Here is a 72,089-nt window from a genome sequence, read left to right as displayed (position 1 = left end):
TGTCCGGAGAAATTATGATAGCTCCGACAGATAACGTCAGATAACAAGCAATAAACATGACTAAATATACATGTTCTACATATAGTTACAAAGATACACTTCTTCTTAATACAACCGCTGTGTTACATTTATTTTTAACGTTACAGAATTCGTTCACTAGTCTATGCTATGAGTCGGCGCTCAGATATTAGCAGTGTCTCCTCTACGTTTGGAGTCCACAGAAACCCAAAATAACCACATAAATATTCCCTTACCTTTGATGTTCTTCGATCAGAAGACGTAGAAGGAGTCATACTTACCCAATACATCGTTTGGTTTCAAGTTGTGCGTCTTTGTATTAGCATATGCTAACAGCTTCAGCTGAAATGCACCCAAAATAACTTCTGCTCCTTCTGGTCCCGCACTCTTGCGCATCAAACTTCAAAATTACATATTATATGTCGACTAAACTGGTCAAACTAAGTGCAGAATCGAGCAAAATGATGTTTTTATCATGTAAAACAATGATAATCGCAAACAAACGAACCGGCTTCAACTGGTGTCTATTGGAAAAGAACGTTCTCCAAATCGGCCGCGCGCAATAGAGTGCATGTATGTGAGAGTGAACCGGGCATTTTCGCCCGCCAAAGGATGAGGGAGCACGAAATTCAAACAATGAACGTGCCAATTGAAAGCAGACATCGCGCTGAACAAATACATACTGTTCCCAGATCGGTAGCTGCCTGGGAAGGGTGGGGGCGATGACGTCAAAGTTGACCCAACTTTTCTCTTGACAAGAGAGAGTTTGGGAGAAAGGCTGCCCTGAGAGTTCTGCTTTACATACAGACATAATTTAAACGGTTTTAGAAACTTTAGAGTGTTTTCTATTCAATAATTATTATTATATGCATATATTAGCAATTTTGGAAAAAAATATTTTCAGTTTACTATGGGCACGCACTTCCTCCAACGGGGGCAGTATTGAGCCATAAGCTCAAGAGGTTAACAGACAGTCGAGGGTGGGTCGATTCATTATGTGTCTTTAACCCTCCTTCAGTGATGAGGAGCAGGAATTCTGGTTTTGATCTGGGGTATTGTTGGTACCACAGTAAAGTATCAGTACTGTAGGAGCCAGTGTAGTTGCAGGATAAAGTAATACCTTCACCCTCAAAAACACGCTCTTCAGTTGTGGCTGATATTATTTCCTCCTCATAACTGCTACCTGAAATAAATAATGTTAAACATGTTTCGAATGAATCATATTGCAGTTCATGTACTGTAAATGCTATAAAGACATATGTCTGCAATACAAAACTGCAATGCAAAACCTATGCACTTACCAAAGAACATTGAAAAAAGCAGAATTACGTAAATCATCTTCAGGGGGTCTGAATGGCTGGCTTCATGCCCTGTCAAGTAAGAGTGTATCACTATCCTCTCTTCAACTGTAGACTACATATTGTAGACTACATACTGTAATGTCAAAGCACTCATTGACTATGTAGCTCTACCTCTCTACACTAAAGAGAGTTGGGTATTTGAGTTCAATTGTCTTTCTGGGTTGGATTGCTGCTAAATGTCATCTTCATGATTTTGCTCTAGTTCTGAATGGAGACATTTCAGCTCATGACTGCCCTCTATTGGTATTGTCTTCAAATGTATGCTGTTCACCAAAATAAGAACAATAAGACAATTACTGCTCTTCATCCTCTGAACAGTGGTTCCCAAACTGTGAGGCGAGGGGTCAGCCAGTCCGGCTTTAAACTCATTCTTGAAAGTTGTAATAGTAGAATGCACAAGGTGCAATTTTGAAATTGGGTAGTGCGTCATCAGTTCTTCTTGTCATGTTATTCATTGCATACCTTAGAGAGCTATTTATAACTTGTCAGCAATGTACAGATCAACTAGCCCATGTCAGCTAAAGTTTTTTAATTATGTTTTTTAGCCCATAATTATTGTAAAAAAAAATTATCACTCAAATATCACATGAATTAACATGGCGTGATGTTCCACAATGATGGAATGGGGTCACCGAGTGAAAAAGGTTGGGAACCTTTGCTAAAAGGAAACGAAACAACACCACAAATCCTTTTCACTCTGTATTTATTCAGACTGGTACCTTGGATCATGTTATATCAGAACAGGAAGATGCAGACAATATTATTTAGTAGTTCCTGAATAATATTTATATTAAATGTGTTTTATTGTGGAGATGCAAGAAAAATATATGTATTATATATATAATGTGTAATGTACTCTAAATAATAACTGATTGATCAGAATACAATGCACTGTTCACCACCAAGTATCTTGACAGGTTTTTGTACAGTGAGTCTGGGTTTCCTGTCACTGTGGGCTGCAAGGCGCAGTGGTACAGAGCAGAGTCTTCCAATTCAACAGAGGAGATCATCAAGTCAACACGGGTCTTCTCTTCATTCAGTCTACCAGTGTGTCGTGGAGTCGTAATGGATGTATTCTGTACATACTTGTTGGTTTGTAGGATCCAAAGAAGACATTCTGGTCTGGATCCGGGGTATTGACGGTACCATTGTAGATTGATAATGTTGCCCTTGTAGTTGCAGGAGAGAGTGATGTCTGTTCCTTGGAGAGCATTGACTTCAGGCTTCACTGGAGTTATTGTTTCCTGCTCCATACTATCACCTGCAACAACATAAGTATTGTCATTGTGTTAATGTTTATTTCTAAAGATAAAAAATACATGTATTAGGTGCCCATAAAGTATGACAAGAGAAAGAATTGAAACTTCCCAGTAAAATACCACTTTGTTTTTAATGCAATCATTCACTGAAAAAAAGCAATGTCGCTGTATTCAAAATATGATTTGGTTTAACCTGAGTATTCAGCACTCACCTACAAACGCTGAGAGGAGCAACAGTAATATGAGTGACATCCTGACACAGACTAGATAAACCAACTGAGAGATAAGACAGAGAGAGAGCTGAGTAGATCCTCTACAGAGACATCCTCATGGTTGCAGGTATATCCAGCCTATACCAGTGTTTAACTATGAGGCCCCTCCTCTGATATTTGGATATGTAACTCTTCTTCTGTGGTTTGTGTTTAAGGGTTTTCAGTTCCTTTTGGTCTAGTTTTTGCTGTAGTCTTGGTTTGTGTTTTCAATAGATCCACCATGCTATACTATATATACCATCTGCATATTTGTGTCAGACTGTCAGCTTTTTGTATGAGGAAGTGTTTCCTGTCACTGTGTGCTCCATGGCACAGGTTTACAGAACATAATCTGTCACTTCAGTAGAGGAGATCTCCAGATCCACGCGGTCTGTATGAACCTGAGCTGGAAGGCGAGATTCAGGAACTCTGGTTTAGACCTGGGATACTAATGATACCAATGTAGATTGTTTACAGAGCCAGTGTAGCTGCAGGATGATGTGATGGTATCAACATCCACACCACCCACCATAGGCCTAGTGGAATTGTCATCTTCAGAATTGCTACCTAGTAGTACAGAGCAGAGACTGTCACTTCAGCAGAGGAGATGTCCAGATCCATTTCATGTATGAGGGTCCATTTTGTACTGTCAGTGTTGGTTATGACCCCAGAGTAGTCCAGGATGAGGAACTGTGGAGAGGATCCAGGTTGCTGGAGGTACCATAACAGACTGTTGGTTAATGAGCTGTTGTATCTATAGGAGAGTTTAATGCTACTACCCTCCATAACATCCACTACATCTCTGTCTGGAGTAATTATGTCTTCAACACTTGTACCTGTAAAAAATAACAACATGTATTACTGAGTCAATATAGACAGTGTACAGTATATCCACACTTGGTGTTTCAAAGTATATTAAATCAAATCAAATCAAATGTATTTATATAGCCCTTCGTACATCAGCTGATATCTCAAAGTGCTGTACAGAAACCCAGCCTAAAACCCCAAACAGCAAGCAATGCAGGTGTAGAAGCACGGAGGCTAGGAAAAACTCCCTAGAAAGGCCAAAACCTAGGAAGAAACCTAGAGAGGAACCAGGCTATGTGGGGTGGCCAGTCCTCTTCTGGCTGTGCCGGGTGGAGATTATAACAGAACATGGCCAAGATGTTCAAATGTTCATAAATGATCAGCATGTTCGAATAATAAGAAGGCAGAACAGTTGAAACTGGAGCAGAAGCACGGCCAGGTGGACTGGGGACAGCAAGGAGTCATCATGTCAGGTAATCCTGGGGCATGGTCCTAGGGCTCAGGTCCTCCGAGAGAGAGAAGGAGAGAATTAGAGAACGCACACTTAGATTCACACAGGACACCGAATAGGACAGGAGAAGTACTCCAGATATAACAAACTGACCCTAGCCCCCTGACACATAAACTACTGCAGCATAAATACTGGAGGCTGAGACAGGAGGGGTCAGGAGACACTGTGGACCCATCCGAGGACACCCCCGGACAGGGCCAAACAGGAAGGATATAACCCCACCCACTTTGCCAAAGCACAGCCCCCACACCACTAGAGGGATATCTTCAACCACCAACTTACCATCCTGAGACAGGGCCGAGTATAGCCCACAAAGATCTCCGCCATGGCACAACCCAAGGGGGGGCGCCAACCCAGACAGGATGACCACATCAGTGAATCAACCCACTCAGGTGACGCACCCCTTCCAGGGACGGCATGAGAGAGCCCCAATAAGCCAGTGACTCAGCCCCTGTAATAGGCATGAGAGAGCCCCAGTAAGCCAGTGACTCAGCCCCTGTAATAGGGTTAGAGGCAGAGAATCCCAGTGGAAAGAGGGGAACCGGCCAGGCAGAGACAGCAAGGGCGGTTCGTTGCTCCAGAGCCTTTCCGTTCACCTTCCCACTCCTGGGCCAGACTACACTCAATCATATGACCCACTGAAGAGATGAGTCTTCAGTAAAGACTTAAAGGTTGAGACCGAGTTTGCGTCTCTGACATGGGTAGGCAGACCGTTCCATAAAAATGGAGCTCTATAGGAGAAAGCCCTGCCTCCAGCTGTTTGCTTAGAAATTCTAGGGACAATTAGGAGGCCTGCGTCTTGTGACCGTAGCGTACGTGTAGGTATGTACGGCAGGACCAAATCAGAGAGATAGGTAGGAGCAAGCCCATGTAATGCTTTGGAGGTTAGCAGTAAAACCTTGAAATCAGCCCTTGCTTTGACAGGAAGCCAGTGTAGAGAGGCTAGCACTGGAGTAACATGATGACATTTTTTGGTTCTAGTCAGGATTCTAGCAGCCGTATTTAGCACCAACTGAAGTTTATTTAGTGCTTTATCCGGGTAGTCGGAAAGTAGAGCATTGCAGTAGTCTAACCTAGAAGTGACAAAAGCATGGATTAATTTTTCTGCATCATTTTTGGACAGAAAGTTTCTGATTTTTGCAATGTTACGTAGATGGAAAAAAGCTGTCCTTGAAATGGTCTTGATATGTTCTTCAAAAGAGAGATCAGGGTCCAGAGTAATGACGAGGTCCTTCACAGTTTTACTTGAGACGACTGTACAACCATTAAGATTAATTGTCAGATTCAACAGAAGATCTCTTTGTTTCTTGGGACCTAGAACAAGCATCTCTGTTTTGTCCGAGTTTAAAAGTAGAAAGTTTGCAGCAATCCACTTCCTTATGTCTGAAACACATGCTTCTAGCAAGGGCAATTTTGTGGCTTCACCATGTTTCATTGAAATGTACAGCTGTGTGTCATCCGCATAGCAGTGAAAGTTAACATTATGTTTTCGAATAACATCCCCAAGAGGTAAAATATATAGTGAAAACAATAGTGGTCGGAACCTTGAGGAACACCGAAATTTACAGTTGATTTGTCAAAGGACAAACCATTCACAGAGACAAATTGATATCTTTCCGACAGATAAGATCTAAACCAGACCAGAACTTGTCCGTGTAGACCAATTTGGGTTTCCAATCTCTCCAAAAGAATGTGGTGATCGATGGTATCAAAAGCAGCACTAAGGTCTAGGAGCATGAGGACAGATGCAGAGCCTCGGTCCGATGCCATTAAAATGTAATTTACCACCTTCACAAGTGCCGTCTCAGTGCTATGATGGGGTCTAAAACCAGACTGAAGCATTTCGTATACATTGTTTGTCTTCAGGAAGGCAGTAAGTTGCTGCGCAACAGCCTTTTCTAAAATTTTTGAGAGGAATGGAAGATTCGATATAGGCCGATAGTTTTTTATATTTTCTGGATCAAGGTTTGGCTTTTTCAAGAGAGGCTTTATTACTGCCACTTTTAGTGAGTTTGGTACACATCTGGTGGATAGAGAGCCGTTTATTATGTTCAACATAGGAGGGCCAAGCACAGGAAGCAGCTCTTTCAGTAGTTTAGTTGGAATAGGGTCCAGTATGCAGCTTGAAGGTTTAGAGGCCATGATTATTTTCATCATTGTGTCAAGAGATATATTACTAAAACACTTGAGCGTCTCTCTTGATCCTAGGTCCTGGGAGAGTTGTGCAGACTCAGGACAACTGAGCTTTGAAGGAATACGCAGATTTAAAGAGGAGTCCGTAATTTGCTTTCTAATAATCATAATCTTTTCCTCAAAGAAGTTCATGAATTTATCACTGCTAAAGTGAAAGTCATCCTCTCTTGGGGAATGCTGCTTTTTAGTTAGCTTTGCGACAGTATCAAAAAGGAATTTCGGATTGTTCTTATTTTCCTCAATTAAGTTTGAAAAATAGGATGATCGAGCAGCAGTAAGGGCTCTTCGGTACTGCACAGTACTGTCTTTCCAAGCTAGTCGGAAGACTTCCAGTTTGGTGTGGCGCCATTTCCGTTCCAATTTTCTGGAAGCTTGCTTCAGAGCTCGGGTATTTTCTGTGTACCAGGGAGCTAGTTTCTTATGAGAAATGTTTTTAGTTTTTAGGGGTGCAACTGCATCTAGGGTATTGCGCAAGGTTAAATTGAGTTCCTCAGTTAGGTGGTTAACTGATTTTTGTCCTCTGGCGTCCTTGGGTAGACAGAGGGAATCTGGAAGGACATCAAGGAATCTTTGTGTAGTCTGTGAATTTATAGCACGACTTTTGATGTTCCTTGGTTGGGGTCTGAGCAGATTATTTGTTGCAATTGCAAACAAATTATTACCACTTGATATTGATAATACCATATTGTACTGCATACTGAACAGTGAACGTTCTGTTAGTACACATTCAGTTAATGGAGAGTGAATTCCTACCTACAAGTGCACTAAAACAAGACTGAATAGAGCAGCATCATAGCCACTGTGTGTTAGACAGAGACTTCTGTAGAATTATCTTGTCTTGGAACATTCCCTCTCTGGGTGAACATTACATGTCATGTGTAAAACTAAGCTCCTCCTCTTTACACAATAGAATGGATGCGTGTTGACTCCACTTGATGGCATTATTGTCAAATAAAACCTACGGAGTAGAAATACTCTCTCATGCGATGTTAGGTTTTTGTACAGTGTTTCTGGGTTTCCTGTCACTGTGGGCATCAGAGCACAGTAGTACTTAGCAGAGTCTGTCACTTCAGCAGAGGAGATCTTCAGATCCGTACGTTTGGCATTTTTGTCATGATTTAGAGTGAACCCTGGTGTAATATCTGCGTACTCCATAACCAGTAACTGTGGTGCTGATTTGGGATGTTGTCGATACCATAGAAGAGTGACACCAGAAGAGGTGTAATTACAAAAGAGAGTTACTCTGTCCCTTTCTGAAGCCACTTCTACATCAGTGTAGGGTGTTAATTCCTGTTCAGAACTGACACCTGTAAAAACATTATATGATATATTATATATATATTACTTTAAAACATGGAATATTGAATTAATTCCAAATAAAAGTTTTTAAAAAAACATGTATCCTCATGTTGTGCATTATCTTTATGATCTTTGATTTGAAAAAAGAATACCTCTCAACATAATCACACTCAGTTTGAATGAAAATGTCATTACTTACCTATCAAGTCAAATAATAGTAATAGTGAACAGAACAACATTGTAGATGTCAGGATGTGTAGAATAAGCACCAACTGTTGATGAAAAGCACAGCATCAACTGGCTATGTTCTTCATTGTAGTTTCATGTATTGCCTTGAGGATTCATAATCTAATCCTGAGTTTTATACTCTAGCTCCTCCTACTGACAATGTAGAATCAAAGATGTTTCATATAATTTGATTTATTCACTAGAGAATCCATTTGATGGCACTGTGGACTAACAGAAGACTGCAGATGCTTGTAAATCCATGAAATTCAGCTCACTGTTGTGTCAATAACTTATGCGTCACTGTGGACGTCACAGAACAGCAGTACAGTGCAGAGTGTTGAATGTTTTTTGTACAGTGTTTCACACTGTCCGGGCAATATCGTCTCTACAGCACAGTCGTACAGAGCATAATATCTCACTTCTACAGAGGAGATCTCCATCTCAACAGGGGTTCTCTCTTCATTCAGTTTAACAGGCAGTGGTGGGTATGGAGGAGTAACGTTCACCACAGACGGGTTTGAGGACACTCCAGTGAGGAGGAGGAAGATGGGAGATGATCCAGGGTACTGGTGATACCACTGGAGAGTACTAGCAGAGGAGTAGTTACAGGACAGATTTATGACATCACCCTCCAACCCAAACGCCTTATCTGATGTTGGAGTAATGTCATTAACATGACTTCCACCTGGAAAACATTTATGAAAACAGGAATTGGTACCAGGAAATTATTATAAAATTCAAATCATTATTCAGTCAAGTGCATTAAAAATGGACAGAAGATCCTTCACAGGAATATGACTCCAGTCATCAGTAACTATTGTTAGATTCTGGGATAGACTTGGAACATTGATGTATTCATAAGGATAGTGTCCAACCATGAACGAGACACATTTTTACATCAGAAGTTAATGGTTATCTATAGGAGTCACATGGCATTGTAATGTGTAGGGGAGACGGGTGGAGATCTTAGAACCTAACAATGTCACTGAGGGAGAGAGGGTAACATTTACATTGTGTGGAGGGAGGAGGAGAGAGAGTCTGGTATACCAGAGTCTGGTATCAATAACCATGACTGCCTTGAGTTGGGGAGAAGTGAGCACTTTGGGGTAGAGGTTAGGTTAGATGAAGTGAGGAAGAACAGATATCACTAAGGTTCTGTCAAGCAACAGCAATGCATTGGCTGTTCAGTTGTGGAGAAGGAGAATCAGCCTTGGAGAAAGGGATAAATATCAGTTCATGTATGAAATGTTATTTGTCTGAATGCAGCTGTATCGACCCTTTGGGAAGAATTAAATTTGATTAAGCTTCTCTAGTGTCCGTGAGTTATTTACTCGGATAATTAAAACCTAACACTACATTCACAGTGACTGGATATGATGAATAGCATCAAATTCACCCAATAGTGCATATATTAAAATGTATCCTAGAAACATGCTAGTAACTGTTATTTAACACAGTGAAAAGATTGAACACACAAATAGTTATGACAGAATGACTCCCCTGGTTTCTCACTGTCAGCTATAAAAGGCATTTCCTTTCCTCTGCCTCAGTTATATAACACCTCCCATTGACTTAAAAACGTTACACAACACAAAGTACTGTATACACGCACCCACGTGCACACACAGTGTATATCCTGTTGTAACAATGGGCTTCAGAGCACAGCAGTACACATCAGAGTCAGACAGCTGCAACCTCTGAATCGTCAAGGGCACTGATTGTGTCTTGGCATTTAGACTTGCAATGAATCTCTCCTTGAACCCTGCAGTATTGTCTCCAGAACAAAAATAATTACAGCTCAGCATATGTTTAGGGAAGTCATTAGCTTCTTGTTTGTTCCAAAATAGATATGCATTATTATTAGCACTGGTGTTATATTATCAACTCAGTGTTACCAATCCTCCTTCTGTAGCAATCACACCTCCTGGTTGCTGTTGATCTTGGTCTGCTGTGCACTCTGGAAGATAAAAAAAGGTACATTGAGTGATAATAAAAGATACAGTGCCTTGTGAAAGTATTCGGCCCCCTTGAACTTTGCGACCTTTTGCCACATTTCAGGCTTCAAACATAAAGATATAAAACTGTATTTTTTTGTGAAGAATCAACAACAAGTGGGACACAATCATGAAGTGGAACGACATTTATTGGATATTTCAAACTTTTTTAACAAATCAAAAACTGAAAAATTGGGCGTGCAAAATTATTCAGCCCCTTTACTTTCAGTGCAGCAAACTCTCTCCAGAAGTTCAGTGAGGATCTCTGAATGATCCAATGTTGACCTAAATGACGAATGATGATAAATACAATCCACCTGTGTGTAATCAAGTCTCCGTATAAATGCACCTGCACTGTGATAGTCTCAGAGGTCCATTAAAAGCGCAGAGAGCATCATGAAGAACAAGGAACACACCAGGCAGGTCCGAGATACTGTTGTGAAGAAGTTTAAAGCCGGATTTGGATACAAAAAGATTTCCCAAGCTTTAAACATCCCAAGGAGCACTGTGCAAGCAATAATATTGAAATGGAAGGAGTATCAGACCACTGCAAATCTACCAAGACCTGGCCGTCCCTCTAAACTTTCAGCTCATACAAGGAGAAGACTGATCAGAGATGCAGCCAAGAGGCCCATGATCACTCTGGATGAACTGCAGAGATCTACAGCTGAGGTGGGAGACTCTGTCCATAGGACAACAATCAGTCATTTATTGCACAAATCTGGCCTTTATGGAAGAGTGGCAAGAAGAAAGCAATTTCTTAAAGATATCCATAAAAAGTGTTGTTTAAAGGTGCCACAAGCCACCTGGGAGACACACCAAACATGTGGAAGAAGGTGCTCTGGTCAGATGAAACCAAAATTGAACTTTTTGGCAACAATGCAAAATGTTATGTTTGGCGTAAAAGCAACACAGCTTATCACCCTGAACACACCATCCCCACTGTCAAACATGGTGGTGGCAGCATCATGGTTTGGGCCTGCTTTTCTTCAGCAGGGACAGGGAAGATGGTTAAAATTGATGGGAAGATGGATGGAGCCAAATACAGGACCATTCTGGAAGAAAACCTGATGGAGTCTGCAAAAGACCTGAGACTGGGACGGAGATTTGTCTTCCAACAAGACAATGATCCAAAACATAAAGCAAAATCTACAATGGAATGGTTCAAAAATAAACATATCCAGGTGTTAGAATGGCCAAGTCAAAGTCCAGACCTGAATCCAATCGAGAATCTGTGGAAAGAACTGAAAACTGCTGTTCACAAATGCTCTCCATCCAACCTCACTGAGCTCGAGCTGTTTTGCAAGGAGGAATGGGAAAAAATTTCAGTCTCTCGATGTGCAAAACTGATAGAGACATACCCCAAGCGACATACAGCTGTAATCGCAGCAAAGGGTGGCGCTACAAAGTATTAACTTAAGGGGGCTGAATAATTTTGCACGCCCAATTTTTCAGTTTTTGATTTGTTAAAAAAGTTTGAAATATCCAATAAATGTCATTCCACTTCATGATTGTGTCCCACTTGTTGTTGATTCTTCACAAAAAAATACAGTTCTATATCTTTATGTTTGAAGCCTGACATGTGGCAAAAGGTCGCAAAGTTCAAGGGGCCGAATACTTTCGCAAGGCACTGTACATGACGATTATTAATCAATGAGAGTAAAGGTTCCATCAAACCGAAGCAGAATACATCAAGAACCAGCCAGATGATCAGACAGAGTACCATGGTTATACAGAACACACTGAGAGTGACTGTGAGTTACAGTAAGAGGTTGAGATCCTCTCTCTTCCATGTCCATCTCATCCTGTATATCACCATCAACTGACAGACATGAAGGATGAGCCTGTTCAGAGAGTGGTAAGATTGTAAAGAAATGTATAAGACAATATTACATTAGCACTCTTTCCAGTACAATAGACAAAGTGTAAAGCTTACACGTCTAGCTTAATGTAGAAAGTAGCCTAAAGGAACTGACAATGACTTAAATGTTCCATGAAGTTACTATGATTAATTTTTATGTTAATATACCTACAGATATTCTGTTATTATTCATGTATAAACAATAATGTAATCTACAGAGTATCTAATTCAGGTCTACTCTTAAACACAAAGTATATTGAAATACATTTTATGCGTTGATCCCAACTTTTCAGTGGTACTGTATGTTTGTGTGGACACGTGAAACCTATAGTTTTTGTAAGGGGCCTGAATATACTTTAGTCACAGTGGGCCTCAGAGCACAGTAGTACACAGCAGAGTCAGACAGCTGCAACCTCTGGATCGTCAAGGGGACTGATTTTCCTGTGACATTCAGATGTGCATCAAATCTGTCCTTGAACTCAGTAGTAGTTTCCCCAGGTGAAAATGTATCCCTTCTCAGCATAAAAATGGGCTTGTCATTTGCTAGTTTGTACCAGAAGAGATATGGTGATGGAGAAGTTGTATCAAATAGACAAGTGAGTGTTGTTGGGTGTCCTTCTACGACCATTACATCTTCTGTTGGCTGTCTTACATTCTCTTCTGCTCTGCACCCTGAAAAGAAAGATAAATATATCTTCACAACTTATAATAATAATGTATATAAATCAAATCAACAAATGCACAGAAAGAGACAGATGAACAGAGTGATGTTATACCAAAGCAGCATGCAGCCAGAACATGAAGGATCAGCCAATTTCTCATGACTAGTCAGTCAGTTTGAAGTGGAAAAGGTAAGGAGCAGATCAATGCTGATCTATCTATCACAGAGCTTTGACAGCCTCTGTCTTACTGTTGATGCTTCATGTTATTCTGTATTACATGCAGTAGTAGACCATGGGGAGGTGTCTGTCTGTATGGCATCCTCTGAATCATGGGTGTGTGTGCTTTGTTAGGTTTCCCCCTTCAGGTTGACTTTCATACTACACCACCAAGTTGTATAAATTGTGAGGAGTAACTACAAACATTAATATTGTTGCACTTTGTCATATCCAAATCACCACCTGGTGATTGCACACAGCACAGCACAGGTGTGACCACAGCACAGGTGTGATAACAATTATCTGATCTCAATGTCTGCCATTATTATATCAAGTTGTGGTTTGATGTTTAATGATGATCCACACAGCAACAAAGCATTTTGTTCTGCAGGTTTTTGTACAGTATATGTATCGCTGGGTATAACAACACTGGTTATAACAATCCCTGAGAGCACAGTAGTAGAGAGATGAACCTGTCAGGGTTAGGCTTGTTATGATCAGTTCAGTTGATGTCCGGGACGTTGTGGATGATTATTTCTTATCGGGAATAGGTTCACTACTGCTCTGTGATATGACAGCTTTATACACAGCCTGGTCTCATAGACTAGACGTAACTTAGTAAATGTTAGTCCGGGACAGTGAAAAAAGTAAGATGTTATGTTTGGTATGGTTACAGAAGACAGATCGTTAAAATACAAATTGTAATTCATAACATATCTTACAAATTTGATATCTCGGATATACATTCAGAATACAAAATTCTCTGAGACCATGTCATCACAAACATTGTCAATGGATTTTGACGTTTCGAACTGCAGCTCACTATCGGTGTTACTCTTTAATTTTGAACCTTGTTTGAACCTTGGAACAGTGGCTATAATGAACATTGAGAAAACTCACCAACAAGTGCAGAAATGAATAAAAGTGGATAGAGAAACATGATGGTTGAAGTTCAGCAGCTCTCTCAGTAACACTGAGGTACCACTCCTCTGTGACAGACTAAACGATATCCCCTTGTGGTCTACTTAGTTTAGCTCCTCCTCTTGAATAGATAGCAGTTTTTGAACGGTGTTGGCAGGTCTCCTGTCACTGTGGACTCCAGGGCACAGTAGTACAGAGCAGAGTCTGTCACTTCAGCAGACGAGATCTCCAGATCCACACGTTTGGCTTTTTTGTCATGATTTAGAGTGAACCCTGGTGTAATATCCACATACTCCTTAACCAGTAACTGTAGTGCTGAATTGGGATATTGCCGATACCATTGAAGAGTGTCACCAGAGGAGTAGTTACAAGAGAGAGTAACTCTGTCCCTTTCTGAAGCTACTTCTACATCACTGTAGGGTGTTAAAACCTGTTCAGAACTGAGACCTGTAAAACCCATATTGAAAATGTAATTAATTTCAATATATATATATATATAAAAACATGCATCCTCATGTTGTGCCTTGTCTTTATAATCTTTGATTTGAAAAGTAAACACACCTAAACATAATCACCCTCATTTTGAATGAAAATGTAATTACTTACCTTTCAAGTCAATTAAGAGTAATAGTGAACAGAACAACATTGTAGATGCCAGGATGTGTAGAATAAGCACCAACTGATGATGAAAAGCACAGCATCAACTGGCAATGTTCTTCATGGTAGTTTCATGTTTTATCTTGAGGATTCATAATCTAATCCTGAGTTGTATACTCTAGCTCCTCCTACTGGCAATGTAGAATCAAAGATGTTTCATAAACATTTGATTTATTCACTAGAAACTCCACTTGATGACACTGTGGTCTAACAGAATACAGCAGATGTTGTAAATCCATAAAATTAATCTCACTGCTGAGTCAATAAGTTTTGAGGCACTGTGGATGTCATATCACAGCAGTACAGTGCAGACTGTCGTATAGTTTTTGTACAGTGTTTCTCTGTTTCATGTCAATGTGGGCTCTACAGTACAGTTGTACAGAGCAAAGTCTCACTTCAGCAGAGGAGATCTCAAGATCTTTGTTCAGTTTAAAAGTGAGGTGAGAATATGGAGTCATGGTGGATGAAGAGGAGGAATTGAGGAGCTGACCCTGTTTATACCACAAAACACTGTATGTTGAGGAGTAGTTGCAGGACAGCAAAACTACCCTCTACACACATTTGGTATCTCGGATTTACATTCAGAATACAAAATTCTGAATGTAGTGAAGTAAAAGTATTGTCAAAAATATAAAAAAGAAAGTAAACCCCAAAAACTCATTAAGTAGTACTTTACAGTATTTTAACTTAATTCCTTTACACCACTGGTCAAGATCAGTTTTTCTACTGTGTATCTGGGTTTCCTGTCACTGTGGGCTTCAGTGCACAGTATTACAGAGCAGAGTCTGTCACTTCAGCAGAGGAGATCTCCAGATCCACACGGTTTTCCTCTTTTTCATGTGTGAGGGTCCATTTTGTACTATCAGTGTTGGTTTTGATCCCAGAGTAGTCCAGAATGAGGAACTGTAGAGAGGATCCAGGTTGCTGGAGGTACAATAACAGACTGTTGGTTAATGAGCTGTTGTATCTACAGGAGAGTTTAACACTACTACCCTCCATAACATCCACTAAATCTGGAGAAATGATGTCCTGTAAAAAATAAAATATGGATCACTGAGTAAATTTAGACAGCGTACAATATATCCACACTTGGTGTTTCAAAGTGTATTACCACTTGATATGTATAATACCATATTGTAATGAATGCTGAACATTGTACATTCTGTTTGTACACATTCAGTTAATGACAGGGAATTCTTACCTATAAGTGCACATAAACAAGACTGAAAAGAGCAGCATCATAGCGACTGGGTGTGAGACAGAGACTTCTCTGTTAATTAAATGATCTTCTCTTGGAACATTCACTCAGTTCCTCTCACGACACATGATTTGTAAAACTAAGCTCCTCCTCTTGACACAATATAATGGCTGCATATTGACTCCACTTGATGGCGCTATTGTCAAATGAAACCTGTAACTACAGTGTAAAACTCTCTCAGGCGATGTTAGGTTTTTGTACAGTGTTTCTGGGTTTCCTGTCACTGTGGGCTTCAGAGCACAGTAGTACATAGCAGAGTCTGTCTCTTCAGCAGAGGAGATCTCCAGATCCACACGGGTCTTCTCTTTGTTCAGTTTACCAGATAAGCGAGAGTCAAGAGAATCATCTCTATTTTCAGTCCCAGTGTAGTGCTGGATGAGCAGAAGGTATTGGGGAGCTGATCCTGGAGACTGTTTATACCATAGTAGATTGTCTGCTGAGGAGTAGTTGCAGGAAAGAAGAACATTACTACCCACTTCTGAATACACTTCATGTTGGTTTGGCTCTATAGTCTGCTCATAACTGCCACCTGTAAATGGGAAGAGATGAACAATGAGAAATTATTTTATTAAAATTAAATTGTATTGTTGTAATTTTCTTAACAGAAAACATGACACTACTTTGAAAGCCATAACTTACCTATTACTGAGAACGTAATAATTGACCAGATGAACATGAACATGGCTATGGTTGGAAGTCAAACTGACTAATAGCACAACAGAACCTGAAATCTCCAAACCAAATGAATCTGCAAATGTTTTCTGTTGATCATTCCTGCTTAGTTTCGCTACAAGCTCCACCCCAAAGTACAGTTGCTCTAAAAAATACTCAATCTCTCCTCTCCTCTCATTTGTCCTCTCTTCAGTGATACTGCATTTCTCGTTCCCTCCACTGGGGAGAATGGGGGGGTGGAATAGTTTCCCTCCGTTATTGTATGAATCACATATGAAGGTTTTTGTGCAGTGTTTCTGGGATTCCTGTCACAATGGCCATCAGGGCACAGTAGTAGAGAGCAGAGTCTGTCACTTCAGCAGAGGAGATCTCCAGATCCACATGTTTGGCTTTTTTGTCATGCTTTAGAGTGAACCCTGGTATAATAGCTTCATACTCCTTAACCAGTAACTGTGGTGCTGATTTGGGATATTGTCGATATCATAGAAGAATGTTATCAGAAGAGGTGTAGTTACAAGAGAGAGAAACTGTCCCTTTCTGAAGACACTTCTACATCAGTGTAGGGTGTTAATACCTGTTCAGCCTTGACACCTGTAAAACATAATACTATATATAATCTAACACTTTTTTTAAAGCAAATGATAGAATAAATGAAAATCAAATGCAGTTTAAGAGAAAACATTTTCAAAGTTAAAGACATTCGTACATATATCATGTATTGGCTTTATAATAATTTATTTGAAAAATAAATACACCTTAACTTCTTGATGCTACCCATCCCGTTAGTAGGATCATTTTCGGCAGCAACCGCTGATTAGCATAGCGCCACAGTCAAATAATATTACAAAAAAATATTCATATTCATGAAATCACAAGTGCAATATTGCAAAGCACCACTTAGCCTTTTGTTAATCCACCTGTCGTCTCAGATTTTGAAATTATGCTTTACAGCAAAAGCAATTCAAGCGTTTGTGTAAATTTATCGATAGCACAACATAACATTATGTACACGAAGCATTAGGTAGCTAGGTCACGAAAATCAGAAAAGCAAACAAATTAATCGTTTACCTTTGATGATCTTCGGATGTTTTCACTCACGAGACTCCCAGTTACACAACAAATGTTCCTTTTGTTCCATAAAGATTATTTTTATACCCAAAATACCTACGTTTGTTTCTCCCGTTATGTTCAGAAATCCACAGGAAAGAGCGGTCACGACAAAGCAGACGTATATTTCAAATAATATCCATAATGTCCACAGAAACATGTCAAATGTTTTTTATAATCAATCCTCAGGGTTGTTTTTAAAATATATATTTGATTACATATCAACCTGGTGTGTAGGTTTTTCAAAAACACCGGGAGAAACAATGGCCACTTTACTCTGTAGCGCAAAACTCACTCTGAGAGCCCCCACCTATCCACTTACGCAATGTGGTCTTTCACACTCATTTTTCAAAATAAAAACCTGAAACTATGTCTAAAGACTGTTGACACATTAGGGAAGCCATAGAAAAATTAATATGGTTGATATTTCTTTAAATGGAGGATAGGCATGCACAGGAACAGAGAGGTTTCAAAATAAGAGGAACTTCCTGGTTGGATTTTCCTCATGTTTTCGCCTGCAATATCAGTTCTGTTATACTCACAGACAATATTTTTACAGTTTTGGAAACGTTAGAGTGTTTTCTATCCTAATCTGACAATTATATGCATTTTCTAGTTTCTGGGACTGAGACATAGGCAGTTTCAAATGGGTACGTTTTTTTGCCAAAAACAAAAATACTGCCCCCTACACGCAAAAGATTAACATAATCACACTCAGTTTCAATGAAAATGTAATTACTTACCTATCAAGTCAAAGAAGAGTAATAGTGAACAGGGCAACATTGTAGATGGCAGGATGTGTGGAATAAGCACCAGCTGCTGACAAAAAGCACAGCATCAACTGGCTATGATCATGTTTTATCTTGAGGATTCATAATCTAATCCTGAGTTGTATACTCTAGCTCCTCCTACTGACAATGTAGAAACAAAGATATGTACATTTGATTTATTCACTAGAGACTCCACTTGATAACACTGTGGTGTAACAGAAGACAGCAAATGCTTGTAAATCCATTCATTTCCGCTCACTGCTGAGTCAATAGTTATTCGTCACTGTCGACGTCACAACACAGTAGCACAGAGCAGAGTATTTCACTTCAACAGAGGAGATCTCCAGATCTGTACAGGTCTTCTCTTTGTTCAGTTTAACAGGGATGCGAGGGTATGGAGGTTTAGCTCTCACTACAGTCCTAGAGGCATGGTGGATGAGCAGAAGGTATTGGGGAACTGATCCTGGATACTGTTTATACCACAGTACACTGTATGCAGAGGAGCAGTTGCAGGAAAGTTGAACATTACTACCATCCTCTCCATACACTTCATGTTGGTTTGGCTGGATGGTCTGGAGAAAACTGTCACCTACAAATGTGAGGAGGTGTTGGATAAATCACAAGGTAGATGTATTTGAAATAAGGAATGATCTTGGTATTTACTCTAAAATCCAATAATACAAATAAACTATACATTAGCCTAAAAAATGTAGTTAAAAGAGTTACAAGAATACAGTAATTTACTAATATGTCGGTACACAAAGGAAAATAATTGTTTTGCTGGAGATTTTGTTTTAACCTGCAGTAGTAAGCTTATCATGAGCTGTCAGGTTTTTGTACAGTGTTTCTCAATTTTCTATCAATGTGGGCTGCAAGGCACAATAGTACAGAGAAGAGTCTGTTACATTAGCAGAGGAGATCTCCAGATCCAGGCGGGTTCTCTCCTTATTCAGTTCAACAGATAGATGTGGGTATGGAGGAGTAGCGTTCACTACAGAGGGGTTTGAGGAGACTGTAGTGAGGAGAAGGAAGATGGGAGGTGATCCAGGGTACTGACGATACCATTGGAGGTTGTATGGTGAACCAGAGTAGTTGCAAGACAGTGTAACAAAACCTCCTTTGTCACCATGCATTATCTTTGCTGTTGGTTGAATTTCATCCTGGTAACTGACACCTGAAAAAGAGATTGAATCTGAGTACTGGACTCTGTTCATGCTTAAGTTAAGGCATTTGAAAAAATCCATCTCCACCATCGTTATTTACTAACGTTTCAAACTCCAGCACACTATCAGTGTTACTCTTTTAATTTGGAACCTTGATTAATTTGTTATTAATTAATTAGTAGTATTGGATAGAAAACACTCTGAAATGTCTAAAACTGTTTGAATGATGTCTGTGAGTATAACAGAATTCATATGGCAGGCAAAAACCTGAGAAAAAATCCAACCAGGAAGTGGGAAATCTGAGGTTGGTCGATTTTCAACTCAGCCCCTTTTAAAGATACAGTGGGATATTGGTCATTTTGCACTTCCTAAGGCTTCCACTAGATGTCAACCGTCTTTAGAAACTTGTTTGAGGCTTCTACTAAGAAGGCGGGCTGAATGAGAGGGGAATGAGTCAGAGGTCTGCCAGCAGCCACGCGCTCACTCATGCGCATTCACGTGAGAGGGAGCTCCTGTTCCTTTGCTTTTCTAAAGACAAAGGAATTCTCCGGTTGGAATATCATTGAAGTTTTATGTTAAAATCATCCTAAAGATTGATTCCATACATCATTTGAAATGTTTCTACGGACAGTAATGGAACTTTTTGACATTTTGTCTGCAACTAGTGAACGCGCTTTGTGAGTTTTCTTTTGTTTACCAAACACGCCAACAGAAGTAGCTATTTGGACAAAAAATGATGGACATTATCAAACAAATCAAACATTTATTGTGGACCTGGGATTCCTGGGAGTGCATTCTGATGAAGATCATCAAAGGTAAGTGAATATTTATAATGTTATTTCTGACTTCTGTTGACTCCAACATGGCGGAAATATGTATTTGTCGTCTGAGCACCGTTCTCAGATTATTGCATGGTTTGCTTTTTCCGTAAAGTTTTTAAAAAATCTGACACAGTGGTTGCATTAAGGAGACGTTTATCTACATTTCCATGTATAACACATGTATTTTCATCAATATTTATAATGAGTATTTCTGTAAATTGATGTGGCTCTCTGCAATATCACCAGATGTTTTTGGAACTACTGAACATAATGCGCCAATGTATACTGAGAATTTTTTATATACATATGAACTTTACCAAACAAAACATGCATGTATTGTGTAACATGAAGTCCTATGAGTGTCATCTGATGAAGATCATCAAAGGTTAGTGATTCATTTGATCTCTATTTCTGCTTTTTATGACTCCACTCTTTCGCTGGAAAAATTGCTGTTTTTCTGTAACTTGGCGGTGACCTAACATTTTTTTGTGTTGCTGTCGCTGTAAAGCTTATTTGAAATCGGACACTGTGATAGGATTAACAACAAGATTACCTTTAAAATGCTATAAAATACTTGTATGTTTGAGGAATTTTAATTATGAGATTTCTGTTGCTTTGAATTTGGAGACCTGCACTTTCACTGGCTGTTGTCATATCAATCCCGTTAACGGGATTTCAGCCCTAAGAAGTTTTAATGTCATCTTCAAAACTACCATCTGCCAGAAAAGGAAAAACGTGGCTATTTTTGGTAGCTTTTTTTGACAACTATCAAATATAGTCTGGATTTGGAATTAAAATTGTCAAATTGAATACAGCACTCACAAACAAGGACTTACAGGCAGAGTTGAATATCTCTCTCTATAGCAATCTTTCAGTTGTGCTGATTGGAGAAAATGTTGTAGCTCCATATATTCCCAAATACAGGGGGTGGTGAACAACCAACTTTTTTCTGTGTGTGCAATGCAATCCTTGCTTAATGTACTTAATATACATTAAACTAATGTATTTATTTTGAATGAATCCAGACCATTCATTTTATACTGCATTATCAAGAAAACGTGAACTAATGGCAGCATCTATTGGGGATCCATAATAAATACAAATACAAAACAAATGTGGAAATTAAGCTGGATTTAGGGATTGAGTTATGGCTTGGGTTAGGATTGGTCTGGGATGTGGATATTACGATAGTGTCAGGGTTCGGCTACAATAGTGTTCTGGACATATTAATTAACAGTGTTTCTGGGTTTCCTGTCACTGTGGGCCTCAGAGAACAGTAGTACAGAGCAGTCTATCACTTCAGCAGAGGAGATCTCCAGATCCACGTTTGGCCTTTTTGTTATGATTTAGAGTGAACCCTGGTGTAATATCCACATACCCCATAACCAGTAACTGTGGTGCAGATTTCAGATAATGACGATACCATTGAATATAGTTTCCAGAGGAGTAGTTACAAGAGAGAGTAACTCTGTCCCCGCCCAAAGCCAGCACTGCATCAGTGTAGGGTGTTATTACCTGTGGCGAACTGAGACCTGTAAAACATATTATTACATGATGTAATACTCTACACACACATGAATGATTGAATTAATTTCAAAAGCAGATTAAAGAGAACATATTTTCAAGGAAAAAAACATGTATCCTCATGTCTTGCATCATCTCTATATTATTTGAATTGAAAAATAAATACACCTTAACATAATAACACTCAGTTTCAATAAAAATGTTATTAGTTACCTATCAAGTCAAAGAATAGTAATAGTGAACAGAACAACATTGTAGATGGCAGGATGTGTAGAATAAGCAACAGATGCTGATGAAAAGTGCAGCATCAACTGGCTATAATCATCATGGTAGTATCATGTTTTATCTTGAGGATTCATAACCTAATCCTACTCTAGCTCCTCCTCCTGACTATGTAGAATCAAACAATAAGGTGTTATATTGATTTGAAAGCAGTTGACAAAGTATTTATGCAAGAAACTCCATTTGATGGCGCTGTGGTCAAACAAAAGAAAGCAGATGTTTGTAAAACCACAAACTAACAGGTCTGTATTCTGCTGATTGCTGAGTCAGTGACTTATGTGTCTCTGTGGACATTACAACACAGCAATACAGAGCAGAGTCTTTCCCTTCAGCAAAGGAGCTCTCCAGATCAGCCCAAGTTTTCCCTTTATTCATTTTACAGTGAGGCGAGGGTGCAGAAAGTAAAATAATTGTGTGGATAAATGCCATACTGTATCTGAGGTTAGATGTTAGGGTGAATTCCAACAGTTTTTTAACGGAGAATGTATTATCTTGACTAAGCCCTACCCCTGCCCTAAAATATGAATGAGAAGAGTTTATCGTGAACTGTCAGGTTTTTGTACAGCGTTTCTGGGTTTCCTGTCACTGTGGGCTGCAAGGCGCAGTAGTACAGAGCAGAATCTGTCTCTTGAGCAGAGGAGATCTCCAGATCCACACGTTTGGCTTTTTTGTCATGATTTAGTAAGAACCCTGGTGTTTTTGCAAGCATATGTTCCATGACCAGCAACAGTGGTGCTGATTGTGGATATTGTCGATACCATTGAAGAGTGTTACCAGAAGAATAATTACAAGAGAGAGTAACTCTTTCCCTTTCTGAAGCCACTTCTACATCAGTGTAGGGTATTAATACCTGTTCAGAACTGAGACCTGTAAAACATAAAACACATATTAAATTTAATACTTTAAAACCACATGGCAGAATGAATTAATTCCAAATGCAGTGTAAAGATAAAAAATTCTGTGCATTATCTTTATATTCCTTGATTTGAAAAATGAATACACCTAAACATAATCACACTAATTTTAAATGAAAAAATGTAATTACTTACCTATCAAGTCAAAGAAGAGTAAAAGTGAACAGAACAACATTGTAGATGGCAGGATATGTAGAATAAGCACCAACTGCTGATGAAAAGCACAGCATCAACTGGCTATGATCTTCGTGGTAGTATCATATTTTATCTTGAGGAGTCTGTGATCTAATTCTGAGTTTCATATTCTAGCTCCTCCTACTGACAATGTAGAATTAAATACATCTATATTAATTTTATTTATTCACTAGAGAATCCACTTGATGGCACTGTGGTCTAACAGACGACAGCAGATGCTTGTAAATCCATGAAATTCAGCTCACTGCTAAGTCAATAAGTTATGCGTCACTGTGGACATCACAGCACAGCAGTATAGTGCATGTATGTTTTTTGTACAGTGTTTCTCAGTTTCCTATCATTGTGGGTTCTACAGCACAGTCGTACAGAGCAGTCTCATTTCAACAGAGGAGATCTCCAGATCCACACGGGTCTTCTCTTTGTGAGAGTATGGAGATTTAGCTCTCACTACAGTCCTAGAGGCATGGAGGGCGAAGAGGAGGAATTGGGGAACTGATCCTGTTACTCTTTATATGCTGAGGAGTAGTTGCAGGAAAGTTTAACATAATTACCCACCTCTCCATACACTTCATGTCGGTTTGTCTGGATGGTCTATTTGAAATGATGTTTTTGAAATCAGGAAAGATCTTAGTATTTACTCTAAAATTCAATAATACTGATAAAAAAATAAAAAAACATTAGCCTAAAAAATGTAAACCTTTGGAATTGGTGTCCCTTCCCCGGGACGGTTGAGCTAACGTAGGCTAATGCGATTAGCATGAGGTTGTAAGTAACAAGAACATTTCCCAGGACATAGATATATCTGATATTGGCAGAAAGTTTACATTCTTATTAATCTAACGGCACTGTCCAATTTACAGTAACTATTACAGTGAAAGAATACCATGCTATGGTTTGAGGAGACTGCACAACTTTGTACATGGAAAGTTATTACTAAACAAATTAGGCACATTTGGGCAGACTTGATACCAAATTATGAACAGAAATGCAATAGTTTATTGGACCAGTCTAAACCTTTGCACTTACACTGCTGAATTGAAATTGCACCTGGGATGGAATAATACATTATGACCTTTCTCATGAGTTTCAAAGATGATGTTACAAAAAATACAAAATAATGTTTGGTTTTTTCTAAGTATTATTTTTTAACAGATCTATTGTGTTATATTCTCCTACTTTCCTTTCACATTTCCACAAACTTCAAAGTGTTTCCTTTCAAATGGTACCAAGAATATGCATATCCTTGCTTCAGTTCCAGAGCTACAGGCAGTTAGATTTGGGTGTGTCATGTTAGGCAAATATTTGAAAAAAAGGGGCGGATCCTTAAGAGGATGACAGGAATACAGTAATTTACTAACCTGTCGGTACACAAAGTAAAATAATTGTGTAGCTTTTTTTTATTACTTACAGTAGTAAGCCACACCATTGCCCTAAAACATGCACAACAGGAGTATATCATGAACTGTCAGGTTTTTGTACAATGTTTCCAGGTGTCCTGTCACTGTGGACTGCAAGGCGCAAGAGCACAGAGCAGAGTATTTTACATCAGCAGAGGAGATCTCCAGATCCACACAGGTTCTATCCTTCTTCAGTTTAATAGACAGTCGTGGGTTTGGAGGAGTAGGTGTGAGTGCATCTGCATGCACAGTGAGGCGAAGACTGATGGAGTATGACCTGGTGTAAAGAAGGGCAGCAAAGAAGCCATTCTCTCCAGTAAAAAAACATCAGGGACAGACTGATATTCTGCAAAAGGTACAGGGATTGGACTGCTGAGGACTGGGGAAAAGTCAAAAAGTTTTCTCTGATGAATCCCCTTTCCGATTGTTTGGGGCATCTGGAAATAAGCTTGTCCGGAGAAGACAAGGTTAGCGCTACCATCAGTCCTGTCTCATACCAACAGTAAAGCATCCTGGGACCATTCATGTTTGGGGTTGCTTCTCAGCCAAGGGAGTGGGCTCACTCACAATTTTGCCTAAGAACACAGCCATGAATAAAGAATGGTACCAACACATCCTCTGAGAGCAACTTCTCCCAACAATCCAAATCAAATCAAATCAAATCAAATGTTATTTGTCACATACACATGGTTAGCAGATGTTAGTGTGGGTGTAGCGAAATGCTTGTGCTTCTAGTTCCGACAATGCAGTAATAACCAACAAGTAATCTAGCTAACAATTCCAAAACTACTACCTTATAGACACAAGTGTAAGGGGATAAAGAATAGGTACATAAGATATACGAATGAGTGATGGTACAGAGCGGCATAGGCAAGATACAGTAGATGGTATTGAGTGCAGTATATACATATGAGATGAGTATGTAAACAAAGTGGCATAGTTAAAGTGGCTAGTGATACATGTATTACATAAGGATGCAGTAGATGATATAGAGTACAGTATATACGTATACATATGAGATGAATAATGTAGGGTATGTAAACATTATATTAGGTAGCATTGTTTAAAGTGGCTAGTGATATATTTTTACATCATTTCCCATCAATTCCCATTATTAAAGTGGCTGGAGTTGAGTCAGTGTGTTGGCAGCAGCCACTCAATGTTAGTGGTGGCTGTTTAACAGTCTGATGGCCTTGAGATAGAAGCTGTTTTTCAGTCTCTCGGTCCCAGCTTTGATGCACCTGTACTGACCTCGCCTTCTGGATGATAGCGGGGTGAACAGGCAGTGGCTCGGGTGGTTGTTGTCCTTGATGATCTTTATGGCCTTCCTGTGACATCGGGTGGTGTAGGTGTCCTGGAGGGCAGGTAGTTTGCCCCCGGTGATGCGTTGTGCACACCTCACTACCCTCTGGAGAGCCTTACGGTTGTGGGCGGAGCAGTTGCCGTACCAGGCGGTGATACAGCCTGACAGGATGCTCTCGATTGTGCATCTGTAGAAGTTTGTGAGTGCTTTTGGTGACAAGCCGAATTTCTTCAGCCTCCAGAGGTTGAAGAGGCGCTGCTGCGCCTTCTTCACAATGCTGTCTGTGTGGGTGGACCAATTCAGTTTGTCTGTGATGTGTACGCCGAGGAACTTAAAACTTACTACCCTCTCCACTACTGTTCCATCGAAGTGGATAGGGGGGTGTTCCCTCTGCTGTTTCCTGAAGTCCACAATCATCTCCTTAGTTTTGTTGACGTTGAGTGTGAGGTTATTTTCCTGACACCACACTCCGAGGGCCCTCACCTCCTCCATGTAGGCCGTCTCGTCGTTGTTGGTAATCAAGCCTACCACTGTTGTGTCGTCCGCAAACTTGATGATTGAGTTGGAGGCGTGCGTGGCCACGCAGTCGTGGGTGAACAGGGAGTACAGGAGAGGGCTCAGAACGCACCCTTGTGGGGCCCCAGTGTTGAGGATCAGCGGGGTGGAGATGTTGTTGCCTACCCTCACCACCTGGGGGCGGCCCGTCAGGAAGTCCAGTACCCAGTTGCACAGGGCGGGGTCGAGACCCAGGGTATCGAGCTTGATGACGAGCTTGGAGGGCACTATGGTGTTAAATGCCGAGCTGTAGTCGATGAAAAGCATTCTCACATAGGTATTCCTCTTGTCCAGATGGGTTAGGGCAGTGTGCAGTGTGGTTGAGATTGCATCGTCTGTGGACCTATTTGGGCGGTAAGCAAATTGGAGTGGGTCTAGGGTGTCAGGTAGGGTGGAGGTGATATGGTCCTTGACTAGTCTCTCAAAGCACTTCATGATGACAGAAGTGAGTGCTACGGGGCGGTAGTCATTTAGCTCAGTTACCTTAGCTTTCTTGGGAACAGGAACAATGGTGGCCCTCTTGAAGCATTTGGGAACAACAGACTGGGATAGGGATTGATTGAATATGTCCGTAAACACACCAGCCAGCTGGTCTGCGCATGCTCTGAGGGCGCGGCTGGGGATGCCGTCTGGGCCTGCAGCCTTGCGAGGGTTGACACGTTTAAATGTTTTTCTCACGTTGGCTGCAGTGAAGGAGAGTCCGCATGTTTTAGTTGCGGGCAGTGTCAGTGGCACTGTATTGTCCTCAAAGCGGGCAAAAAAGTTATTTAGTCTGCCTGGGAGCAAGACATCCTGGTCTGTGACGGTGCTGGTTTTCTTTTTGTAATCCGTGATTGACTGTAGACCCTACCACATACCTCTTGTGTCTGAGCCATTGAATTGAGATTCTACTTTGTCTCTATACTGACGCTTAGCTTGTTTGATTGCCTTGCGGAGGGAATAGTTACACTGTTTGTATTCGGTCATGTTTCCAGTCACCTTGCCCTGATTAAATGCAGTGGTTCGCGCTTTCAGTTTCACGCGAATGCTGCCATCAATCCACGGTTTCTGGTTTGGGAATGTTTTAATCGTTGCTATGGGAACGATATCTTTAACGCACGTTCTAATGAACTCGCACACCGAATCAGTGTATTCGTCAATGTTGTCGTCTGACGCAATAGGGAACATATCCCAGTCCACGTGATGGAAGCAGTCTTGGAGTGTGGAATCAGATTGGTCAGACCAGCGTTGAACAGGCCTCAGCCCGGGAGCTTCTTGTTTTAGTTTCTGTCTGTAGGCAGGGATCAACAAAATGGAGTCGTGGTCATCTTTTCCGAAAGGAGTGCGGGGCAGGGCCTTATATGCGGTGCGGAAGTTGGAATAGCAATGATCCAAGGTTTTTCCAACCCTGGTTGCGCAATCGATATGCTGATAAAATTTAGGGAGTCTTGTTTTCAGATTAGCCTTGTTAAAATCCCCAGCTACAATGAATGCAGCCTCCGGATATATGGATTCCAGTTTGCAAAGAGTCAAATAAAGTTCGTTCAGAGCCATCTATGTGTCTGCTTGGGGGGGAATATATACGGCTGTGATTATAATCGAAGAGAATTCCCTTGGTAGATAATGCGGTCTACATTTGATTGTGAGGAATTCTAAATCAGGTGAACAGAAGGACTTGAGTACCTGTATGTTGTCATGATCACACCACGTCACGTTAACCATAAAACATACGCCCCCGCCCCTCTTCTTACCAGAAAGATGTTTGTTTCTGTCGGCGCGATGCATGGAGAAACCAGCTGGCTGCACCGTCTCCGATAGCGTCTCTCCAGTGAGCCATGTTTCCGTGAAGCAAAGAACGTTACAGTCTCTGATGTCCCTCTGGAATGCTACCCTTGCTCGGATTTCATCAACCTTGTTGTCAAGAGACTGGACATTTGCGAGGAGAATGCTAGGGAGTGGTGCACGATGTGCCCGTCTCCGGAGTCTGACCAGAAGACCGCTTCGTTTTCCCCTTTTTCGAAGTCGTTTTTTGGGGTCGCCGGCTGGGATCCATTCCGTTGTCCTGGGTGAAAGGCAGAACGCAGGATCCGCTTTGCGAAAGTCATATTCTTGGTCGTACTGATGGTGAGTTGACGCTGCTCTTATGTTCAGTAGTTCTTCTCGACTGTATGTAATGAAACTTAAGATGACCTGGGGTACCAATGTAAGAAACAACACATAAAAAAACAAAAAACTGCATAGTTTCCTAGGAACGCGAAGCGAGGCGGCCATCTCTGTCGGCGCCGGAAGTAGTCCTTACAGTTTGGTGACAAACAATGCCTTTTCCAGCATGATGGAGCACCTTGCCATAAGGCAAAAGTGATAACTAAGTGGCTCTGGGAACAAAACATCGATATTTTGGATCCATGGCCAGGAAACTCCCCAGACCTTAATCCCATTGAGAACTTGTGGTCAATCCTCAAGAGGCGGGTGGACAAACAAAACCCCACAAATTCTGACAAACTCCAAGCATTAAATATGCAAGAATGGGCTGCCATCAGTCAGGCCCAGAAGTTAATTGACAGCATGCCAGGGCAGATTGCATAGGTCTTGAAAAAGAAGGGTCAACACTGCAAATATTGACTCATTGCATCAATTTCATGTAATTGTCAATAAATGCATTTGACACTTATGAAATGCTTGTAATTATATGTCAGTATTCCATAACATCTGACAAAAATATCTTAAGACACTGAAACAGCAAACTGCATGCATTTGGAAAACCGCAGACATTTATAAAATAAATGTAAATTGTTAATAAAAGTAGCACAAACAGAATATGCAACTGTGACAAGAATTGGTGAAAACATAATGAATGTCTGCCCTCTATTGGTATTGCCTCAAAATGTATGTTCTTCACAAAAACCAATGGAGAAGAATAAGACAAGTACTGCCTGTCCTCTCTAGGGTATGTGGGATGCTAGCGTCCCACCTGGCCAACATCCAGTGATTGCAGAGCCAAATTCAAATACAGAAATACTCATTATAAAAATTCAGAAAAGATACTACTATTTTACATAGGTTTAAAGATTAACTTCTTGTGAATCCAACCACGGTGTCAGATTTCAAAAATGCTTTGCGGTGAAAGCATACCTTACGATTATTTGAGAACATAGCCAGCAGACAAATCATTACAAACAGTAACCAGCCAAGTAGAAGAGTTAAACATGTCAGAAATAGGGATAAAATTAATCACTTGCCTTTGATTATCTTCATATGGTGGCACTCAGAAGACATTCATTTATTCAATAAATGTTCCTTTTGTTTGATAAAGTCTCTCTTTATATCCAAAAACCTCTGTTTTGTTTGTGCGTTTTCTTCAGTAATCCACAGGCTCAAACGCAGTCACAACAGCCAGACAAAAAAATCCTAATTGTATCCATAAAGTTTATAGAAACATGTCAAACGATCTTTACATTCAATCCTCAGGTTGTTTTTAGCCTAAATAATCAATAATATTTCAACCGGACAATAACGTAGTCAATATAAAAGGCAAACAAGAAAGGCACTCTCTCGGTCGTGCGCATGAAAAAGCTCTGTGACACGGCAGGATCCACTCATTCAGACTGCTCTTACTCCCTCATTTTTCAGAATACAAGCCTGAAACAATTTCTAAAGACTGGTGACATCTAGTGGAAGGCATAGGAACTGCAATGTGAGTCCTAAGTCAATGGATACTGTAATGGCATTGAATAGAAAACTACAACAACAACAAAAAATCATACTTCCTGAATGGATTTTTCTCAGCTTTTCACCTGCCAAATCAGTTCTGTTATACTCACAGACACTATTTTAACAGTTTTGGAAACTTTGGAGTGCTTTCTATCCACATCTACTAATTATATCCATATCCTATCTTCTGGGCCTGAGTAGAAGGAAGTTTAATTTGGGCACACTTTTCATCCAAAATTCCAAATGCTGCCCCATACCCTAGAGATATTAATCCTCTAAGGAATCAAAACAACAACACAAATGTCTGGTGAAATTGTCAACAAATACCTGGTGAAAAGCAAACATTCCAGAGGAAGAACTTTATACCCAATGGTCAAGCATGGTGGGGGTAGTGTGATGGTTTGGGGATGCTTTGCTGCCTCAGGACCTGGATGACTTGCCTCAATAGAAGGAACCATGAATTCTGCTCTGTATCAGATAATTCTACAGGAGAATGTCAGACCATCTTTCTGTGAGCTGAAGCTGATGCACAGCTGGGTCATGCAGCAAGACAATGTTTCAGAACATATAATCAAGTCTACAAGAAAATGGCAAAAAAATGCAACACTTTTGAAGTTTTGGAATGTCAAAGTCCAGACCTAATGCCAATTGAGATTTTGTGGTGGGAATTGAAACGAGCAGTTCATGCTTGAAAACCCACAAATGTTGCTGGGTTAAAGCAGTTATGCATGGAGAGACGGATCAACAACTACAGGAAGCTGGGGTCATTTCAGCTAAAGGTGGCACAACTAGTTATTGAGTGTAAGGGGGAAATTACTTTTTCACACTGGCGCATTGGGTATTGCATGACTTTGTTTATGAAAATAAATGAAACAAGTATTTTGTTGTTGTGTTATTTGTTCACTGAAGTTCTCTTAATCTAATTTCAGGTTTTGGTTGAAGATCTCATAACTTCATATGTCTGCAATCCCACTACCGGGATCGATATGACAATTACCAGTGAAAATAGAGGACGCCTACTTCAAACCACAGAAATCTCATAATTACAATTCCTAAAACATACATGTGTCTCATACAATTTTAAAGCTATGCTTGTTGTTAATCCCACCAAAGTGTCTGATTTCAAATATGCTTTTCAGCAAAAGCACTACCAACGATTAAGTTAGGTCTCCACCAAACCACAATAAGCACAGCCATTTTCCAGCAAAATATAGCATTCAAAAAAAGCGGAAATAGAGATCAAATTAATCACTAACCTTGAATTATCTTCATCAGATGACACTCATAGGACTTCATGTTACACAATACATGCATGTTTTGTTTGATAAAGTTCATATTTATATAAAACAATCTGAGTTTACATTGGCATATTGATGACTCTAATGAAGCCAGCGTTAGGGTTATGGCCAGAGTTAGGGTTGATCCGGGGTGTGTACAGGAAGCTAGGGTTAAGATTAGGATTATGACTAGAGGGGTTTTGTGTTTTGGACATATTCATTAATGTGCCTGTTGATAACTTTCTCACCTTAATCAGATGTTAAATATCTTTGTACGGTGTGTCTAAGTTTCCTGTCACTGTGGGTCCTCAGAGCAAAGTAGTACAAAGCAGAGTCTGTCACTTCAGCAGAGGATATCTCCAGATATACAAGTTTGGCCTTTTTATCATGTTCCAGAGTAAATTCTGGTGTTTTGCAGACATTAACTGGATGTACCAGAAGAGATCAGGACATGGACTACTGGTAGTGTAGTTACAGCTGGGTGTTACTAGTCCTCCGATAAGGGCAGTAACATATCCACTCTGCTGGTCAACAGCCTCATCACATCTGCACTCTGAAAAAAAAGTTATAATGATTTTGTTTAATAATCAATCATATGTAATAACTTATTAGCTAAAATTCTGACAAAGAGAATAGGAAGGAGAAGCAGTATACTGTACCAAAATAGCATGCAGCCAGGATAAGTAAAGTATTCCCAAGCCAATGTGCATTGTGATATAAGGATAGAGGAAGAATAGACTGTTATAGACTTTATGTTCCATCCACTGTAGCTGAGAAGTCTCATAATTCCGGGGCTCTGCACTATGGGAGGAGCTTATTGTATATTCAATTGTTTCGTTGAAATGTTGGGGGAAATGATACCACACCGAAATGTGCAAAGGCATGCCGAGTGCATCATTTAACTTTGGGTCATACCATGGATCATTAAGCTATCTGATTTGGAATTTTTGAACCCCTTTAGGTATACAAAAATAACAAGATGTTTTGATAGCCCAAATGGTACGCTACAAACAGAAGTTGGCACATCGACAGTGAGAGTCTCATCTTTCCATAGAGTGGTCACATACATATTTCAGGCAAAACCGTTCGGACACTATCAGTTCCTCTTGTCATGTTATTCATTGCATAACTTAGAGAGCTATTTATAACTTGTCAGCAATGAACAGATCAACAAGCCCATGTCAGCTAAAGTTTTTTTTATTGTGTTTTTTTAGCCCATTCAAATATCACATGAATAAACATCACGTGATGTTCCACAATGCTGGAATGGGGTCACCGATTGAAAATGTTTGGGATCCCCTGCTAAAAGGAAGTGAAACAACACCACAAATGTTCTTCTTTCTGTATTTATTCAGACTAGTATCTTTGATCATGTTATATCAAAACAGGAAGAAAATGTCAAGTATTATTTCCTCAGTAATATTTAAGTTAAATGTGTTTTCTTGCTTCTTTTTCAATTAATGTGGATAATCAGGGAAAAAATGTATGTATTAATGTACTCTAAATAGTAACTGATTGATCAAAATACAATGCACTGTTCACCCTCAAGTGTCTTGACAGGTTTTTGTACAGTGAGTCTAGGTTTCCTGTCACTGTGGGCTGCAAGGCACAGTGGTACAGAGCAGAGTCTTCCAATTCAACAGAGGAGATCATCAAGTCAACACGGGTCTTCTCTTCATTCAGTCTACCAGTGTGTCGTGGAGTCGTAATGGATGTATTCTGTACATACTTGTTGGTTTGTAGGATCCAAAGAAGACATTCTGGTCTGGATCCGGGGTAATGACGGTACCATTGTAGATTGATAATGTTGCCCTTGTAGTTGCAGGAGAGAGTGATGTCTGTTCCTTGGAGAGCATTGACTTCAGGCTTCACTGGAGTTATTGTTTCCTGCTCCATACTATCACCTGCAACAACATAAGTATTGTCATTGTGTTAATGTTTATTTCTAAAGATAAAAAATACATGTATTAGGTGCCCATAAAGTATGACAAGAGAAAGAATTGAAACTTCCCAGTAAAATACCACTGTTTTTAATGCAATCATTCACTGAAAGAAAGCAATGTCGCTGTATTCAAAATATGATTTGGTTTAACCTGAGTATTCAGCACTCACCTACAAACGCTGAGAGGAGCAACAGTAATATGAGTGACATCCTGACACAGACTAGATAATCCAACTGAGAGATAAGACAGGGAGAGAGCTGAGTAAATCCTCTACAGAGACATCCTCATGGCTGCAGGTATATCCAGCCTATACCAGTGTTTAACTATGAGGCCCCTCCTCTGATATTTGGATATGTAACTCTTCTTCTGTGGTTTGTGTTTAAGGGTTTTCAGTTCCTTTTGGTCTAGTTTTTGCTGTAGTCTTGGTTTGTTTTTTCAATAGATCCACCATGCTATACTATATATACCATCTGCATATTTGTGTCAGACTGTCAGCTTTTTGTATGAGGAAGTGTTTCCTGTCACTGTGTGCTCCATGGCACAGGTTTACAGAACATAATCTGTCACTTCAGTAGAGGAGATCTCCAGATCCACGCGGTCTATATGAACCTGAGCTGGAAGGCGAGATTCAGGAACTCTGGTTTAGACCTGGGATACTAATGATACCAATGTATATTGTTTACAGAGCCAGTGTAGCTGCAGGATGATGTGATGGTATCAACATCCACACCACCCACCATAGGCCTAGTGGAATTGTCATCTTCAGAATTGCTACTTAGTAGTACAGAGCAGAGACTGTCACTTCAGCAGAGGAGATGTCCAGATCCATTTCATGTATGAGGGTCCATTTTGTACTATCAGTGTTGGTTATGACCCCAGAGTAGTCCAGGATGAAGAACTGTGGAGAGGATCCAGGTTGCTGGAGGTACCATAACAGACTGTTGGTTAATGAGCTGTTGTATCTACAGGAGAGTTTAATGCTACTACCCTCCGTAAAGTCCACTACATCTCTGTCTGGAGTAATTATGTCTTCAACACTTGTACCTGTAAAAAATAACAACATGTATTACTGAGTCAATATAGACAGTGTACAGTATATCCACACTTGGTGTTTCAAAGTATATTACCACTTGATATTGATAATACCATATTGTACTGAATACTGAACTGTGAACGTTCTGTTAGTACACATTCAGTTGATGGAGAGTGAATTCCTACCTACAAGTGCACTAAAACAAGACTGAATAGAGCAGCATCATAGCCACTGTGTGTTAGACAGAGACTTCTGTAGAATTATCTTGTCTTGGAACATTCCCTCTCTGGGTGAACATTACATGTCATGTGTAAAACTAAGCTCCTCCTCTTTACACAATAGAATGGATGCGTGTTGACTCCACTTGATGGCATTATTGTCAAATAAAACCTACGGAGTAGAAATACTCTCTCATGCGATGTTAGGTTTTTGTACAGTGTTTCTGGGTTTCCTGTCACTGTGGGCCTCAGAGCACAGTAGTACATAGCAGAGTCTGTCACTTCAGCAGAGGAGATCTTCAGATCCGTACGTTTGGCATTTTTGTCATGATTTAGAGTGAACCCTGGTGTAATATCTGCGTACTCCATAACCAGTAACTGTGGTGCTGATTTGGGATATTGTCGATACCATAGAAGAGTGACACCAGAAGAGGTGTAATTACAAAAGAGAGTTACTCTGTCCCTTTCTGAAGCCACTTCTACATCAGTGTAGGGTGTTAATTCCTGTTCAGAACTGACACCTGTAAAAACATTATATGATATATTATATATATATTACTTTAAAACATGGAATATTGAATTAATTCCAAATAAAAGTAAAAAAACAAACATTTATCCTCATGTTGTGCATTATCTTTATGATCTTTGATTTGAAAAAATAATACCTCTCAACATAATCACACTCAGTTTGAATGAAAATGTCATTACTTACCTATCAAGTCAAATAATAGTAATAGTGAACAGAACAACATTGTAGATGTCAGGATGTGTAGAATAAGCACCAACTGTTGATGAAAAGCACAGCATCAACTGGCTATGTTCTTCATTGTAGTTTCATGTATTGCCTTGAGGATTCATAATCTAATCCTGAGTTTTATACTCTAGCTCCTCCTACTGACAATGTAGAATCAAAGATGTTTCATATAATTTGATTTATTCACTAGAGAATCCATTTGATGGCACTGTGGACTAACAGAAGACTGCAGATGCTTGTAAATCCATGAAATTCAGCTCACTGTTGTGTCAATAACTTATGCGTCACTGTGGACGTCACAGAACAGCAGTACAGTGCAGAGTGTTGAATGTTTTTTGTACAGTGTTTCACACTGTCCGGGCAATATCGTCTCTACAGCACAGTCGTACAGAGCATAATATCTCACTTCTACAGAGGAGATCTCCATCTCAACAGGGGTTCTCTCTTCATTCAGTTTAACAGGCAGTGGTGGGTATGGAGGAGTAACGTTCACCACAGACGGGTTTGAGGACACTCCAGTGAGGAGGAGGAAGATGGGAGATGATCCAGGGTACTGGTGATACCACTGGAGAGTACTAGCAGAGGAGTAGTTACAGGACAGATTTATGACATCACCCTCCAACCCAAACGCCTTATCTGATGTTGGAGTAATGTCATTAACATGACTTCCACCTGGAAAACATTTATGAAAACAGGAATTGGTACCAGGAAATTATTATAAAATTCAAATCATTATTCAGTCAAGTGCATTAAAAATGGACAGAAGATCCTTCACAGGAATATGACTCCAGTCATCAGTAACTATTGTTAGATTCTGGGATAGACTTGGAACATTGATGTATTCATAAGGATAGTGTCCAACCATGAACGAGACACATTTTTACATCAGAAGTTAATGGTTATCTATAGGAGTCACATGGCATTGTAATGTGTAGGGGAGACGGGTGGAGATCTTAGAACCTAACAATGTCACTGAGGGAGAGAGGGTAACATTTACATTGTGTGGAGGGAGGAGGAGAGAGAGTCTGGTATACCAGAGTCTGGTATCAATAACCATGACTGCCTTGAGTTGGGGAGAAGTGAGCACTTTGGGGTAGAGGTTAGGTTAGATGAAGTGAGGAAGAACAGATATCACTAAGGTTCTGTCAAGCAACAGCAATGCATTGGCTGTTCAGTTGTGGAGAAGGAGAATCAGCCTTGGAGAAAGGGATAAATATCAGTTCATGTATGAAATGTTATTTGTCTGAATGCAGCTGTATCGACCCTTTGGGAAGAATTAAATTTGATTAAGCTTCTCTAGTGTCCGTGAGTTATTTACTCGGATAATTAAAACCTAACACTACATTCACAGTGACTGGATATGATGAATAGCATCAAATTCACCCAATAGTGCATATATTAAAATGTATCATAGAAACATGCTAGTAACTGTTATTTAACACAGTGAAAAGATTGAACACACAAATAGTTATGACAGAATGACTCCCCTGGTTTCTCACTGTCAGCTATAAAAGGCATTTCCTTTCCTCTGCCTCAGTTATATAACACCTCCCATTGACTTAAAAAACGTTACACAACACAAAGTACTGTATACACGCACCCACGTGCACACACAGTGTATATCCTGTTGTAACAATGGGCTTCAGAGCACAGCAGTACACATCAGAGTCAGACAGCTGCAACCTCTGAATCGTCAAGGGCACTGATTGTGTCTTGGCATTTAGACTTGCAATGAATCTCTCCTTGAACCCTGCAGTATTGTCTCCAGAACAAAAATAATTACAGCTCAGCATATGTTTAGGGAAGTCATTAGCTTCTTGTTTGTTCCAAAATAGATATGCATTATTATTAGCACTGGTGTTATATTATCAACTCAGTGTTACCAATCCTCCTTCTGTAGCAATCACACCTCCTGGTTGCTGTTGATCTTGGTCTGCTGTGCACTCTGGAAGATAAAAAAAGGTACATTGAGTGATAATAAAAGATACAGTGCCTTGTGAAAGTATTCGGCCCCCTTGAACTTTGCGACCTTTTGCCACATTTCAGGCTTCAAACATAAAGATATAAAACTGTATTTTTTGTGAAGAATCAACAACAAGTGGGACACAATCATGAAGTGGAACGACATTTATTGGATATTTCAAACTTTTTAACAAATCAAAAACTGAAAAATTGGGCGTGCAAAATTATTCAGCCCCTTTACTTTCAGTGCAGCAAACTCTCTCCAGAAGTTCAGTGAGGATCTCTGAATGATCCAATGTTGACCTAAATGACGAATGATGATAAATACAATCCACCTGTGTGTAATCAAGTCTCCGTATAAATGCACCTGCACTGTGATAGTCTCAGAGGTCCATTAAAAGCGCAGAGAGCATCATGAAGAACAAGGAACACACCAGGCAGGTCCGAGATACTGTTGTGAAGAAGTTTAAAGCCGGATTTGGATACAAAAAGATTTCCCAAGCTTTAAACATCCCAAGGAGCACTGTGCAAGCAATAATATTGAAATGGAAGGAGTATCAGACCACTGCAAATCTACCAAGACCTGGCCGTCCCTCTAAACTTTCAGCTCATACAAGGAGAAGACTGATCAGAGATGCAGCCAAGAGGCCCATGATCACTCTGGATGAACTGCAGAGATCTACAGCTGAGGTGGGAGACTCTGTCCATAGGACAACAATCAGTCATTTATTGCACAAATCTGGCCTTTATGGAAGAGTGGCAAGAAGAAAGCAATTTCTTAAAGATATCCATAAAAAGTGTTGTTTAAAGGTGCCACAAGCCACCTGGGAGACACACCAAACATGTGGAAGAAGGTGCTCTGGTCAGATGAAACCAAAATTGAACTTTTTGGCAACAATGCAAAATGTTATGTTTGGCGTAAAAGCAACACAGCTTATCACCCTGAACACACCATCCCCACTGTCAAACATGGTGGTGGCAGCATCATGGTTTGGGCCTGCTTTTCTTCAGCAGGGACAGGGAAGATGGTTAAAATTGATGGGAAGATGGATGGAGCCAAATACAGGACCATTCTGGAAGAAAACCTGATGGAGTCTGCAAAAGACCTGAGACTGGGACGGAGATTTGTCTTCCAACAAGACAATGATCCAAAACATAAAGCAAAATCTACAATGGAATGGTTCAAAAATAAACATATCCAGGTGTTAGAATGGCCAAGTCAAAGTCCAGACCTGAATCCAATCGAGAATCTGTGGAAAGAACTGAAAACTGCTGTTCACAAATGCTCTCCATCCAACCTCACTGAGCTCGAGCTGTTTTGCAAGGAGGAATGGGAAAAAATTTCAGTCTCTCGATGTGCAAAACTGATAGAGACATACCCCAAGCGACATACAGCTGTAATCGCAGCAAAGGGTGGCGCTACAAAGTATTAACTTAAGGGGGCTGAATAATTTTGCACGCCCAATTTTTCAGTTTTTGATTTGTTAAAAAAGTTTGAAATATCCAATAAATGTCATTCCACTTCATGATTGTGTCCCACTTGTTGTTGATTCTTCACAAAAAAATACAGTTCTATATCTTTATGTTTGAAGCCTGAAATGTGGCAAAAGGTCGCAAAGTTCAAGGGGCCGAATACTTTCGCAAGGCACTGTACATGACGATTATTAATCAATGAGAGTAAAGGTTCCATCAAACCGAAGCAGAATACATCAAGAACCAGCCAGATGATCAGACAGAGTACCATGGTTATACAGAACACACTGAGAGTGACTGTGAGTTACAGTAAGAGGTTGAGATCCTCTCTCTCTCTTCCATGTCCATCTCATCCTGTATATCACCATCAACTGACAGACATGAAGGATGAGCCTGTTCAGAGAGTGGTAAGATTGTAAAGAAATGTATAAGACAATATTACATTAGCACTCTTTCCAGTACAATAGACAAAGTGTAAAGCTTACACGTCTAGCTTAATGTAGAAAGTAGCCTAAAGGAACTGACAATGACTTAAATGTTCCATGAAGTTACTATGATTAATTTTTATGTTAATATACCTACAGATATTCTGTTATTATTCATGTATAAACAATAATGTAATCTACAGAGTATCTAATTCAGGTCTACTCTTAAACACAAAGTATATTGAAATACATTTTATGCGTTGATCCCAACTTTTCAGTGGTACTGTATGTTTGTGTGGACACGTGAAACCTATAGTTTTTGTAAGGGGCCTGAATATACTTTAGTCACAGTGGGCCTCAGAGCACAGTAGTACACAGCAGAGTCAGACAGCTGCAACCTCTGGATCGTCAAGGGGACTGATTTTCCTGTGACATTCAGATGTGCATCAAATCTGTCCTTGAACTCAGTAGTAGTTTCCCCAGGTGAAAATGTATCCCTTCTCAGCATAAAAATGGGCTTGTCATTTGCTAGTTTGTACCAGAAGAGATATGGTGATGGAGAAGTTGTATCAAATAGACAAGTGAGTGTTGTTGGGTGTCCTTCTACGACCATTACATCTTCTGTTGGCTGTCTTACATTCTCTTCTGCTCTGCACCCTGAAAAGAAAGATAAATATATCTTCACAACTTATAATAATAATGTATATAAATCAAATCAACAAATGCACAGAAAGAGACAGATGAACAGAGTGATGTTATACCAAAGCAGCATGCAGCCAGAACATGAAGGATCAGCCAATTTCTCATGACTAGTCAGTCAGTTTGAAGTGGAAAAGGTAAGGAGCAGATCAATGCTGATCTATCTATCACAGAGCTTTGACACCCTCTGTCCTACTGTTGATGCTTCATGTTATTCTGTATTACATGCAGTAGTAGACCATGGGGAGGTGTCTGTCTGTATGGCATCCTCTGAATCATGGGTGTGTGTGCTTTGTTAGGTTTCCCCCTTCAGGTTGACTTTCATACTACACCACCAAGTTGTATAAATTGTGAGGAGTAACTACAAACATTAATATTGTTGCACTTTGTCATATCCAAATCACCACCTGGTGATTGCACACAGCACAGCACAGGTGTGACCACAGCACAGGTGTGATAACAATTATCTGATCTCAATGTCTGCCATTATTATATCAAGTTGTGGTTTGATGTTTAATGATGATCCACACAGCAACAAAGCATTTTGTTCTGCAGGTTTTTGTACAGTATATGTATCGCTGGGTATAACAACACTGGTTATAACAATCCCTGAGAGCACAGTAGTAGAGAGATGAACCTGTCAGGGTTAGGCTTGTTATGATCAGTTCAGTTGATGTCCGGGACGTTGTGGATGATTATTTCTTATCGGGAATAGGTTCACTACTGCTCTGTGATATGACAGCTTTATACACAGCCTGGTCTCATAGACTAGACGTAACTTAGTAAATGTTAGTCCGGGACAGTGAAAAAAGTAAGATGTTATGTTTGGTATGGTTACAGAAGACAGATCGTTAAAATACAAATTGTAATTCATAACATGTCTTACAAATTTGATATCTCGGATATACATTCAGAATACAAAATTCTCTGAGACCATGTCATCACAAACATTGTCAATGGATTTTGACGTTTCGAACTGCAGCTCACTATCGGTGTTACTCTTTAATTTTGAACCTTGTTTGAACCTTGGAACAGTGGCTATAATGAACATTGAGAAAACTCACCAACAAGTGCAGAAATGAATAAAAGTGGATAGAGAAACATGATGGTTGAAGTTCAGCAGCTCTCTCAGTAACACTGAGGTACCACTCCTCTGTGACAGACTAAACGATATCCCCTTGTGGTCTACTTAGTTTAGCTCCTCCTCTTGAATAGATAGCAGTTTTTGAACGGTGTTGGCAGGTCTCCTGTCACTGTGGACTCCAGGGCACAGTAGTACAGAGCAGAGTCTGTCACTTCAGCAGACGAGATCTCCAGATCCACACGTTTGGCTTTTTTGTCATGATTTAGAGTGAACCCTGGTGTAATATCACCATACTCCATAACCAGTAACTGTGGTGCTGAATTGGGATATTGCCGATACCATTGAAGAGTGTCACCAGAGGAGTAGTTACAAGAGAGAGTAACTCTGTCCCTTTCTGAAGCTACTTCTACATCACTGTAGGGTGTTAAAACCTGTTCAGAACTGAGACCTGTAAAACCCATATTGAAAATGTAATTAATTTCAATATATATATATATATAAAAACATGCATCCTCATGTTGTGCCTTGTCTTTATAATCTTTGATTTGAAAAGTAAACACACCTAAACATAATCACCCTCATTTTGAATGAAAATGTAATTACTTACCTTTCAAGTCAATTAAGAGTAATAGTGAACAGAACAACATTGTAGATGCCAGGATGTGTAGAATAAGCACCAACTGATGATGAAAAGCACAGCATCAACTGGCAATGTTCTTCATGGTAGTTTCATGTTTTATCTTGAGGATTCATAATCTAATCCTGAGTTGTATACTCTAGCTCCTCCTACTGGCAATGTAGAATCAAAGATGTTTCATAAACATTTGATTTATTCACTAGAAACTCCACTTGATGACACTGTGGTCTAACAGAATACAGCAGATGTTGTAAATCCATAAAATTAATCTCACTGCTGAGTCAATAAGTTTTGAGGCACTGTGGATGTCATATCACAGCAGTACAGTGCAGACTGTCGTATAGTTTTTGTACAGTGTTTCTCTGTTTCATGTCAATGTGGGCTCTACAGTACAGTTGTACAGAGCAAAGTCTCACTTCAGCAGAGGAGATCTCAAGATCTTTGTTCAGTTTAAAAGCGAGGTGAGAATATGGAGTCATGGTGGATGAAGAGGAGGAATTGAGGAGCTGACCCTGTTTAATACCACAAAACACTGTATGTTGAGGAGTAGTTGCAGGACAGCAAAACTACCCTCTACACACATTTGGTATCTCGGATTTACATTCAGAATACAAAATTCTGAATGTAGTGAAGTAAAAGTATTGTCAAAAATATAAAAAGAAAGTAAACCCCAAAAACTCATTAAGTAGTACTTTACAGTATTTTAACTTAATTCCTTTACACCACTGGTCAAGATCAGTTTTTCTACTGTGTATCTGGGTTTCCTGTCACTGTGGGCTTCAGTGCACAGTATTACAGAGCAGAGTCTGTCACTTCAGCAGAGGAGATCTCCAGATCCACACGGTTTTCCTCTTTTCATGTGTGAGGGTCCATTTTGTACTATCAGTGTTGGTTTTGATCCCAGAGTAGTCCAGAATGAGGAACTGTGGAGAGGATCCAGGTTGCTGGAGGTACAATAACAGACTGTTGGTTAATGAGCTGTTGTATCTACAGGAGAGTTTAACACTACTACCCTCCATAACATCCACTAAATCTGGAGAAATGATGTCCTGTAAAAAATAAAATATGGATCACTGAGTAAATTTAGACAGCGTACAATATATCCACACTTGGTGTTTCAAAGTGTATTACCACTTGATATGTATAATACCATATTGTAATGAATGCTGAACATTGTACATTCTGTTTGTACACATTCAGTTAATGACAGGGAATTCTTACCTATAAGTGCACATAAACAAGACTGAAAAGAGCAGCATCATAGCGACTGGGTGTGAGACAGAGACTTCTCTGTTAAATGATCTTCTCTTGGAACATTCACTCAGTTCCTCTCACGACACATGATTTGTAAAACTAAGCTCCTCCTCTTGACACAATATAATGGCTGCATATTGACTCCACTTGATGGCGCTATTGTCAAATGAAACCTGTAACTACAGTGTAAAACTCTCTCAGGCGATGTTAGGTTTTTGTACAGTGTTTCTGGGTTTCCTGTCACTGTGGGCTTCAGAGCACAGTAGTACATAGCAGAGTCTGTCTCTTCAGCAGAGGAGATCTCCAGATCCACACGGGTCTTCTCTTTGTTCAGTTTACCAGATAAGCGAGAGTCAAGAGAATCATCTCTATTTTCAGTCCCACTGTAGTGTGGGATGAGCAGAAGGTATTGGGGAGCTGATCCTGGAGACTGTTTATACCATAGTAGAGTGTCTGCTGAGGAGTAGTTACAGGAAAGAAGAACATTACTACCCACTTCTGCATACACTTCATGTTGGTTTGGCTCTATAGTCTGCTCATAACTGCCACCTGTAAATGGGAAGAAATGAACAATGAGAAATTATTTTATTAAAATTAAATTGTATTGTTGTAATTTTCTTAACAGAAAACATGACACTACTTTGAAAGCCATAACTTACCTATTACTGAGAACGTAATAATTGACCAGATGAACATGAACATGGCTATGGTTGGAAGTCAAACTGACTAATAGCACAACAGAACCTGAAATCTCCAAACCAAATGAATCTGCAAATGTTTTCTGTTGATCATTCCTGCTTAGTTTCGCTACAAGCTCCACCCCAAAGTACAGTTGCTCTAAAAAATACTCAATCTCTCCTCTCCTCTCATTTGTCCTCTCTTCAGTGGTACTGCATTTCTCGTTCTCTCCACTGGGGAGAATGGGGGGGTGGAATAGTTTCCCTCCGTTATTGTATGAATCACATATGAAGGTTTTTGTGCAGTGTTTCTGGGTTTCCTGTCACAATGGCCATCAGGGCACAGTAGTAGAGAGCAGAGTCTGTCACTTCAGCAGAGGAGATCTCCAGATCCACACGTTTGGCTTTTTTGTCATGCTTTAGAGTGAACCCTGGTATAATAGCTTCATACTCCTTAACCAGTAACTGTGGTGCTGATTTGGGATATTGTCGATATCATAGAAGAATGTTATCAGAAGAGGTGTAGTTACAAGAGAGAGAAACTGTCCCTTTCTGAAGACACTTCTACATCAGTGTAGGGTGTTAATACCTGTTCAGAACTGACACCTGTAAAACATAATACTATATATAATCTAACACTTTTTTTTAAAGCAAATGATAGAATAAATGAAAATCAAATGCAGTTTAAGAGAAAACATTTTCAAAGTTAAAGACATTCGTACATATATCATGTATTGGCTTTGTAATAATTTATTTGAAAAATAAATACACCTTAACTTCTTGACGCTACCCATCCCGTTAGTAGGATCATTTTCGGCAGCAACCGTTGAATAGCATAGCGCCACAGTCAAATAATATTACAAAAAAATATTCATATTCATGAAATCCCAAGTGCAATATTGCAAAGCACATCTTAGCCTTTTGTTAATCCACTTGTCGTCTCAGATTTTGAAATTATGCTTTACAGCAAAAGCAATTCAAGCGTTTGTGTAAATTTATCGATTGCACAACATAACATTATGCACACTAAGCATTAGGTAGCTAGGTCACGAAAATCAGAAAAGCAAACAAATTAATCGTTTACCTTTGATGATCTTCGGATGTTTTCACTCACGAGACTCCCAGTTACACAACAAATGTTCCTTTTGTTACATAAAGATTATTTTTATACCCACAATACCTACGTTTGTTTCTCCCGTCATGTTCAGAAATCCACAGGAAAGAGAGGTCATGACAACGCAGACGTATATTTCAAATAATATCCATAATGTCCACAGAAACATGTCAAATGTTTTTTATAATCAATCCTCAGGGTTGTTTTTAAAATATATATTCGATTATATATCAACCTGGTGTGTAGGTTTTTCAAAAACACCGGGAGAAACAATGGCCACTTTACTCTGTAGCGCAAAACTCACTCTGAGAGCCCCCACCTATCCACTTACGCAATGTGGTCTTTCACACTCATTTTTCAAAATAAAAACCTGAAACTATGTCTAAAGACTGTTGACACATTAGGGAAGCCATAGAAAAATTAATCTGGTTGATATTCCTTTAAATGGAGGATAGGCATGCATAGGAACAGAGAGGTTTCAAAATAAGAGGAACTTCCTGATTGGATTTTCCTCAGGTTTTCGCCTGCAATATCAGTTCTGTTATACTCACAGACAATATTTTTACAGTTTTGGAAACGTTAGAGTGTTTTCTATCCTAATCTGACAATTATATGCATTTTCTAATTTCTGGGACTGAAACATAGGCAGTTTCAAATGGGTATGTTTTTTAGCCAAAAACAAAAATACTGCCCCCTATACGCAAAAGATTAACATAATCACACTCAGTTTCAATGAAAATGTAATTACTTACCTATCAAGTCAAAGAAGAGTAATAGTGAACAGGACAACATTGTAGATGGCAGGATGTGTTGAATAAGCACCAGCTGCTGACAAAAAGCACAGCATTAACTGGCTATGATCATGTTTTATCTTGAGGATTCATTATCTAATCCTGAGTTGTATACTCTAGCTCCTCCTACTGACAATGTAGAAACAAAGATATGTACCTTTGATTTATTCACTAGAGACTCCACTTGATAACACTGTGGTGTAACAGAAGACAGCAAATGCTTGTAAATCCATTCATTTCCGCTCACTACTGAGTCAATAAGTTATTCGTCACTGTGGACGTCACAACACAGTAGCACAGAGCAGAGTATTTCACTTCAACAGAGGAGATCTCCAGATCTGTACAGGTCTTCTCTTTGTTCAGTTTAACAGGGATGCGAGGGTATGGAGGTTTAGCTCTCACTACAGTCCTAGAGGCATGGTGGATGAGCAGAAGGTATTGGGGAACTGATCCTGGATACTGTTTATACCACAGTACACTGTATGCAGAGGAGCAGTTGCAGGAAAGTTGAACATTACCACCCTCCTCTCCATACACTTCATGTTGGTTTGGCTGGATGGTCTGGAGAAAACTGTCACCTACAAATGTGAGGAGGTGTTGGATAAATCACAAGGTAGATGTATTTGAAATAAGGAATGATCTTGGTATTTACTCTAAAATCCAATAATACAAATAAACTATACATTAGCCTAAAAAATGTAGTTAAAAGAGTTACAAGAATACAGTAATTTACTAATATGTCGGTACACCCCTGATAACTCCTTTGTCCCACCTCCCACACATGCGGTGACCTCACCCATTACAACCAGCATGTCCAGAGATACAACCTCTCTCATCATCACCCAGTGCCTGGGCTTACCTCCGCTGTACCCGCACCCCACCATACCCCTGTCTGCGCATTATGCCCTGAATATATTCTACCATGCCCAGAAACCTGCTCCTCTTATTCTCTGTCCCCAACGCTCTAGGCGACCAGTTTTGATAGCCTTTAGCCGCACCCTCATACTACTCCTTCTCTGTTCCGCGGGTGATGTGGAGGTAAACCCAGGCCCTGCATGTCCCCAGGCACCCTCATTTGTTGACTTCTGTGATCGAAAAAGCCTTGGTTTCATGCATGTCAACATCAGAAGCCTCCTCCCTAAGTTTGTTTTACTCACTGCTCTAGCACACTCTGCTAACCCTGATGTCCTTGCTGTGTCTGAATCCTGGCTCAGGAAGGCCACCAAAAATTCAGAGATTTCCATACCCAACTATAACATCTTCTGTCAAGATAGAACTGCCAAAGAGGGAGGAGTTGCAGTCTACTGCAGAGATAGCCTGCAAAGTAATGTCATACTTTCCAGGTCCATACCCAAACAGTTCGAACTACTAATTTTGAAAATCACTCTCTCCAGAAATAAGTCTCTCACTGTTGCCGCCTGCTACCGACCCCCCTCAGCTCCCAGCTGTGCCCTGGACACCATTTGTGAATTGATCGCCCCCATCTAGCCTCAGAGTTTGTTCTGTTAGGTGACCTAAACTGGGATATGCTTAACACCCCGCCAGTCCTACAATCTAAGCTAGATGCCCTCAATCTCACACAAATCATCAAGGAACCCACCAGGTACAACCCTAACTCTGTAAACAAGGGCACCCTCATAGACGTCATCCTGACCAACTGGCCCTCCAAATACACCTCCGCTGTCTTCAACCAGGATCTCAGCGATCACTGCCTCATTGCCTGTATCCGCTACAGAGCCGCAGTCAAACGACCACCCCTCATCACTGTCAAACGCTCCCTAAAACACTTCTGCGAGCAGGCCTTTCTAATCGACCTGGCCCGGGTATCCTGGAAGGACATTGACCTCATCCCGTCAGTTGAGGATGCCTGGTCATTCTTTAAAAGTAACTTCCTCACCATTTTAGATAAGCATGCTCCGTTCAAAAAATGCAGAACTAAGAACAGATACAGTCCTTGGTTCACCCCAGACCTGACTGCCCTCGACCAGCACAAAAACAACCTGTGGCGGACTGCAACAGCATCGAATAGTGTCCGTGATATGCAACTGTTCAGGAAAGTCCGGAACCAATACACGCAGTCAGTCAGGAAAGCTAAGGCCAGCTTCTTCAGGCAGAAGTTTGCATCCTGTAGCTCCAACTCCAAAAAGTTCTGGGACACTGTGAAGTCCATGGAGAACAAGAGCACCTCCTCCCAGCTGCCCACTGCACTGAGGCTAGGTAACACGGTCACCACCGATAAATCCATGATTATCGAAAACTTCAATAAACATTTCTCAACGGCTGGCCATGCCTTCCGCCTGGCTACTCCAACCTCGGCCAACAGCTCCGCCCCCCCCGGCAGCTCCTCGCCCAAGCCTCTCCAGGTTCTCCTTTACCCAAATCCAGATAGCAGATGTTCTGAAAGAGCTGCAAAACCTGGACCCGTACAAATCAGCTGGGCTTGACAATCTGGACCCCCTATTTCTGAAACTATCCGCCGCCATTGTCGCAACCCCTATTACCAGCCTGTTCAACCTCTCTTTCATATCGTCTGAGATCCCCAAGGATTGAAAGCTGCCGCAGTCATCCCCCTCTTCAAAGGGGAGACACCCTGGACCCAAACTGTTACAGACCTATATCCATCCTGCCCTGCCTATCTAAGGTCTTCGAAAGCCAAGTCAACAAACAGGTCACTGACCATCTCGAATCCCACCGTACCTTCTCCGCTGTGCAATCTGGTTTCCGAGCCGGTCACGGGTGCACCTCAGCCACACTCAAGGTACTAAACGATATCATAACCGCCATCGATAAAAGACAGTACTGTGCAGCCGTCTGCATTGACCTCGCCAAGGCTTTCGACTCTGTCAATCACCATATTCTTATCGGCAGACTCAGTAGCCTCGGTTTTTCGGATGACTGCCTTGCCTGGTTCACCAATTACTTTGCAGACAGAGTTCAGTGTGTCAAATCGGAGGGCATGCTGTCCGGTCCTCTGGCAGCCTCTATGGGGGTGCCACAGGGTTCAATTCTCGGGCCGACTCTTATCTCTGTATATATCAATGATGTTGCTCTTGCTGCGTGCGATTCCCTGATCCACCTCTACGCAGACGACACCATTCTATATACTTTCGGCCCGTCATTGGACACTGTGCTATCTAACCTCCAAACAAGCTTCAATGCCATACAACACTCCTTCCGTGGCCTCCAACTGCTCTTAAACGCTAGTAAAACCAAATGCATGCTTTTCAACCGATCGCTGCCTGCACCCGCATGCCCGACTAGCATCACCACCCTGGATGGTTCCGACCTTGAATATGTGGACATCTATAAGTACCTAGGTGTCTGGCTAGACTGCAAACTCTCCTTCCAGACTCATATCAAACATCTCCAATCGAAAATCAAATCAAGAGTCGGCTTTCTATTCCGCAACAAAGCCTCCTTCACTCACGCCGCCAAGCTTACCCTAGTAAAACTGACTATCCTACCGATCCTCGACTTCGGCGATGTCATCTACAAAATGGCTTCCAACACTCTACTCATCAAACTGGATGCAGTCTATCACAGTGCCATCCGTTTTGTCACTAAAGCACCTTATACCACCCACCACTGCGACTTGTATGCTCTAGTCGGCTGGCCCTCGTTACATATTCGTCGCCAGACCCACTGGCTCCAGGTCATCTACAAGTCCATGCTAGGTAAAGCTCCGCCTTATCTCAGTTCACTGGTCACGATGGCAACACCCATCCGTAGCACGCGCTCCAGCAGGTGTATCTCACTGATCATCCCTAAAGCCAACACCTCATTTGGCCGCCTTTCGTTCCAGTACTCTGCTGCCTGTGACTGGAACGAATTGCAAAAATCGCTGAAGTTGGAGACTTTTATCTCCCTCACCAACTTCAAACATCAGCTATCTGAGCAACTAACCGATCGCTGCAGCTGTACATAGTCTATTGGTAAATAGCCCACCCATTTTCACCTACCTCATCCCCATACTGTTTTTATTTATTTACTTTTCTGCTCTTTTGCACACCAATATCTCTACCTGTACATGACCATGTGATCATTTATCACTCCAGTGTTAATCTGCAAAATTGTAATTATTCGCCTACCTCCTCATGCCTTTTGCACACATTGTATATAGACTCCCCCTTTGTTTTCTACTGTGTTATTGACTTGTTAATTGTTTATTCCATGTGTAACTCTGTGTTGTCTGCTCACACTGCTATGCTTTATCTTGGCCAGGTCGCAGTTGCAAATGAGAACTTGTTCTCAACTAGCCTACCTGGTTAAATAAAGGTGAAATAAAAAATAAAAAATAAAAAAACACAAAGGAAAATAATTGTTTTGCAGGAGATTTTGTTTTAACCTGCAGTAGTAAGCTTATCATGAGCTGTCAGGTTTTTGTACAGTGTTTCTCAATTTTCTATCAATGTGGGCTGCAAGGCGCAATAGTACAGAGAAGAGTCTGTTACATTAGCAGAGGAGATCTCCAGATCCAGGCGGGTTCTCTCCTTATTCAGTTTAATAGACAGATGTGGGTATGGAGGAGTAGCGTTCACTATAGAGGGGATTGAGGAGACTGTAGTGAGGAGAAGGAAGATGGGAGCTGATCTGGGATACTGACGATACCATTGGAGGTTGTATGGTGAACCAGAGTAGTTGCAAGACAGTGTAACAAAACCTCCTTTGTCACCATGCATTATCTTTGCTGTTGGTTGAATTTCATCTTGGTAACTGACACCTGAAAAAGAGATTGACTCTGAGTACTGGACTCTGTTCATGCTTAAGGCATTTGAAAAAATCCATCTCCACCATCGTTATTTACTAACGTTTCAAACTGCAGCACACTATCAGCGTTATTCTTTTAATTTGGAACCTTGATTAAACAGTGGCTATAATGAACATTGAGAAAACTCACCAACAAGTGCAGAAATGAATAAAAGTGGATAGAGGAACATGATGTTGGAAGTTCAGCAGCTCTCTCAGTAACACTGAGGTATCTCTCCCCTGTAACAAACTAAATGATATCCCCATATGGTCTGCTTAGCTTAGCTCCTCCTCTTGAATAGATAGCAGTTTCTGAACAGTGTTGACAGGTTTCCTGTTGCTGTGGGCTCCAGGGCACAGTGGTGTCTATCACTACAGCAACCTGTGTGGAGCTCCAGATCCACACAGGTTCTCTCATCGTTCAGTTTGGCAGCCATTCTTGGGTATGGATGAGTAGCTCCCACTACAAGCAGATTTACAGTGTCTCTGAGGAGGAGGAATTGGGATGCTCATCCAGTATCACTGGAGATAATTAGCCTTTACTGTTGTTACTGTTGTTACTGTTGTTTTAATTCTCTGAGTAAAAACTCAACGGACACTATGAAAGCTCAAACCAAGTTTATTCTTCCCAGAGGGTTCATACAGCTGCGGTAGACGACAACATTTCACACAAGCATTGATATTTAACCCTTTCTCCTATGCTGAGTCTCCTCCTACACCTCTAAACAACCAATGCATCTCTGTTGCTATAAATAACCTTAGTGATATCTGTTCTTCCTCACTTCATCTGACCTGACTTCTGCCCCAAAGTGCCCACTCCTCCCCAACTCAAGGCTGTCATGGGGACTTGTACCAGACTGTCTCTCTTCTCATCCCAGAGGATCCCTACCATAAGATGCCTGATAGCTAACAATAACAAATCCTGACATAATGTAAACGTTATACATTACCCTCTCTCCCCCAGTGAAATGAATAAGTATATTTCATATTCTCAGAACCCAACAGTCCCCCCTCTTGAACAATAGCTTCCTACTGTTCAACTTACAGTAGGATAACAAAACATGAACAAAGGATAAAACATGATTAACATTGAGGTTTACAAACTCAGAGACTTAAGGCCTCTGTTCTATAGTCACACCATGCACACTCTTATTTCCATTTCTCATAGTACACTGATAATAATGTGTCCAATGGATCTGTTGACTTCTTCCAGTTCAGTGTTCCTCTTCTGGTTCCTAAGAGAATGATAGCAGAAGACTTGAAAAGCAAAAGGAAACACAAAACATAACAGTATTAACAATGTGGTAAGCTATGCATAATGATTTATGCATGAAAACCCAAAGTCTGAGACCATGACAATTCCCACTCTCTCTTCACCTGACTCAATGTCTCCAGGATACTTTTCTGCTGCATTCCACAACAATGAAAGCCTAAAAAGCCTCCTTAAGCTTTCGCCCAGTTTTCCCCTTTCCGGCCCCAGGATCCGAGAGGTGTTCCCAAGCCATGTCATTTTCACTTTGTTCCCCATCTCCTCCATTGCCACCTGAAAGGCACATCACCTGATTGGCAGAGTACAATTACCCCAACATCTATCCTTTCATATGAAGCATTAATGCAACCGCTGTGTCAGATTTCAAGAAAACCTTACTGAAAAAGCACACCATGCAATAATCTGAGTAAAGCGCTCAGACAACAAAACAAGCCATACAGATATCCGCCATGTTGTGGAGTCAACAGAAGTCAGAAATAGCATTATAAATATTCACTTACCTCTGATGATCTTCATCAGAATGCACTCCCAGGAATCCCAGTTCCACAATAAATGTTTGATTTGTTCGATAAAGTCCATAATTTATGTCCATATACCTCCTCTTTGTTCACGCGTTTAGTACACAATCCAAACTCACGAGGCGCGGGAAAGTCCAGGCGAAAGTTCAGACGAAAAGTCATATTACAGTTCGTATAAACATGTCAAACGATGTACAGAATCAATCTTTAGGATGTTTTTAACATAACTCTTCAATAATGTTCCCATCTGAGAATTCCTTTGTCTGTAGAAATGCGATGGAACGCAGGTCGCTCTCACGTGAGCGAGCATGATCAGCTCATGGCACTCTGGCAGAGCCCTGACTCATTCAGCTCTTATTCCCCCCCTCGTTCACAGTAGAAACAAGGTTCTAAAGAATGTTGACATCTAGTGGAAGCCTTAGGAAGTGCAATATGACCCCATATGTCTACACTGTATATTCGATAGGCAATGACTTGAAAAACTACACACCTCAGATTTCCCACTTCCTGGTTGGATTCTTTTCTCAGGTTTTTAGCTGCCATATGAGTACTGTTATACTCACAGACATCATTCAAACAGTTTTAGAAACTTCAGTGTTTTCTATCCAAATATACTAATAATATGCATATATTAGCAACTGGGCCTGAGTAGCAGGCAGTTTACTCTGGGCACCTTATTCATCCAAGCTACTCAATACTGCCCCCCAGTCCCAAAGAAGTTAACAATCCACTCTGAGTCCTGAGACCTCACATGTGGAGTGAGCATGGAAAGAGATAACATTGTGGGAGAAATGAACCAGACAGAATGGTGGTAGTGGCTCAGGTGAGACTTGTGTTTGTGGGAAAAACTGATTACTTGGTATTAAAATCAAGACATTACCAAGGGCCATCAAATGTGACAGGCAAGTCTTACGTAGATATGTGCCGTTGGGAAGGAGGAAGTGCCAGGAGGAGGGGTGGTGGTATCGAGGAAGATCTACACACTGCAAACAATTTAGACTAAGAATGCATTGAAATACCAATCTTTCATTACCATGCCACTCACAACAGGAAAACAGGGACAAAGGGGTGTTGTCATGAGAAGAGTTATTACCGGCAATAAAAGTTCCTGTTTATACATTTACATTCTAAGCAGGATGATGTGAGCTAGGTTGAGAATCTTGAATTCAAGTTATACTCAAAGAAAAGCACAAAGGACTGTCATTCTAAATTTGAGTTGGATAATGTATAAAATGTTTTGGATACAGCGAATGAGAGTTGCTATCTAACAGTGAGGGGTGGGGTTACTGCTCAGATTTATTAGGCCTAGGGAGGCTCTAGAAACATTATATGTAGGTGTCCTCTGACAGGGAGGTTATTTGAGAACTCACTGGATGACAGCTTGGTAGAAACATTACGTTTTTGTATTTTGTTGTATTTTTTTACCATGTCATCAGAATTTTAACTTCAAAACGCATCAACACAGAGATTGCTGGATGATACGGTACAATTAATTGCATACAAGGCAGAGTCTGTGTTTTGCGTTAACACACATGAAAATGAAGGAGACGGGTATGGAAACCAGTATCACATGGGCATAGAATGTAACGGATGGATGATTCTTTCCCCAGTTTTAGTCGCATCAAGGGTGGTGTGAAATTATTAAATATGTACATTTTCTATTTCCTGTTTAAGTAAAAATGTTTTTAGGTTTCATAGAACATAAGAGTGATCATTGTTACAAAGGAGGGACTGATCTATATTGACTAATTGATGTGGGAATGCTTTAGTATGTTTATAACTTTAGAAGTGCATTAGGAGTAGTGACTATTGTGTTATGGGTTAGATGGAATGATATATGCGCAAATGTATCCGTAGCAGGAGGCGAGGTACACGAGGCCTGTGTTTGAGACAGAATGTTTACATAGGGCTGTTAAGTGGGATGGAATGTGACTGGGGTGGAGATCTGTGGGGGCTCATAAATTAAGGTCAAATGGCTTGGTAGCTGGTAACTGGGACACCGATGGAAATACCAGGGGCTGTTATTCAGGTGTAAAATGAGTGATCTTGCCATAATGGGAGAGTCTATGTTTTCAGGAAATGACCCATGCATTGCAGTATGTATATCCTCAGGTGAAAGCAGCACATGAGCAGCAGGAGATAACGGAGGGAATGGGCTGAATTCTGGAAATTGAGGAAGTAGAGGGCATGAAGTTAGTTCTACATGACCTCCAAAAGACAAAAAGCTAAGTAGTAACATTATGTCCAGATTATCTTTCCAGGGTGAAAAAGTTAAATGAAAGTAGTAGAGTGAGGACGAGCAGAGTCTGTCACTTCAGCAGAGGAGATCCCCAGATCCACACGGTCGGTATGGACCTTAGGGACAGTTTTCTGGACATACCCTGATTTGGTGATGAAACTCTGGTTTAGACCTAGGATACTGACTATACCACTGTAGATCGTTTTCAGAGCCAGTGTAGCTGCAGGATAGTGTGATGGTACCACCCCTCACACCACCTACCATAGAATTAACTTCTTATGGCTGGGAGCAGTATTGAGTAGCTTGGATGAATAAGGTGCCCAGAGGTGCCCAGAGTAAACTGCCTGCTCCTCAGTCCCAGATGCTAATATAGGCATATTATTAGTAGTATTGGATAGAAAACACTCTGAAATGTCTAAAACTGTTTGAATGATGTCTGTGAGTATAACAGAATTCATATGGCAGGCAAAAACCTGAGAAAAAATCCAACCAGGAAGTGGGAAATCTGAGGTTGGTCGATTTTCAACTCAGCCCCTTTTAAAGATACAGTGGGATATTGGTCATTTTGCACTTCCTAAGGCTTCCATTAGATGTCAACCGTCTTTAGAAACTTGTTTGAGGCTTCTACTAAGAAGGCGGGCTGAATGAGAGGGGAATGAGTCAGAGGTCTGCCAGCAGCCACGCGCTCAGTCATGCGCATTCACATGAGAGGGAGCTCCCGTTCCTTTGCTTTTCTAAAGACAAAGGAATTCTCCGGTTGGAATATTATTGAAGTTTTATGTTAAAATCATCCTAAAGATTGATTCCATACATCATTTGAAATGTTTCTACGGACAGTAATGGAACTTTTTGACATTTTGTCTGCAACTAGTGAACGCGCTTTGTGATTTTTCTTTTGTTTACCAAACGCGCCAACAAAAGTAGCTATTTGGACATAAATGATGGACATTATCAAACAAATCAAACATTTATTGTGGACCTGGGATTCCTGGGTGTGCATTCTGATGAAGATCAAAGGTAAGTGAATATTTATAATGTTATTTCTGACTTCTGTTGACTCCAACATGGCGGAAATATGTATTAGTCGTCTGAGCACCGTCCTCAGATTATTGCATGGTTTGCTTTTTCCGTAAAGTTTTTTAAAAATCTGACACAGTGGTTGCATTAAGGAGAAGTTTATCTACATTTCCATGTATAACACATGTATTTTCATCAACATTTATAATGAGTATTTGTGTAAATTGATGTGGCTCTCTGCAATATCACCAGATGTTTTTGGAACTACTGAACATAATGCGCCAATGTATACTGAGAATTTTTTATATACATATGAACTTTACCGAACAAAACATACATGTATTGTGTAACATGAAGTCCTATGAGTGTCATCTGATGAAGATCAAAGGTTAGTGATTCATTTGATCTCTATTTCTGCTTTTTGTGACTCCACTCTTTGGCTGGAAAAATTGCTGTTTTTCTGTGACTTGGCGGTGACCTAACATAATTGTTTGTGGTGCTTTCGCTGTAAAGCGTTTTTGAAATCGGACACTGTGATAGGATTAACAACAAGATTACCTTTAAAATGCTATAAAATACTTGTATGTTTGAGGAATTTTAATTATGAGATTTCTGTTGTTTTGAATTTGGAGACCTGCACTTTCACTGGCTGTTGTCATATCAATCCCGTTAACGGGATTTCAGCCCTAAGAAGTTTTAATGTCATCTTCAAAACTACCATCTGCCAGAAAAGGAAAAACGTGGCTATTTTTGGTAGCTTTTTTTGACAACTATCAAATATAGTCTGGATTTGGAATTAAAATTGTCAAATTGAATACAGCACTCACAAACAAGGACTTACAGGCAGAGTTGAATATCTCTCTCTATAGCAATCTTTCAGTCGTGCTGATTGGAGAAAATGTTGTAGCTCCATATATTCCCAAATACAGGGGGTGGTGAACAACCAACTTTTTTCTGTGTGTGCAATGCAATCCTTGTTTAATGTACTTAATATACATTAAACTAATGTATTTATTTTGAATGAATCCAGACCATTCATTTTATACTGCATTATCAAGAAAACGTGAACTAATGGCATCATCTATTGGGGATCCATAATGAATACAAATACAAAAACAAATGTAGAAATTAAGCTGGATTTAGGGATTGAGTTATGGCTCGGGTTAGGATTGGTCTGGGATGTGGATATTACGATAGTGTCAGGGTTTGGCTACAATAGTGTTCTGGACATATTAATTAACAGTGTTTCTGGGTTTCCTGTCACTGTGGGCCTCAGAGAACAGTAGTACAGAGCAGTCTATCACTTCAGCAGAGGAGATCTCCAGATCCACATTTGGCCTTTTTGTTATGGTTTAGAGTGAACCCTGGTGTAATATCCACATACCCCATAACCAGTAACTGTGGTGCAGATTTCAGATAATGATGATACCATTGAATATAGTTTCCGGAGGAGTAGTTACAAGAGAGAGTAACTCTGTCCCCGTCCAAAGCCAGCACTGCATCAGTGTAGGGTGTTATTACCTGCGGAGAACTGAGACCTGTAAAACATAATGGCACATGATGTAATACTCTACACACACACCTGGAAAAATGAATTAATTTCAAATGCAGTTTAAAGAACATTTTCAAGGTAAAAAACATGTATCCTCATGTCTTGCATCATCTCTATATTATTTGAATTGAAAAATAAATACACCTAAACATAATAAAAATATTATTACTTACCTATCAAGTCAAAGAAGAGTAATAGTGAACAGAACATCATTGTAGATGGCAGGATGTGTAGAATAAGCACCAGCTGCTGATGAAAAGTGCAGCATCAACTGGCTATAATCATGGTAGTATCATGTTTTATCTTGAGGATTCATAATCTAATCCTACTCTAGCTCCTCCTACTGACTATGTAGAATCAAACAATAAGGTGTTATATAGATTTGAAAGCAGTTGACAAAGTATTTATGCAAGAAACTCCATTTGATGGCGCTGTGGTCAAACAAAAGAAAGCAGATGTTTGTAAAACCACAAACTGACAGGTCTGTATTCTGCTGATTGCTGAGTCAGTGACATGTGTCTCTGTGGACATTACAACACAGCAATACAGAGCAGAGTCTTTCCCTTCAGCAAAGGAGCTCTCCAGATCAGCCCAAGTTTTCCCTTTATTCATTTTACAGTGAGGCGAGGGTGCAGAAAGTAAAATAATTGTGTGGATAAATGCCATACTGTATCTGAGGTTAGATGTTAGGGTGAATTCCAACATAGTTTAACGGAGAATGTATTATCTTGACTAAGCCCTACCCCTGCCCTAAAATATGAATGAGAAGAGTTTATCGTGAGCTGTCAGGTTTTTGTACAGTGTTTCTGGGTTTCCTGTCACTGTGGGCTGCAAGGCGCAGTAGTACAGAGCAGAATCTGTCACTTGAGCAGAGGAGATCTCCAGATCCACACGTTTGGCTTTTTTGTCATGATTTAGTAAGAACCCTGGTGTTTTTGCAAGCATATGTTCCATGACCAGCAACAGTGGTGCTGATTGTGGATATTGTCGATACCATTGAAGAGTGACACCAGAAGAAACACCAGAAGAGTAATTACATAAGAGAGTAACTCTTTCCCTTTCTGAAGCCACTTCTACATCAGTGTAGGGTATTAATACCTGTTCAGAACTGAGACCTGTAAAACATAAAACACATATTACATTTAATACTTTAAAACCACATGGCAGAATGAATTAATTCCAAATGCAGTGTAAAGATAAAAAATGCTGTGCATTATCTTTATATTCCTTGATTTGAAAAATGAATACACCTAAACATAATCACACTAATTTTAAATGAAAACATGTAATTACTTACCTATCAAGTCAAAGAAGAGTAAAAGTGAACAGAACAACATTGTAGATGGCAGGATATGTAGAATAAGCACTAACTGCTGATGAAAAGCACAGCATCAACTGGCTAAGATCTTCGTGGTAGTATCATGTTTTATCTTGAGGAGTCTGTGATCTAATTCTGAGTTTCATATTCTAGCTCCTCCTACTGACAATGTAGAATCAAAGATGTTTTGTTACGGTTTTCATCCGTCGAAGGAGAGTCGGACCAAAATGCAGCGTGGTTAATTCGATACATCTTTAATAAACCAAAAACAATACGTGAAAACCGTAACAGCCTATCTAGTGAAAACAAAGACAGGAACAATCACCCACAAAACACTCAAAGAATATGGCTGCCTAAATATGGTTCCCAATCAGAGACAACGAGAATCACCTGCCTCTGATTGAGAACCGCCTCAGGCAACCATAGACTTTGCTAGAACACCCCACTAAGCCATAATCCCAAAACCTACGAAAAACCCCCATACATAAACACAACACAAAATAAACCCATGTCACACCCTGGCCTGACCAAATAAATAAAGAAAACACAAAATACTAAGACCAGGGTGTGACATGTTTCATATTCATTTTATTCATTCACTAGAGAATCCACTTGATGGCACTGTGGTCTAACAGAAGAGAGCAGATGCTTGTAAATCCATGAAATTCAGCTCACTGCTAAGTCAATAAGTTATGCGTCACTGTGGACGTCACAGCACAGCAGTATAGTGCATGTATGTTTTTTGTACAGTGTTTCTCAGTTTCCTGTCATTGTGGGTTCTACAGCACAGTCGTACAGAGCAGTCTCATTTCAACAGAGGAGATCTCCAGATCCACACGGGTCTTCTCTTTGTGAGAGTATGGAGATTTAGCTCTCACTACAGTCCTAGAGGCATGGAGGGCGAAGAGGAGGAATTGGGGAACTGATCCTGTTACTCTTTATATGCTGAGGAGTAGTTGCAGGAAAGTTTAACATAATTTTCCACCTCTCCATACACTTCATGTCGGTTTGTCTGGATGGTCCATTTGAAATTATGTTTTTGAAATAAGGAAAGATCTTAGTATTTACTCTAAAATTAAATAAGACTGATGAAAAATAAAAATACATTAGCCTAAAAAATGTAAACCTTTGGAATCGGTGTCCCTTCCCCGGGTAGGTTGAGCTAACGTAGGCTAATGCGATTAGCATGAGGTTGTAAGTAACAAGAACATTTCCCAGGACATAGATATATCTGATATTGGCAGAAAGTTTACATTCTTATTAATCTAACGGCACTGTCCAATTTACAGTAACTATTACAGTGAAAGATTACCATGCTATTGTTTGAGGAGATGCACAACTTTGTACATGGAAAGTTATTAATAAACAAATTAGGCACATTTGGGCAGACTTGATACCAAATTATGAACAGAAATGCAATAGTTTATTGGACCAGTCTAAAACTTTGCACTTACACTGCTGCCATCTAGTGCCCAAAATTGAAATTGCACCTGGGCTGGAATAATACATTATGACCTTTCTCATGAGTTTCAAAGATGATGATACAAAAAAATACAAAATAACGTTTGGTTTTTTCTAAGTATTATTTTTTACCAGATCTATTGTGTTATATTCTCCTACTTTCCTTTCACATTTCCACAAACTTCAAAGTGTTTCCTTTCAAATGGCACAAAGAATATGCATATCCTTGCTTCAGTTCCAGAGCTACAGGCAGTTAGATTTGGGTGTGTCATGTTAGGCAAAAATTTGAAAAAAAGGGGCGTGAGGATGACAAGAATACAGTAATTTACTAACCTGTCGGTACACAAAGTAAAATAATTGTGTAGCTTTTTTTTATTTCTTACAGTAGTAAGCCACACCATTGCCCTAAAACATGCACTGGGGAAAAGTCATTCTCTCTGATGAATCCCCTTTCCGATTGTTTGGGGCATCTGGAAATAAGCTTGTCCGGAGAAGACAAGGTTAGCGCTACCATCAGTCCTGTCTCATACCAACAGTAAAGCATCCTGGGACCATTCATGTTTGGGGTTGCTTCTCAGCCAAGGGAGTTGGCTCACTCACAATTTTGCCTAAGAACACAGCCATGAATAAAGAATGGTACCAACACATCCTCTGAGAGCAACTTCTCCCAACAATCCAGGAACAGTTTGGTGACAAACAATGCCTTTTCCAGCATTATGGAGCACCTTGCCATAAGGCAAAAGTGATAACTAAGTGGCTCAGGGAACAAAACATAGATATTTTGGATCCATGCCCAGGAAACTCCCCAGACCTTAATTCCATTGAGAACTTGTGGTCAATCCTCAAGAGGCGGGTGGACAAACAAAACCCCACAAATTCTGACAAACTCCAAGCATTAATTATGCAAGAATGGGCTGCCATCAGTCAGGCCCAGAAGTTAATTGACATCATGCCAGGGCAGATTGCAGAGGTCTTGAAAAAGAAGGGTCAACACTGCAAATATTGACTCATTGTATCAATTTCATGTAATTGTCAATAAATGCATTTGACACTTATGAAATGCTTGTAATTATATGTCAGTATTCCATAATAACATCTGACAAAAATATCTTAAGACACTGAAACAGCAAACTGCATGCATTTGGAAAACCGCAGACATTTATAAAATAAATGTAAATTGTTAATAAAAGTAGCACAAACAGAATATGCAATTGTGACAAGAATTGGTGAAAACATAATGAATGACTGCCCTCTATTGGTATTGCCTCAAAATGTATGCTCTTCACAAAAACCAATGGAGAAGAATAAGACAAGTACTGCCCTTAACCTCTCTAGGGTATGTGGGATGCTAGCGTCCCACCTGGCCAACATCCAGTGAGATTGCAGAGCCAAATTCAAATACAGAAATACTCATTATAAAAATTCAGAAAAGATACTACTATTTTACATATTTTACAGGTTTAAAGATTAACTTCTTGTGAATCCAACCACGGTGTCAGATTTTAAAAATGCTTTACAGTGAAAGCATACCTTACGATTATTTGAGAACATAGCCCAGCAGACAAATCATTACAAACAGTAACCAGCCAAGTAGAAGAGTTAAACATGTCAGAAATAGAGATACAATTAATCACTTACCTTTGATTATCTTCACATGGTGGCACTCAGAAGACATTCATTTATTCAATAAATGTTCCTTTTGTTTGATAAAGACTCTCTTTATATCCAAAAACCTCTGTTTTGTTTGCGCGTTTTCTTCAGTAATCCACAGGCTCAAACGCAGTCACAACAGCCAGACAAAAAAATCCTAATTGTATCCATAAACTTCATAGAAACATGTCAAACGATCTTTATATTCAATACTCAGGTTGTTTTTAGCCTAAATAATCAATCATATTTCAACCGGACAATAACGTGGTCAATATAAAAGGCAAACAAGAAAGGCACTCTCTCGGTCGTGCGCATTAAAAAGCTCTGTGACACGGCAGGATCCACTCATTCAGACTGCTCTTACTTCCTCATTTTTCAGAATACAAGCCTGAAACAATTTCTAAAGACTGGTGACATCTAGTGGAAGGCATAGGAACTGCAATTTGAGTCCTAAGTCAATGGATACTGTAATGGCATTGAATAGAAAACTACAACAACAACAAAAAATCCTACTTCCTGAATGGATTTTTCTCAGCTTTTCACCTGCCAAATCAGTTCTGTTATACTCACAGACACTATTTTAACAGTTTTGGAAACTTTGGAGTGCTTTCTATCCACATCTACTAATTATATACATATCCTATCTTCTGGGCCTGAGTAGAAGGCAGTTAATTTGGGCACGCTTTTCATCCAAAATTCCAAATGCTGCCCCATACCCTAGAGACATTAATCCTCTAAGGAATCAAAACAACAAAACAAATGTCTGGTGAAATTGTCAACAAATACCTGGTGAAAAGCAAACATTCCAGAGGAAGAACTTTATACCCAATGGTCAAGCATGGTGGGGGTAGTGTGATGGTTTGGGGATGCTTTGCTGCCTCAGGACCTGGACGACTTGCCTCAATAGAAGGAACCATGAATTCTGCTCTGTATCAGATAATTCTGCAGGAGAATGTCAGACCATCTTTCTGTGAGCTGAAGCTGATGCACAGCTGGGTCATGCAGCAAGACAATGTTTCAGAACATATAATCAAGTCTACAAGAAAATGGCAAAAAAATGCAACACTTTTGAAGTTTTGGAATGTCAAAGTCCAGACCTAATGCCAATTGAGATTTTGTGGTGGGAATTGAAACGAGCAGTTCATGCTTGAAAACCCACAAATGTTGCTGGGTTAAAGCAGTTATGCATGGAGAGACGGATCAACAACTACAGGAAGCTGGGGTCATTTCAGCTAAAGGTGGCACAACTAGTTATTGAGTGTAAGGGGGAAATTACTTTTTCACACTGGCGCATTGGGTATTGCATGACTTTGTTTATGAAAATAAATGAAACAAGTATTTTGTTGTTGTGTTATTTGTTCACTAAAGTTCTCTTAATCTAATTTCACCAAAACCTGAAGATCTCATAACTTCATATGGCTGCAATCCCACTACCGGGATCGATATGACAATTACCAGTGAAAATGGAGGACGCCAACTTCAAACCACAGAAATCTCATAATTACAATTCCTAAAACATACATGTGTCTCATACAATTTTAACGCTATGCTCGTTGTTAATCCCACCAAAGTGTCCGATTTCAAATATGCTTTTCAGCAAAAGCACTACCAACGATTAAGTTAGGTCTCCACCAAACCACAATAAGCACAGCCATTTTCCAGCAAAATATAGCATTCACAAAAAGCGGAAATAGAGATCAAATTAATCACTAACCTTGAATTATCTTCATCAGATGACACTTATAGGACTTCATGTTACACAATACATGCATGTTTTGTTTGATAAAGTTCATATTTATATAAAACAATCTGAGTTTACATTGGCATATTAGATTCACTAAATGCAAAAACATCAAGTGATTTTGCATAGCCATAACGTTTCAACAGAAACACTCATCATAAATGTAGATGATAATACAAGTTATGTACATGGAATTATGGATATACCTCTCCTTAATGCAACCGCTGTTTCAGATTTCAAAAAAAGTTTACGGAAAAAGCAATCCATGCAATAATCTGAGATGGCGCTCAGAACAGTAGCCAAATTAGCATCTATGTTAGAGTCAACAGAAACCAGAAAATACATGATAAATGTTTCCTTACCTTTGATGAGCTTCATCAGAATGCAGTCCTAGACATCCCAGGTCCACAATAAATGCTTGATTTGTTCGAAAATGTCCGTTATCTATGTCCAATTAGCTACCTTGGTTAGCGCATTTGGTAAACAATTCCAAAGTCACAAAGCGCGTCCTCTATAACATGATGAAATGTCCAAAAGTTCCGTAACAGTCAGTAGAAACATGTCAAACGATGTACTGAATCAATCTTTAGATTGTTGTTTACATATATCTTGAATAACGTTCCAACCGGAGAATTTGAATTACTTCAGATGACCGGTGGAACGCAAGTCCTTCCCCTGTGAACGCGCCTGGTGAAAGCATGGTCCACTCATGGCAGTGGTGACTATTTCCTGTCTCATTCGACCCCCCTTCACATTAGAGTCATCAGACAAAGTTCTATTGACTGTTGACATCTAGTGGAAGGCGTGGGAAGTGAAAACTCCTCCATATCTCGCTGTAATTTCAATGAGAGCTTGGTTGAAAATCTGCCACCTCCAGGAAAAAAACAGAAAGTGGAATTTCTCAGGTTTTTGCCTGCTATATTTTTATTTTATTTTTTATTTCACCTTTATTTAACCAGGTAGGCTAGTTGAGAACAAGTTCTCATTTGCAACTGCGACCTGGCCAAGATAAAGCATAGCAGTGTGAACAGACAACACATATGAGTTCTGTTATAGTCACAGACATAATTCAAACAGTTTTAGAAACTTCAGAGTGTTTTCTATCCAATAATAATAATAATATGCAAATATTAGCAACTATGACTGAGGAGCAGGCCGTTGAATATGGGCACCTCTGTGCACCTTTCATCCAAGCTACTCAATACTGCCCCTGCAGCCATAAGAAGATAACATTCACTATAAAAAAAATTTTTTTGCAAAAGTAGAGAACATTTTAGCAGCGGCAAATACTTTTTCACGGCACTGTATTTCCCCTTAAATATGCAATATGTAGAAATCTTTCTGCCATTTCCTGGTTGCTAAAATTAGAATAGTTTGCCGAATTTCAGTTGACGTGACAAAACAAGCAATCATTGTGTAGAGTACCATCTAAATCACTGTGAAATATATTTTATATAACCAAAAATATTGTATTTTCAGGAGTTTGAGGCTGGTGTACAAAACCGAAAGTAAAAGATGCAAAAACGAACGGGGAGAATAGAAATAGCGTACATAGAAAAGATTTACCACTTCTTAGACCTGCTTTGAATGAGAATGACAGATCTATAACTCACATTTCTATGTGAATAAGACAACAATCGGCCCCATCAAGTGCATTTGGTGTGTCATCATAGTGGTCTCTGATTCTGACTTGTGTTCGGACTCACTCAGGCAGAACAAACTTAAACTTGCGCCATTTTTCAATGCTGAATTGAATGTCATTAAGAAAACAGAAAGGTGTCATATTGTATTTTCTTTCTTAATCTAATCTGGTTACAATATTTTTGTTGGTAATGTAACTTATTACAGTTACAGTTTTTTGTAATCAGTTACTCCACAACCCTGGGGGTGGTAGACAACCAAATGTGTTGGAGTGTGTCCCTTTCAATCCTTACATTGTAGAAGTGATGCTACAAATACACTCCATTCATGTTATAAATGCATTATGAAGACGATGACAGTTGATCTGGAAATGAAGCCAGGGTTAGGGTTATGGCCAGGGTTAGGGTTTATCCGGGGTGTGTACAGGAAGCTAGGGTTAAGGTTAGGGTTATGACTAGAGGGGTTTTGTGTTTTGGACATATTCATTAATGTGCCTGTTGATAACTTTCTCACCTTAATCAGATGTTAAATATCTTTGTACGGTGTGTCTAAGTTTCCTGTCACTGTGGGTCCTCAGAGCAAAGTAGTACAAAGCAGAGTCTGTCACTTCAGCAGAGGATATCTCCAGATACACAAGTTTGGCCTTTTTATCATGTTCCAGAGTAAACTCTGGTGTTTTGCAGACATTAACTGGATGTACCAGAAGAGATCAGGAGATGGACTACTGGTAGTGTAGTTACAGCTGGGTGTTACTAGTCCTCCGATAAGGGCAGTAACATATCCACTCTGCTGGTCAACAGCCTCATCACATCTGCACTCTGAAAAAAAGTTATAATAATTTTAGTTTAATAATCAATCATATGTAATAACTTATTAGCTAAAATTCTGACAAAGAGAATAGGAAGGAGAAGCAGTATACTGTACCAAAATAGCAGGCAGCCAGGATAAGTAAAGTATTCCTAAGCCAATGTGCATTGTGATATAAGGATAGAGGAAGAATAGACTGTTATAGACTTTATGTTCCATCCACTGTAGCTGAGAAGTCTCATAATTCTGGGGCTCTGCAGTGTGGGAGGAGCTTATTGTATATTCAATTGTTTAGTGGAAATGGGGGAAATGATACCACACCGAAATGTGCAAAGGCATGTCGAGTGCATCATTTAACTTTGTCATACCATGGATCAGCTATCTGATTTGGAATTTTGAACCCCTTTAGGTATACAAAAATAACAAGATGTTTTGATAGCCCAAATGGTACGCTACAAACAGAAGTTGGCACATCGACAGTGAGAGTCTCATCTTTCCATAGAGTGGTCACATACATATTTCAGGCAAAACCGTTCGGACACTATCATTTCCTCTTGTCATGTTATTCATTGCATACCTTAGAGAGCTATTTATAACTTGTCAGCAATGAACAGATCAACAAGCCCTTGTCAGCTAAAGTTTTTTTTATGATGTTTTTTTAGCCTTGCTTCTTTTTCAATTAATGTGGATATTCAGGAAAAAAATATGTATTAATGTACTCTAAATAGTAACTGATTGATCAAAATACAATGCACTGTTCACCCTCAAGTGTCTTGACAGGTTTTTGTACAGTGAGTCTAGGTTTCCTGTCACTGTGGGCTGCAAGGCACAGTGGTACAGAGCAGAGTCTTCCAATTCAACAGAGGAGATCATCAAGTCAACACGGGTCTTCTCTTCATTCAGTCTACCAGTGTGTCGTGGAGTCGTAATGGATGTATTCTGTACATACTTGTTGGTTTGTAGGATCCAAAGAAGACATTCTGGTCTGGATCCGGGATATTGACGGTACCATTGTAGATTGATAATGTTGCCCTTGTAGTTGCAGGAGAGAGTGATGTCTGTTCCTTGGAGAGCATTGACTTCAGGCTTCACTGGAGTTATTGTTTCCTGTTCCATACTATCACCTGCAACAACATAAGTATTGTCATTGTGTTAATGTTTATTTCTAAAGATAAAAAATACATGTATTAGGTGCCCATAAAGTATGACAAGAGAAAGAATTGAAACTTCCCAGTAAAATACCACTGTTTTTAATGCAATCATTCACTGAAAAAAGCAATGTCGCTGTATTCAAAATATGATTTGGTTTAACCTGAGTATTCAGCACTCACCTACAAACGCTGAGAGGAGCAACAGTAATATGAGTGACATCCTGACACAGACTAGATAAACCAACTGAGAGATAAGACAGGGAGAGAGCTGAGTAAATCCTCTACAGAGACATCCTCATGGTTGCAGGTATATCAAGCCTGTACCAGTGTTTAAACTATCAGGCCCCTCCTCTGATATTTGGATATGTAACTCTTCTTCTGTGGTTTGTGTTTAAGGGTTTTCAGTTCCTTTTGGTCTAGTTTTTGCTGTAGTCTTGGTTTGTGTTTTCAATAGATCCACCATGCTATACTATATATACCATCTGCATATTTGTGTCAGACTGTCAGCTTTTGTATGAGGAAGTGTTTCCTGTCACTGTGTGCTCTATGGCACAGGTTTACAGAACATAATCTGTCACTTCAGCAGAGGAGATCTCCAGATCCACACGTTTGGCTTTTTGTCATGATTTAGTAAGAACCCTGGTGTTTTTGCAAGCATATGTTCCATGACCAGTAACAGTGGTGCTGATTGTGGATATTGCCGATACCATTGAAGAGTGTCACCAGAGGAGTAGTTACAAGAGAGAGTAACTCTGTCCCTTTCTGAAGCCACTTCTACATCAGTGTAGGGTATTAATACCTGTTCAGAACTGACACCTGTAAAACATAAAACACATAACATTTAATACTTTAAAACCACATGGCAGAATGAATTAATTCCAAATGCAGTGTAAAGATAAAAATGTTGTGCATTATCTTTATATTCCTTGATTTGAAAAATAAATACACCTAAACGTAATCACACTAATTTTAAATGAAAAAAATTTAATTACTTACCTATCAATTCAAAGAAGAGTAAAAGTGAACAGAACAACATTGTAGATGGCAGGATATGTAGAATAAGCACCAACTGCTGATGAAAAGCACAGCATCAACTGGCTAAGATCTTTGTGGTAGTATCATGTTTTATCTTGAGGATTCTATGATCTAATCCTGAGTTTCATATTCTAGCTCCTCCTACTGACAATGTAGAATTAAAGATATTTCATATTCATTTTATTTATTCACTAGAGAATCCACTTGATGGCACTGTGGCCTAACAGAAGAGAGCAGATGCTTGTAAATCCATGAAATTCAGCTCATTGCTCAGTCAATAAGTGATGCGTCACTGTGGACATCACAGCACAGCAGTATAGTGCAGAGAGTTGTATGTTTTTGTACAGTGTTTCTCAGTTTCCTGTCATTGTGGGTTCTGCAGCACAGTCGTACAGAGCAGTCTCTCATTTCAACAGAGGAGATCTCCAGATCCACACGGTTCTTCTCTTTGTGAGAGTATGGAGATTTAGCTCTCACTACAGTCCTAGAGGCATGGAGGACGAAGAGGAGGAATTGGGGAACTGATCCTGGTTACTCTTTATATGCTGAGGAGTAGTTGCAGGAAAGTTTAACATAATTACCCACCTCTCCATACACTTCATGTGGTTTGTCTGGATGGTCTATTTGAAATGATGTTTTTGAAATCAGGAAAGATCTTAGTATTTACTCTAAAATCCAATAATACTGATAAAAAATACATTAGCCTAAAAATGTAAACCTTTGGAATCGGTGTCCCTTCCCGGGACAGTTGAGCTAACGTAGGCTAATATGATTAGCATGAGGTTGTAAGTAACAAGAACATTTCCCAGGACACAGATATATCTGATATTGGCAGAAAGTTTACATTCTTATTAATCTAACGGCACTCTCCAATTTACAGTAACTATTACAGTGAAAGAATACCATGCTATTGTTTGAGGAGACTGCACAACTTTGTACATGGAAAGTTATTAATAAACAAATTAGGCAAATTTGGGCAGACTTGATACCAAATTATGAACAGAAATGCAATAGTTTATTGGACCAGTCTAAAACTTTGCACTTACACTGCTTCTATCTAGTGGCCAAAATTGCACCTGGGCTGGAATAATACATTATGACCTTTCTCATGAGTTTCAAAAATGATGACACAAAAAAATACAAAAGAACATTTGGTTTTTTCTAAGTATTATTTTTTACCAGATCTATTGTGTTATATTCTCCTACATTCCTTTCACATTTCCACAAACTTCGAAGTGTTTCCTTTGAAATGGTACCAAAAATATGCATATCCTTGCTTCGGATCCTTAAGAGGATGAAAGGAATACAGTAATTTACTAACCTGTACACAAAGTAAAATAATTGTGTAGCTTTCTTTTATCACTTACAGTAGTAAGCCACACCATTGCCCTAAAACATGCACAACAGGAGTATATCATGAACTGTCAGGTTTTTGTACAATGTTTCCGGGTGTCCTGTCACTGTGGACTGCAAGGCGCAAGAGTACAGAGCAGAGTATTTTACATCAGCAGAGGAGATCTCCAGATCCACACAGGTTCTATCCTTCTTCAGTTTAATAGACAGTCGTGGGTATGGAGGAGTAGGTGTGAGTGCATCTGCATGCACAGTGAGGCGAAGACTGATGGAGTATGACCTGTGTAAAGAAGGGCAGCAAAGAAGCCATTCTCTCCAGTAAAAAACATCAGGGACAGACTGAAATTCTGCAAAAGGTACAGGGATTGGACTGCTGAGGGCTGTGTCAATCACCATATTCTTATCGGCAGACTCAGTAGCCTCGGTTTTTCGGATGACTGCCTTGCCTGGTTCACCAATTACTTTGCAGACAGAGTTCAGTGTGTCAAATCTGAGGGCATGCTGTCCGGTCCTCTTGCAGTCTCTATGGGGGTGCCACAGGGTTCAATCCTCGGGCCGACTCTTTTCTCTGTATATATCAATGATGTTGCTCTTGCTGCGGGCGATTCCCTGATCCACCTCTACGCAGACGACACCATTCTATATACTTCCGTCCCGTCCTTGGACACTGTGCTATCTAACCTCCAAACGAGCTTCAATGCCATACAACACTCCTTCCGTGGCCTCCAACTGCTCTTAAACGCTAGTAAAACCAAATGCATGCTTTTCAACCGTTCGCTGCCTGCACCCGCACGCCTGACCAGCATCACCACCCTGGATGGTTCCGACCTTGAATATGTGGACATCTATAAGTACCTAGGTGTCTGGCTAGACTGTAAACTCTCCTTCCAGACTCATATCAAACATCTCCAATCAAAAATCAAATCAAGAGTCGGCTTTCTATTCCGCAACAAACTTTACTTTTCTGCTCTCCTTCACTCACGCCGCCAAACTTACCCTAGTAAAACTGACTATCCTACCGATCCTCGACTTCGGCGATGTCATCTACAAAATTGCTTCCAACACTCTACTCAGCAAACTGGATGCAGTTTATCACAGTGCCATCCGTTTTGTCACTAAAGCACAGTCACAGTGCCATCCGTTTTGCCACCCACCACTGCGACTTGTATGCTCTAGTCGGCTGGCCCTCGCTACATATTCGTCGCCAGACCCACTGGCTCCACGTCATCTAAGTCCATGCTAGGTAAAGCTCCGCCTTATCTCAGTTCACTGGTCACGATGGCAACACCCATCCGTAGCACGCGCTCCAGCAGGTGTATCTCACTGATCATCCCTAAAGCCAACACCTCATTTGGCCGCCTTTCGTTACAGTTCTCTGCTGCCTGTGACTGGAACGAATTGCAAAAATCGCTGAAGTTGGAGACTTTTATCTCCCTCACCAACTTCAAACATCTGCTATCTGAGCAGCTAACCGATCGCTGCAGCTGTACATAGTCTATCGGTAAATAGCCCACCCATTTTTACCTACCTCATCCCCATACTGTTTTTATTTATTTACTTTTCTGCTCTTTTGCACACCAATATCTCTACCTGTACATGGCCGTCTGATCATTTATCACTCCAGTGTTAATCTGCAAAATTGTAAATCATTCGCCTACCTCCTCATGCCTTTTGCACACAATGTATATAGACTCTCTTTTTTCTTTTTATACTGTGTTATTGACTTGTTAATTGTTTACTCCATGTGTAACTCTGTGTTGTCTGTTCACACTGCTATGCTTTATCTTGGCCAGGTCGCAGTTGCAAATGAGAACTTGTTCTCAACTAGCCTACCTGGTTAAATAAAGGTGAAATTAAAAAAATAAAAATGTAAAAAGTAATTTTCTCTGATGAATCCACTTTCCAATTGTTTGGGGCATCTGGAAATAAGCTTGTCCGGAGAAGACAAGGTTAGCGCTACCATCAGTCCTGTGTCATACCAACAGTAAAGCATCCTGGGACCATTCATGTGTGGGGTTGCTTCTCAGCCAAGGGAGTGGGATCACTCACAATTTTGCCTAAGAACACAGCCATGAATAAAGAATGGTACCAACACATCCTCTGAGAGCAACTTCTCCCAACAATCCAGGAACAGTTTGGTGACAAACAATGCCTTTTCCAGCATGATGGAGCACCTTGCCATAAGGCAAAAGTGATAACTAAGTGGCTCAGGGAACAAAACATCGATATTTTGGATCCATGGCCAGGAAACTCCCCAGAACTTAATCCCATTGAGAACTTGTGGTCAATCCTCAAGAGGCGGGTGGACAAACAAAACCCCACAAATTCTGACAAACTCCAAGCATTAATTATACAAGAATGGGCTGCCATCAGTCAGGATGTGGCCCAGAAGTGAATTGACAGCATGCCAGGGCAGATTGCAGAGGTCTTGAAAAAGAAGGGCCAACACTGCAAATATTGACTCATTGCATCAACTTCATGTAATTGTCAATAAATGCATTTGACACTTATGAAATGCTTGTAATTATATGTCAGTATTCCATAATAACATCTGACAAAAATATCTTTAAGCCTATGGGTTCCCCTACAGGAACTACACCCACCCATTCAGCTGAAACGGTGGCACAGGGAATGCAAAAATGTTCTTAGAAATATTTAACCTCCACACATTAACAAGTCCAATACCTCAAATGAAAGATAAACACCTTGTTCATCTACCCAGCGTGTCAGATTTTTAAAATGTTTTACGGCGAAAACACAGCATATATTTATGTTAGACCACCACCAAAACAAAGACAAAACGTAGCCATTTTATACCACAAAAGATAAAATGACAAAAAGCACAATTTAAAAAAAAAACATTCACTAACCTCTTGAAAATCATCATCAGATGACAGTCATATGACATGTTACACAGTACATTTATGTTTTGTTCGATAATATGCATTTTATATCCATAAATCTCAGTTTACATTGACGCCATGTTCAGAAATACTCATCATAAACTTTGACTAAAGATACATGTTCTACATATAATTAAAAAGATACACTGGTTCTTATTAATGCAACCGCTGTGTCACTTTTTATTTTAATGTTACGGAAAAAGCCTAACATTGCAATAATCTGAGACAGCGCTCAGACGTAAAAATATTTCTCCGCTATGTTGGAGTCAACAGAAATACAAAATTACAACATAAATATTCCCTTACCTTTGATGGTCTTCAATCAGAATGTAGTGCAAGGAGTCCTACTTCAACAATAAATCGTTTTGTTTCATAATGTTCAATTCTTGTGTCCATGTAGCAGCATCTGCTACCACTTTCAGCTCAAATGCCCAAAAAATGACTTCTGGTCCAGGAT

At 40.0% G+C, this 72,089-nt stretch overlaps 2 protein-coding genes and 5 gene segments (V, D, J or C); all 7 read right to left on the bottom strand.

The window, feature by feature from the left end:
- LOC121847647 overlaps positions 1 to 1,356 on the bottom strand; it is an 8,852-nt gene extending 7,496 nt beyond the window's left edge. The window contains 2 exon segments of the V gene segment in view: positions 1,139 to 1,201; positions 1,320 to 1,356. Coding sequence covers positions 1,139 to 1,201; positions 1,320 to 1,356 — 100 coding nt within the window.
- Positions 1,357 to 2,178: 822 nt separating this feature from the next.
- LOC121847470 lies at positions 2,179 to 3,573 on the bottom strand. The segment is given in 2 exon segments: positions 2,179 to 2,640; positions 2,851 to 3,573. Coding segments are annotated over 2 exon segments (444 nt in total).
- An 11,874-nt stretch (positions 3,574 to 15,447) lies between these two features.
- On the bottom strand, positions 15,448 to 16,402 carry LOC121847469. The segment is given in 2 exon segments: positions 15,448 to 16,025; positions 16,136 to 16,402. Coding segments are annotated over 2 exon segments (525 nt in total).
- A 15,988-nt stretch (positions 16,403 to 32,390) lies between these two features.
- LOC112259604 (T cell receptor alpha variable 17) lies at positions 32,391 to 34,320 on the bottom strand. Its single transcript, XM_024434235.2, has 2 exons — positions 33,279 to 34,320; positions 32,391 to 33,070 (listed from the first exon to the last, which is right to left on the bottom strand). Exons 1-2 carry the CDS (start codon positions 33,316 to 33,318, stop codon positions 32,667 to 32,669), a joined length of 444 nt encoding a protein of 147 aa, XP_024290003.2. The 5' UTR covers positions 33,319 to 34,320; the 3' UTR covers positions 32,391 to 32,666.
- On the bottom strand, positions 33,885 to 41,892 carry LOC121847646. Its single transcript, XM_042329580.1, has 5 exons — positions 41,365 to 41,892; positions 40,873 to 41,205; positions 40,239 to 40,358; positions 35,521 to 35,786; positions 33,885 to 34,028 (listed from the first exon to the last, which is right to left on the bottom strand). Exons 1-5 carry the CDS (start codon positions 41,402 to 41,404, stop codon positions 33,885 to 33,887), a joined length of 903 nt encoding a protein of 300 aa, XP_042185514.1. The 5' UTR covers positions 41,405 to 41,892.
- Positions 41,893 to 42,674: 782 nt separating this feature from the next.
- LOC112259603 lies at positions 42,675 to 43,510 on the bottom strand. The segment is given in 2 exon segments: positions 42,675 to 43,197; positions 43,308 to 43,510. Coding segments are annotated over 2 exon segments (525 nt in total).
- Positions 43,511 to 65,706: 22,196 nt separating this feature from the next.
- LOC121847468 lies at positions 65,707 to 66,671 on the bottom strand. The segment is given in 2 exon segments: positions 65,707 to 66,314; positions 66,522 to 66,671. Coding segments are annotated over 2 exon segments (444 nt in total).
- Between the last annotated feature and the right edge of the window lie 5,418 nt (positions 66,672 to 72,089).

This window comes from Oncorhynchus tshawytscha, linkage group LG10, assembly GCF_018296145.1.
Source record: "Oncorhynchus tshawytscha isolate Ot180627B linkage group LG10, Otsh_v2.0, whole genome shotgun sequence".
Lineage (NCBI taxonomy): Eukaryota > Metazoa > Chordata > Actinopteri > Salmoniformes > Salmonidae > Oncorhynchus > Oncorhynchus tshawytscha.
Note: the sequence above shows the minus strand (reverse complement) of the source record. Positions and strands in the feature narration are given on the sequence as shown.

Excerpts from the sequence above, each read along its gene's own strand:
- LOC121847646 (XM_042329580.1), bottom strand. The coding sequence starts at position 41,404 with ATGTTGTTCTGTTCACTATTACTCTTAATTGACTTGAAAG. Across the intron at positions 40,359-40,872 it reads CTATCTATTCAAGAGGAGGA|CGTCCCGGACATCAACTGAA; the intron begins GCTAAACTAAGT and ends AATCATCCACAA. Across the intron at positions 35,787-40,238 it reads TACCCAGCGATACATATACT|GTGGAAGTCATGTTAATGAC; the intron begins GTACAAAAACCT and ends AATGTTTTCCAG.
- LOC112259604 (XM_024434235.2), bottom strand. The coding sequence starts at position 33,318 with ATGTCACTCATATTACTGTTGCTCCTCTCAGCGTTTGTAG. Across the intron at positions 33,071-33,278 it reads GCTCCTCTCAGCGTTTGTAG|GTGATAGTATGGAGCAGGAA; the intron begins GTGAGTGCTGAA and ends ATGTTGTTGCAG.